Here is a 72,089-nt window from a genome sequence, read left to right on the forward strand (position 1 = left end):
ACATAAATATGTTCCACATGGTTCAGTGTTTTGTCAGGAAGTGGGTTCCCAGGAATGCCATTGCACTGGCCACAGTCTGAAAGGCTCTTTGTAAGGCTTCAGATCCCAAAGTCAACAAGAAAACAAAAAAATACATTCCAGCGGACTTTATTCAAAGATGAAAAATTGAACGGCTGAGAGACTCCTGTAAAAGATCGACAACAAAGTGGAAAGGAAGAAATGAAAGACTTGCATTTCCCCTTGCAGGATTTCAGGACGTCCCAGAAAACTTTCATTGAATCCCTTCAGTGCAGAAGGGGGCCATTCGGCCCATTGAACCTCAACCGGCCCTCTGAAAGAGCACCCGAAGTAGGCCCACACTCCCACCCTATCCCTGTAACCCCACCTAACCTTCTTCGACACGAAAGGACAATTTTTAGCACATCCAATCCATCTGTACACCTTTGGATTCAGGGAGGAAACCTGAGCACCTGGAGGAAACCCACGCAGGCATGGGGAGAACGTGCAAACTCCACACCGTGGCAGGAATCAAACCCGGGTCCCTAGTGCTTTGAGGCTGTGGTGCTAACCACTGTGCCACCGTGCAGCCCTTTGCAACCACTGAAGCACTTTTTGAAGTGATCAGGTCGGAAATTTGGGGTGGCGGCACATGGCGCAGTGGTTAGCACTGGGACTACGGCGCTGAGGACCCGGGTTCGAATCCCGGCTCTGGGTCACTGTCCGTCTGGAATTTGCACATTCTCCCCGTGTCTACGTGGGTTTCACCCCCACAACCCAAAGATGTGCAGGTGAGGTGGATTGCCCACGCTAAATTGCTCCTTAATTGGAAAAAAAAATAATTGGGTACTCTGAATTTATATTAAAAAAAAGATTAATTCCGGGGATGAAAGGGTTGACGTGTGAGGAGAGATTAAACAGTTTGGGCTCATACTCGCTGGAGTTTAGAAGGATGAGAGGGGATCTGATCGAGGTGTATGAAATGCTACAAGTGATTGATAAAGTAAACGTAGACCTGGGGCAGGATTCTCCCCCCCCCCCCCCCCCCCCGGCCGGGTCGGAGGATCGCCGGGGGGCGGCGTGAATCCTGTCCCCGCCGGCTGCCGAATTCTCCGGCGCCGAGGATTTGGCGGGAGCGGGAATCGCGCCGCGCCAGTCGGGGGCCGTTGGCAGCGGCCCCCCCCGCCGATTCTCCGGCCCGCGATGGGCCGAGTGGCCGCCATTTTCGGCCAGTCCCGCCGGCGCACATTACACCAGGTATTTGCCTGCGGACCTGGCTGCGCGGTCGGCCTCCGGGATGCTCGGGGGAGGCACGGGGGGATCTGGCCCTGGGAGGTGCCCCCACAGTGGCCTGGCCCGCGATCGTGGCCCACCGATCCGCGGGCAGGCCTCTGCCGTGGGGGCACTCTATTCTTCCGCGTCGGCCGCTGTGGTCCTCCGCCATGGCCGACGCAGAGATGATCCCCCCTGCGCATGCGCCAACTCGCGCCGGCTGGCGGAGGCCCTTCGGCACCGGTTGGCATGGCGCTAAGCCACTTCCCCGCCAACCGGCGTGGAGCAAACCACTCCGGCGCCGGCCTAGCCGCTGAAGGTGCGGAGGACTCCACACCTTTGGGGCGGCCCGACACCAGAGTGGTTCATGCCTCAGGCCTGAGCGGTGGCCGCGGTCTCCAGCGGCGAATCCGGACCGCCACCACAAACCTCTCCACGGGCCCCATGTGGCCAGCGGTCGCTGCCAGCCCCATATCCCAGAGCCACGTGCGGGCCCGGGCGCCGCCATCTTTTTCCATGGACGCCATGCTTGAGGGATGGGCGGCGCCATTTTGTGCACCCCCAGCCATGTGCGACCAATGGGAGACGCCATCTTGGATGAACCCCCAGGACCCCAGCTCGGCCGACCACACACTGCCTGAACAGAATTCCCAACTACTGCGATTGGCCTCGATGACTCTGGATCAGTCTCGACCTCGAACACTCTCAACCGCTATGACGACCGTTTTCATCAACGGGCACGAGACATCCTGCTGAATTGACTCTGGGAGCATGGAGAGCTTCATACACCCTGACACGGTAAGGCGCTGTTCCCTCCTCATCCACCCTGTTAATCACAAAATCTCACTGGCCTCCAGTTCCCACTCAGTGGAGATAAAGGGGTTTTGTGTAGCAAACCTCACAGTCCAGGGAAGGGAGTTCAAAAATTCCCGTCTCTACGTCCTTCCCCACCTCTGCGCGGCTACACTCCTGGGTTTAAACTTCCAGTGTAACCTTCAAAGTCTGACCTTCAAATTCGGCGGCCCTATACGCCCCCTTACTGTCTGCAGCCTCGCGACCGTTAAGGTTGACCCGCCTTTCCTGTTTGCGAACCTCACCCCGGATTGCAAACCCATCGCCACCAGGAGCAGACGCTACAGTGCCCAGGACCGGATCTTTATTAGGTCAGAGGTCCAAAGGCTACTGAGGGAAGGAGTCATTGAAGTCAGTAACAGTCCCTGGAGAGCTCAGGTAGTGGTGGTAAAGACCGGGGAGAAGCATAGGATGGTCATCGACTACAGTCAGACCATCAACAGGCTTACGCAGCTGGATGCGTACCCCCTCCCCCGCATATCCGACCTGGTAAACAGGATTGCGCATTATAAGGTCTTCTCCACGGTGGATCTCAAGTCCGCCTACCACCAGCTCCCCATCCGCACTAGTGACCGCAAATACACTGCCTTCGAAGCAGATGGGCGGCCCTTTGGTTCCCTTTGGTGTCACTAACGGGGTCTCGGTCTTCCAGCGCGAGATGGACCGAATGGCTGACCGGTACGGTTTACGGGCAACATTCCCGTATCTCGAAAATGTCACCATCTGCGGCCACGACCAGCAGGACCACGACACCAACCTCCGAAAATTTCTCCAGACCGCTAAAATCCTTAACCTAACATACAATAAGGATAAATGCGTGTTTAGCACCGACCGTCTAGCCATTCTTGGCTACGTAGTGCGAAATGGAGTTATAGGCCCCGACCCTGAACGCATGGAGTTCCCCCTCCCTCACTGCTCTAAGGCCCTAAAACGCTGCCTCAGGTTTTTTAGCTACTACGCTCAGTGGGTCCGCAACTACGCGGACAAGGCCCGTCCCCTGATCCAATCCACAGTTTTTTCTCTGTCAATAGAGGCCCGCCAGGCCTTCAGCCGCATCAAAGCAGACATTGCAAAGGCCACGATGCGCGCCATCGACGAGTCCCTCCCCTTCCAGGTCGAGATCGACACGTCCGACGTAGCTCTGGCGGCCACCCTCGACCAAGCGGGCAGACCCGGGGCCTTCTTCTCCCGTACCCTCCATGCTTCCGAAATCCGCCACTCCTCAGTCGAAAAGGAGGCCCAGGCCATAGTAGAAGCTGTGCGACATTAGAGGCATTACCTGGCCGGCAGGAGATTCACTCTCCTCACTGACCAACGGTCGGTTGCTTTCATGTTCGATAATGCACAGCGGGGCAAGATAAAAACGACAAAGTCTTGCGGTGGAGGATCAAACTCTCCACCTACAACTACGAGATCTTGATCGTCCCGGGAAGCTAAATGAGCCTCTTGACGCCGTGTCCCACAGCACATGTGCTACCGCACATATGGACCGCCTCCGAGCCCTGCACGAGGACCTCTGCCACCCGGGGGTCACTCGCGTTTTCGATTTTGTCAAGACCCGCAACCTGCCCTACTCCATCGAGGGGGTCAGGACAGCCACCAGGGACTGCCAAATCTGTGCGGAGTGCAAACCGCACTTCTACCGGCCAGAGAGAGCGCACCTGATAAAGGCTTCCCGTCCCTTTGAACGCCTCAGCATGTACTTCAAAGGCCGCCTCCCCTTCACCGACCGCAACACATACTTCCTGAACGTGATTGACGAATACTCCCGGTTCCAATTCGCCATCCCCTGCCCTGACATGACCACCTCCACCGTCATCAAGACCCTCCATAGCATCTTTGCACTGTTCGGTGTCCCCGCATACATTCACAGCGATAGGGGGTCCTCCTTTATGAGCGACGAACTGCGTCAATTCCTGCTCAGCAAGGGCATCGCCTTGAGCCCTTGCCTGAGGAACCACCCAGTCTCCCGCTGGCAAGAAGTCCTCCCGGATGCCCCCCACTCCATCCGGTCACTACTTTGTACAACCACCAATCAGACACCTCATGAACGTCTCCTTGTTTTCCCCAGGAAGTCCTCCTCTGGGACCTCGCTCCCGACCTGGCTGGCAGCACCCGGACCCAGCCTGCTCCGAAAACACGTGCAGGCGCACAAGTCGGACCCGTTGGTCGAGAGGGTCCACCTGCTCCATGCTACCCCCCAGTACGCCTACGTGGAGTACCCCGACGGCCGACAAGATACACTCTCCCTACGGGACCTGGCGCCCGCCGGAACTCCACGCACATTCCAGCCACCAGTCCCACTTTCCCCTCTTCCGCAGCACCTTACAGGAGGATCAGTCCTTCCGCCGCCCCTGCCTAGGCCCCCCCACCCACCGACGCCCCCCGCAGGCACTGCCTCCCCAGGTCAGCCGTTTTCCCCACCAGCGCCGTCTAGGGGTGACGAAGCTGATGGAGATTGAAGCCACGCTCCCAGAGTCACAGACGCTCGAGCCTCCACCGGAGTCACCACCGAGGCTCCGACGGTCACAGAGGATGACCAGGGTCCCCGATCGACTGATTGCTTCATTTTAACTGTAATCTGTAAATATACAACACCGCATGTACATAGCTATCAGAATTGTAATTAGTTACTAAACACTGTGCGGAGGTATTACGGTACCTCCATAACTAATTATACCAGGTTGTTATGTTTTGTAGTTGCTGGCCACCACACCCGCCGTACTTTTTTTAACAGGGGGTGAATGTGGTATTATAGGTATTACGGTACCTGAGAGGCTGAAGTACCATTGGTAGAACCTGTATGCTTGCTATTGGCGAGAGTGTATGATAGCTCCGCCCTGATAGACGGGGTATAAGAACCCGTGCCGCCCCAGCAGCCCTCATTCTGTACCTGAGCTGCTGGGGGAAACATCTAGCTTATTAAAGCCTTCAGTTGGCCTACAACCTGACTTTAGTGGTCATTGATCGTGTATCACCTGCCTAGTCCCATCGGGAAACATTTTGAACGATGAAGGCGCTGTGTAAATGCAGGCGTGTGCCATTGCTGTCCCACATTGTGGGCCTTGAATCTGATTGTAGGGTTTCTCAAATTTGAGAAAAACCTGCTTGACATATGGTTACCACAACAAACCAACAAGAGATTCATACATAGGAGCTTCCATGATGCCCATTCACTATTGACGCCCAACTCTATGCTGCCAGAGAGGGAGTGGAAACTTGTAAAAATGTTCAACATTGGCACCCCGTTGCAATTTCAGCGTAAGAATAGAATAATCTGCCACATGAATGATGATTTTCTCCCGCATAATTTTTCAGATCCTACATCACCGAGTGCCAAAATATTAAATGTATAAAATTGAACCGACTTTGCTTTTGAAGTTCAATGCTCTGTTTTGTCGAAACCACCTAAAATGAGGGAGGATTAAAGTCTCGTTGCTGGAAAACGGGTGACTAAATATTTGAAAGAGAATTCATTCGCGATGTGGGTGTCGCTAACAAGGCCAGCATTTGTTGCCCGCCCAAGTTGCTCCTGAGGATTTCAAGACAAGGCCATTTCAGGCTGGAGTTAAGAGTTACCGTAAATCACGGCATATAAATCAATCCAGCAAGTCGTAACACGGGTTCCTTAGATGCCCAAATGAGGGGATCTTGAGACTTGAATGCTTAAACAGACACCTTTTCTTGTTAATCTTTAACTATTTACAAATCCCAGGTCACAGGTATTCTCTCTGAGCCTATTACCATGTGACTCTCTACATCATGCTGTGGGCAGTGCAATTCTGCAGAACCACGTTATCCCTTGCTCTGCCAAGTACCATTACATTACACTGGCATGCAGGCACACAACACAACACGACACAGAGATGTACTTCTGAGGCTGTATAAGGCTCTGGCCAGACCCCATTTGGAGTATTGTGAGCAGTTTTGGGCCCTGTATCTAAGAACAAATAACAAAAAAAAATTACAGCACAGGAACAGGCCCTTCAGCCCTCCAAGCCTGCGCTGATCCAGATCCTCTATCTAAAACTGTCGCCTAAATTTCCAGCACAGGAACAGGCCCTTCGGACACAGGAACAGGCCCTTCGGGCACAGGAATAGGCCCTTCGGGCACAGGAACAGGCCCTCCGGAAGGTCGTGCTGGCCTTGGAAAGGGTCCAGAGGAGGTTCACAAAAATGATCCCTGGCTTGTCGTATGAGGAGCGGTTGACGACTCTGGGTCTGTACTCGTTGGAGTTTAGAAGAATGCGGGTGGATCTTATTGAACTTACAGGATGCTGCGAGGCCTGGATAGAGTGGACATCGAGAGGATGTTTCCACTTGTAGGAAAAACTAGAACCCTAGGGTACAGCCACAGACTGAAGGGACAATCCTTTAAAACTGAGATGAGGAGGAATTTCTTCAGCCAGAGGGTGGTGAATCTGTGGAACTCTTTGCCGCAGAAGGCTGTGGAGGCCAAATCACTGAGTGTCTTTAGACATAGATAGGTTCTTGATTAGTAAGGGGATCAGAGGTTATGGGGAGAAGGCAGGAGAATGGGGATGAGAAAAATATCAGCCATGATTGAATGGCGGAGCAGACTCGATGGGCCGAGTGGCCTAATTCTGCTCCTATGTCTTATGGTCCAGAAGTCCTATTCTTGCATGTACTCAGCGTATATGACCACCATTTTCAGGCACGACATTCCACATTCACAATTGTATCCAGCCTCAATTTCTTACTGCGCAAATGCGTGTTTTCATCACCCGTACCTTGTAACTGGGAGTAAGGGGGTCAAGCAGGTGATATGACCAGTGTCCCAAAGGTGTGTGGGAGTTTAAGACTGGATTGGATGCGGGTGACAATTTAAAATGGTGACAACCCGTATCCACGCCTGCAGTTCACAATATGTGCCCCCCCCCCCACCCCCCTCACGCCCTCCCCACCACACCTCTGGCCCTAATTTCTGGAGAGATTTCTGAGGCCTCAAAGGTTGACTTATCTTCAGTGATCACATTGACATGGGACTGAAGTCATGCGTAGATCAAGTATGGAGTGTTGATGAACCAGTTGACATTTTAATAATAATCTTTCTTAGTTTCCCAAGTAGGTTTACATTAACGCTGCAATGAAGTTATCCAAAACCTTTGCAGCCACTTTCACTGATGTTAACTTTTATAACCATAGAATAGATTCCTCGAATCCCTACAGTGCAAGAAGGAGGCCATTCGGTCCATCGAGTTTGCACCGAGCCTCCGAAGGAGCACTCTACCGAGGTCCACGCCCCCGTCCTATTCCCGTAACCCCACCCAACCTCGGACAGTAAGGGGCAGTTGATCATGGCCAATCCACCTAACCTGCACATCTTTTGACACTGAGGGGCAATTTAGCGCGGCCAATCCACCTCACCTGCACATCTTTGGACTGTGGGATGAAACCGGAGCACAGGCGGAAACACGTGGAGACACGGGGAGGATGTGCAGACTCCGCACAGACAGTCACCCAAGGCTGGAATCGAACCCGGGTCCCTGGCGCTGTGAGGCAGTAGTGCTAACTACCATACCACCGCGCCGCTTATTTTCAGATTTATTCGTTAAACTGATTTTAAATATCTCAAACTACGCCAGAAGTATGAACTCACATTCTCGGGTAGCTAGCCACTGCATCACTGTACTCCCGTCCTCCCACTCTCCCCCCCCCCCCCCCCCCCCCCACCCCCACCCCACCCACCAACATCCCACCCCATCCAATTTTATCCCCGCATTCCCCAAATTCATCCATTGATGGGACGAGATAGAAGACTACCCCAGACTGACTTCACAGAACAAGGCTTGACTCGGATAGAAACCTTTCTTTCCGTCTGTCTGGGCTGCATTGGAACCCATACCCCAAAGGTGAGAGGTCAGTTTGTTCATCCGTTCTCCGATGACTAATTTCAACCGCCTATGAAGACCTTCAGAGTTCTGGTCAGTAAACATGTAGCTGCTGTTGTCTGGTTATTGGCCCATTTGCGTTGACCTGCGTTTATGGTGATGGGGCAGATTAAACAATAACAGATGAATGTTATGCTTGCCTCTGTAGTTACGCCGTTCTAACAAAACAGAAAAAGACAGATATTACCCAGAGGACACCCTGAGCCCAGATAAATAGACATCCTGAAAGCCAGTTGCAGAGTGTATATTGGACCCAACTTCACGGGGAAAGGAAAGAGCCCTCCCCAGATCCCAAAGGAGAAATCCCTGTCAGTGAGTTCCCATTAGCGAAGCGATCGGAGCACGCAGATTTAAGTGAATCAAAAACACAATCAGAAAAAAGTTTAGCGCACAGCGAGTGGTTGGGGTCTAGAATCACCGCCTGAGAACATGAAGGACTATAAGACCTTAAGACATAGAAGCAGAATTAGGCTACTCGGCCCATCGAGTCTGCTCCGCCATTCACTCATGGCTGATATTTTCTCATCCCCATTCTCCTGCCGTCTCCCCATAATCCCTGATCCCCTTATTAATCAAGAACCTATCTGTCTCTGTCTCAAAGACACTCAGTGAATTGGCCTCCACAGCCTTCTGCGGCAAAGAGTTCCACAGATTCACCACCCTCTGGCTGAAGAAATTCCTCCTCATCTCAGTTTTAAAGGATCGTCCCTTTAGTCTGAGATTGTGCCCTCGTGTTCTAGTTTTTCCAACAAGTGGAAACATCCTCTCCACATCCACTCTATCCATGATGTGGAGATGCCGGCGTTGGACTGGGGTGAGCACAGTACGAAGTCTTACAACACCAGGTTAAAGTCCAACAGGTTTGTTTCGATGTCACTAGCTTTCGGAGCGCTGCTCCTTCCTCAGGTGAATGAAGAGGTATGTTCCAGAAACTGTCCTGGCTTGATGTAATTCACACCTCTTTAACCTGGGGTTACCCCATCTCTGGATCTGTAAAGATTTAATCACCTGATAATGGTCGCATTCCAAGCATTGTTTGGCATCTTTGAATTTGTCTATATATGTGTTTCTGGAACAGACCTCTGCATTCACCTGAGGAAGGAGCAGCGCTCCGAAAGCTAGTGACATCGAAACAAACCTGTTGGACTTTAACCTGGTGTTGTAAGACTTCGTACTGTGCCCACTCTATCCAGGCCGCGAAGTATCCTGTAAGTTTCAATAAGATCCCCCCTCACCCTTCTAAACTCCAACGAGTACAGATCCAAAGTCCTCAACTGTTCCTCATACGACAAGCTCTTCATTCCAGGGATCATTCTTGTGAACCTTCTCTGGGCCCTTTCGAGGCCAGCACATCTTTCCTTAGATACGGGGCCCAAAACTGCTCACAATACTCCAAATGGGGTCTGACAGAGCCTTATACAGCCTCAGAAGTACATCCCCAGCCTTGTATTCTAGCCCTCTCGACATGAATGCTAACATTGCATTTGCCTTCCTAACTGCCGACTGAACCTGCACGTTAACTTTAAGAGAATTGTGAACAAGGACTCCCAAGTCCCTTTGTGCTTCTGCTTTCCTGAGCATTTTCCCATTTAGAAAATAGTCTATGCCTAAATTCCTCCTTCCAAAGTGCATAACCTCACACTTTTCCACATTGTATTTCATCTGCCACTTCATTGCACACTCTCCGAACCTGTCCAATACCTTCTGCAGCCCCTTGCTTCCTCAATACTACCTGTCCCTCTACAGATCTTTGTATCATCTGCAAACTTAGCAACAGTGCCTTCAGTTCCTTCTTTCAGGATCGGGGTATTCAAGAGAGAGTTGGACGACTGTTTGAAATGAAACAGGGCTGAGGTCTCCAAGCCGATCATCCGGTCCAGCCGAAGTCACCCCCACCCCTTCCACGCCTCCACCGCCGCACGGGCGAGGAATGTAAATCTGGCATCAACTTCAGTGGGAATGGAAATTCCCACCAGCGGCCAATGTAGATCTGCCTAAATCCGATATAAATAGGTTGCCCAATTTTACTCTCCAGTGTCATGTGTGGGTTAAGTTAAAATTGGGCCAGAGAGAGAGCAGAGAGAAGCAAGAAGACAAAGGGTTAGACAGGCGCTTAGGAAGACATTTGCTGCAAAGAAAGGCATGTCGCCGACCCTTTTCCAGCAATGTCTCAACCAATGAGAGTCGACCTGCCAACCGATCAGCATCCTTTTTTTCCTGCGGTATAAATTGTTGTGAAAGTTTGATATTTGGCCTGATGAGTGAGAGACAAAAAGCTTCGGCAACATGGTTCTCTTTTTAATAGAGTGTTAACTTAAAAAGAGGGCAATTCTAGGAGGACTGCGCCCTTTGGGTAAGGATGGGGGAGTACAAAGTGTCCTGCATTCTAACATGGTGGCACGGTGGTTAGCACTGCTGCCTCACAGCGGCAGGGACCCGTGTTCAATTCCGACCTCGGGTGGCTGTGTGGAGTTTGCACTTTTTCCCCGTGTCAGCATGGGTTTCCTCCAGATGCACCGGTTTCCTCCCGTGGCCTAAAGACCCCGTAATCCATTTTGGCCATGCTAAATTGCCCCTTAGTGTCCAAACGATTAGGTGGGATTATGGGGATGGGGCAGGGGCATGGGCCTAGGTAGGGTGTTCTTTCAGAGGGGTGGTGCAGACTCGATGGGCTGAATGGCCTCCTTCTGCACTGCAGGGATTCTATCATAGAATCATTGAATCATAGAATTTACAGTGCAGAAGGGGGCCATTCGGCCCATTGAGTCTGCACCAGCCCTTTGAAAGAGGACCCGACTTAAGCCCACACCTCCATCCTTTCTCCGTAACCCAGTAACCCCACCTAACCTTTTTTGGACACTAAGGGGCAATTTATCATGTCCCATCCTGCACATCTTTGGACTGTGGGGTAAATACTGGGCTGTTGATGGTTGGTGAGGAAGGAATTTCTTCTTTTTTTAGCTTCTTGGTTCTTGATTCTCATTCTGTGGCCCAATGGAACAGGCTCAATGGTCTCTAATGGACTGAATTGGATGAAGCCACTTTCACAATGAATGAGGTTGCTGGTCAACACACCCAGTTCATCTCAAACCAAAGACAAGAAAGGAAATACAACTGGCCTGTATTGCGACCAAAAATAAAATTGGGTTTACAACGCAGCCACTGTGGCCCAAACCACTTCATCGCCAATGTGACGCTCCTCACAAAGTGTTGTAAGATAGGGAGATAACATCAGCTAATTCGCACAGAAACAACTTCCCAAGAAGAGCAGTGAGACAAGGGGCAGTTAATCTGCTCTTTGGTGATGTTGGCCGGGATAATTGCTGGTCGGACCACGACTTCTGGCCAAGGGGATCTCCTCTGTGGTGTTGGGTGTTCTAACACACAGAAGAGCCAACACAGTTGCATATGGTACAACACTTGTTTATTTAAACTTGCTATTTACAACTTGGTCTTTGCACTCTGCACGTGGGGGGCTCCCTGCTTGTGGTGTTTCAACAGCTCTTTCATGCTTCCTTCTCCCCAGACCTACTGACCTCCAGGTGTCGTGCTCGTGCTTTTTATGTGGTTGGTGTTCTTGTCTGTGATTGGTTGTGGTGTTGTGTACTCTGATTTGCCTATTAGTGTGTCCATCATGATGTGTGTGTTTGAATATCATGACATCCCCCCTTTTTACAAAGATATGTGCCTACGTGGTAATAAATATGATCGTGACGTGAGTGCATCTAAGAGTGTGTGTGTGTCGTGTGCAGCATGTGTCTATGACGGAACTATGTACATGGGGCGATGTCGAGTGCGTCACATGAATCCAGTTGTACCATAACATAACAGAAATGCGAACGAGAGAAGAAGAAAAAAAATTTTGAACAGTTGTCCAGTCAGACGACATCTGGAACGATAAACAACAACAGGTTATCATGTAAAATTGTCCAACTTATTAAACATATGAACTGTATTATAAGTCCATTCTAATGGGTTTGCGACGAATTCGGGTTGACCGCCTTAAGGGTGGATCAAGAACCACCGGCTGCTGTGCAGGCATGGCCATGGGTGGCGATGGAAAGGGCGTGATGTGCGGCAGCTCCACAAAGTCATCCTCGGAAGCCTGTTGAGGATCTGGCGTGTTGTGTGGCTGTGAACGTGGAAGTCGGCGAAGGGCGCGCCGATTGCGGCGACGCACGGAACCATCCGGCATGCGAACCAGGAACGAGCGGGGAGCCACTTGTCGGAGGACTTCGGCCGGTGCTGACCAGCCACCATACGGTTGATGGACGCGTACTTTGTCTCCGGAGGACAGGGGGGGCAGGTCCGTCGCTCGTGTGTCGTACCGACCTTTCTGGCGATCACGCTGCAGTTGCATGTCCCGAAGAACCGCCTCATGGTCTGTTGTCGGTGCCAGGACGGAAGGTACCGTCGTCCTGAGGGAGCGACCCATTAGTAGCTGCGCTGGCGAGAGGCCCGTGGATAACGGGGCCGATCGATAGGCCAGCAAGGCAAGGTTAAAGTCCGATCCGGCATCAGCCGCCTTGCACAGGAGCCGCTTTGCGATGTGGACACCCTTTTCAGCCTTCCCGTTCGATTGTGGATGCAGAGGGCTGGATGTCACATGAGTGAAACCATATGCTGCGGCAAAGGACGACCATTCACGGCTGGCAAAACAAGGTCCATTGTCTGACATGACAGTCCTTGGAATGCCATGGCGAGCAAACGTTTCCTTGCAGGCCCCAATGACTGCGGACGACGTCAGATCATGGAGAGGCATGACTTCCGGGTAGTTTGAGAAGTAGTCTATAATAACAATGTAATCTCTGCCGAGCGCGTGAAATAGGTCAACACCCACCTTCGCCCAGGGGGACGTCACCATCTCGTGTGGTAGAAGTGTTTCCGGAGGTTGCGCCGGCTGAAACCTCTGACAGGTTGTGCAGTTGAGCACCATGTTGGCTATGTCTTCATTAATACCCGGCCAATATACCGCCGCCCGGGCCCTTCGTCTGCATTTTTCGACACCCAAGTGGCCTTCGTGTAGTTGACGAAGAATCATCTGGCGCACACTGTGTGGAATGACGATCCTATGCGATTTCATAAGGACCCCGTCTATATTGGTGAGATCATCTCGCACATTGTAAAACTGGGGGCACTGCCCTTTTAGCCACCCTTCCGTCATGTGGCGCATCACTCGCTGCAGCAGAGGGTCAGTCGCCGTCTCTGCGCGTATGTGGGCCAGACAAGGATCATCAGCTGGCATATTTGCTGCTGTCAGAGTCACGTGTGCCTCAATTTGACGCACGAACCCCTCCGCATCTGGTGGTGTGCTCACTGCTCGGGAAAGAGTGTCCGCCACTATGAGTTCCTTCCCCGGAGTGTAGATCAGTTCAAAATCGTACCTCCTGAGTTTGAGTAAGATGCGCTGGAGGCGAGGAGTCATGTCGTTCAGGTCTTTGTTAATGATGTTGACCAGGGGGCGGTGGTCAGTTTCGACCGTGAATCGTGGCAGGCCATACACATAGTCGTGGAACTTGTCCAGTCCAGTTAACAAGCCCAGGCATTCTTTTTCGATTTGCGCGTAGCGCTGTTCGGTAGGGGTCATGGCTCGTGAGGCATACGCAACCGGGGCCCATGATGACGTGCTGTCTTTTTGCAGGAGTACCGCTCCAATACCAGATTGGCTGGCGTCTGTTGAGATCTTTGTAGGGCGAGTCGCGTCAAAGAAGGCCAGCACTGGTGCCGTGACCAGTTTGTGCTTGAGCTCCTCCCATTCCTGCCGATGCGACTGGTGCCAGTTGAATTCCGTCGATTTTTTTACGAGATGGCGCATGTTTGTTGTATGAGAAGCCAGGTTGGGAATGAACTTCCCAAGGAAGTTGACCATGCCCAGGAATCTTAAGACAGCCTTCTTGTCAGCCGGTCGTGGCATGGCTGTGATGGCGCTAACCTTGTCTGCATCGGGACGGACCCCGGACCTTGAGATGTGGTCCCCGAGGAATTTCAGCTCCGTCTGGCCGAAAGCACACTTCGCACGGTTGAGACGCAGGCCATTTTGCCGTATGCGGGTGAAGACACGTCGAAGACGATGCATGTGTTCCTGCGGAGTGGTGGACCAAATGATGATATCGTCCACATATACACGTACCCCTTCGATGCCTTCCATCATCTGCTCCATAATGCGGTGGAATACTTCAGATGCCGAAATGATGCCGAATGGCATCCGGTTGTAGCAGAATCTGCCAAAAGGGGTGTTGAATGTGCATAGTCTTCGGCTGGCCGGGTCCAGTTGGATCTGCCAGAATCCTTTGGACGCATCCAATTTAGTGAATATGTTGGCTCGCGCCATCTCGCTGGTGAGGTCTTCTCGTTTTGGGATGGGATAGTGTTCCCGCATGATGTTGTTGTTCAGATCTTTTGGATCTATACATATACGGAGCTCGCCAGAGGGCTTCTTTACACAGACCATGGAGCTGACCCATGGCGTGGGCTCCGTGACCTTGGATAGGACCCCTTGGTCCTGAAGAATCTGCAGTTGTGCCTTGAGGCGGTCTTTGAGAGGCGCAGGAACCCTGCGAGGTGCGTGAACGACAGGGATGGCGTCCGGTCTGAGTCGAATCTTGTACGTGTGTGGCAATGTCCCCATGCCTTCAAAAACCTCCTGGTTGTGAGCGAGGAGGGAATGGAGATTCGCGTGGAACTCAGCATCCGGGAAGTCGGATATCTCATCTGGAGAGAGAGACATGATGCGCTGTACCAGGTGAAGGACCTTACACGCTTGTGCGCCCAGTAACGAGTCCTTTGATGAGCCCACAACTTCGAAGGGGAGTGTGGCCGTGTACCTCTTGTGAGTCACCTGTAGCTGGCAAGATCCTACGGACGGGATAACGTTCCCGTTATAGTCAACCATCTTAAGCCGGGATGGTGTGATGAGTGGTTTGACCTTCATGGCCTGGACTGCAGAGTAAGCAATCAGGTTGGCGGATGCGCCGGTGTCCAGACGGAAGGCGACGCGCGATCGGTTGACCGTCAGGGTGGCACACCACTCATCGTCTGGATTGATGGCATTGACCTTGTTGACATCAATGACGGCAACTCTGAAGTCATCCTGGTCATCTGCATCACTTAACTGGAAGTCTTGATGCGTGGGCTGGACGGTCCTGACTCGTGTGCGAGGTTGTCGAGGATGCGCCGGATCCATGGGTTGAGCCGCACGACAGCGGGCTGCGTAGTGGCCTATCATGGCACATCTGTTGCACTGTTGGTATTTTGCAGGACATTGCCCTTTTAAGTGTAGACCTCCACACTTGCTGCACGTCATGACGTCACGGCGTTCGTTGCGCCACTGCGCATGCGCAGTGCGATCTTGCGGTGGGCGCGCCTGCGCAGTGCGTCCCTCGTTGTGGCCGTTATTCTTGGCGCGCACCTGCGCGGGAGACCGCGAAAAGCGCGGGAAGCGGCCGCTGTCGTCCGGGCCGTGGGGCGGGAAGAAATCGACGGCCTGGATGCGTTCAACGTCGTGGGCGGCCTGGCTTGCCGATTCGACGGCTGGGGACCCCCTCCGTGCCAACTCGGACGCCTGAAATCGGGCAAAACGGCAGGTCGCATTTTCATGGAGGACACAGGCTTCCACAGCAGACGCTAAGGTGAGGCTCTTTATTTTAAGAAGCTGCTGGCGTAGGCCACTGGAGGCAACGCCAAAAACAATCTGGTCCCTGATCATGGACTCTGTGGTGGTGCCGTAACCGCAGGACTGCGCTAGAATCCGGAGGTGCGTCAAAAAGGGTTGAAAAAGCTCCTCCTTACCTTGCAGGCGTTGCTGAAAGATGTATCTTTCGAAAGTTTCGTTTACTTCAGTTTGAAAGTGCTGGTCCATTTTGAGGATGACCGTGTCATATTTGGCCTGGTTTTCGCCTTCCTCGAACACCAGTGAATTAAAGACATCATTTGGGTGGGGGCCTGCGTAGAAGAGGAGCATTGCAATCTTCGAATCATCCGAGACATTCTGTTTTTCGGTGGCACGGATGTACAGGTCAAATCGCTGCCTGTAGAGCTTCCAGTTGGTGCCTAGGTTCCCCGTGACTTGCATCGGCTGCGGTTTGCCGGTGTGGTCCATGTCCAGAATGGCAGGTTGGTAGGCAGGTATCGATCCACTCCTGTACCATGTGGTGTTGGGTGTTCTAACACACAGAAGAGCCAACACAGTTGCATATGGTACAACACTTGTTTATTTAAACTTGCTATTTACAACTTGGTCTTTGCACTCTGCACGTGGGGGGCTCCCTGCTTGTGGTGTTTCAACAGCTCTTTCATGCTTCCTTCTCCCCAGACCTACTGACCTCCAGGTGTCGTGCTCGTGCTTTTTATGTGGTTGGTGTTCTTGTCTGTGATTGGTTGTGGTGTTGTGTACTCTGATTTGCCTATTAGTGTGTCCATCATGATGTGTGTGTTTGAATATCATGACATCCTCGACCCCACCTCAGAGGGGAGATGGGGGCCTCGGTTTAGCTCGTCAACTGAAAGATGACACCTGCCCCTGAGCAGCGCCCAAATTGCAACGGCAATGATGTGTCTGCACTGTCGTTATCTCTCAAGTTTCTATTGCGGTTCTCGAACCCACAACCCTGTGGCTGGGAGGTGTGGCTGTCACCATCAGGTCCAGCTCATAAAGTAGCCCCACCCACCCCTCTCCCACCCCCATAACACATGTGAGGAATGAAAATGCATCTATCTGTCAGTATTTCTTATCTGATCAGCACAGTGCTGTACAAAATACTTTTCCTGTCAGTAATCAGATACAGACTCGGAATGGCCAATCGCTACATTCAGCAAATTCACAATGAACCCAAAACATGGATCATTTTTACGCTTCAATAGTGTCCAGCTGTCACGGAGGAGTAAGCCAACTAGGCTGAATAAGGGTTAAAATAAATTAATGTTCATCATAGTTTACAAACTATATATGTGTGCTGTGAGTGTGTGTGTGTGGGTGTGTGTGTGTGGGTGTGTGTGTGGGGGGGTGGGGGTGTGAGTGTGTGGGGTGTGTGCATGTGTGTGTGTGGGTGTGAGTGTGTGTGTGGGTGTGTGTGGTTGTGTGTGGGTGTGTGTGGGTGCGGGGGATGTGAATAATGTGTGTGTGTGTCGGGGGTGTGGGTGTGAGCGGGGGTGTGAGTGTGAGGGTGTGAGTGTGTGGGTCTGTGTAAGTGTGTGTGAGTGTGTGTGTGGGGACGTGAGTGTGTGTGAGTGTGTGGGTGTGAATGTGTGTGTGGGGGGTGTGAATGTGTGGGTGTGTGTGGGTGTAAGTGTGTGTGGGGGGGTGAGTGTGAGGGTGTGAGTGTGTGGGTGTGTGTATGTGTGTGTGGTGGGATTGTGTGTGGGTGTAAGTGTGTGTGGGGGGGTGAGTGTGTGGGTGTGTGCGGGGGTGTGAGTGTGAGGGTGTGAGTGTGTTGGTGTGTGTGTGTTGGTGTGTGTGTGTGGGGGGGGATTGTGTGTGGGTGCGCGTGGGTGTGTGTGGGGGGGTGAGTGTGAGGGTGTGAGTGTGTTGGTGTGTGTGTGGGGGGGGATTGTGTGTGGGTGCGTGTGGATATGTGTGGGGGGGGATTGTGTGTGGGTGCGTGTGGATGTGTGTGGGGGGGATTGTGTGTGGGTGCTTGTGGATGTGTGTGTGTGGGGGGGATTGTGTGTGGGTGCATGTGGATGTGTGTGGGGGGGATTGTGTGTGGGTGCGTATGGATGTGTGTGTGGGGGGGGGATTGTGTGTGGGTGCGTGTGGACGTGTGTGTGGGGGGGGTTGTGTGTGGGTGCGTGTGTGTGTGGGGGGGATTGTGTGTGGGTGCGTGTGGATGTGTGTGTGGGGGGGGTTGTGTGTGGATGTGTGTGTGTGTGTGGGGGGGGATTGTGTGTGGGTGCGTGTGGATGTGTGTGTGGGGGGGGATTGTGTGTGGGTGCGTGTGGATGTGTGTGTGTGGGGGGGATTGTGTGTGGGTGCGTGTGGGTGTGGGGGGGATTGTGTGTGGGTGCGTGTGGATGTGTGTGTGGGGGGGGTTGTGTGTGGGTGCGTGTGGATGTGTGTGTGTGTGGGGGGGGGGATTGTGTGTGGGTGCGTGTGGATGTGTGTGTGGGGGGTGTGTGTGTGTGAGTGCGTGTGGATGTGTGTGTGGGGGGGGATTGTGTGTGGGTGCGTGTGGATGTGTGTGTGTGGGGGGGATTGTGTGTGGGTGCGTGTGGGTGTGGGGGGGATTGTGTGTGGGTGCGTGTGGATGTGTGTGTGGGGGGGATTGTGTGTGGGTGCGTGTGGATGTGTGTGTGTGTGGGGGGGGATTGTGTGTGGGTGCGTGTGGATGTGTGTGTGGGGGGGTTGTGTGTGGGTGCGTGTGGATGTGTGTGTGTGTGGGGGGGGATTGTGTGTGGGTGCGTGTGGATGTGTGTGTGGGGGGTGTGTGTGTGTGAGTGCGTGTGGATGTGTGTGTGTGTGGGGGGGGATTGTGTGTGGATGCATGTGGATGTGTGTGGGGGGGTTGTGTGTGGGTGCGTGTGGATGTGTGTGTGTGGGGGGGGGATTGTGTGTGGGTGCGTGTGGATGTGTGTGTGGGGGGGATTGTGTGTGGGTGCGTGTGGATGTGTGTGTGGGAGGGGATTGTCTGTGGGTGCGTGTGGATGTGTGTGTGGGGGGGGCCGGGATTGTGTGTGGGTGCGTGTGGATGTGTGTGGGGGAGGGGGATTGTGTGTGGGTGCGTGTGGATGTGCGAGTGTGGGGGGGGATTGTGTGCGGGTGCGTGTCGATGTGTGTGTGGGGGGGGGATTGTATGTGGGTGCGTGTGGATGTGTGTGTGGGAGGGGATTGTCTGTGGGTGCGTGTGGATGTGTGTGGGGGGGGATTGTGTGTGGGTGCGTGTGGATGTGCGAGTGTGGGGGGGGATTGTGTGTGGGTGTGTGTGGGGGGAGAGGTTTCTGTGGATGTGCTTCTCTGCCTGGTTGCCTAAATAATATGTTGTTATTAATAACACATCTTCAAATTGACAATGAATGATCCTGGATCAGGATGGTCGTGTCTTGCCACGGCTGGAGATGCTGGCATTGTGGTGATGTCACTCGCCTCGTGCTCCAGAGGCCCAGGCTCATCTTCTGGGGTCATGGGGGCAAATCCCTGCAAATCCCACCCAGCTGGTGGAACTTAAATTCAACGAATAAAGTCGATAATTGAAAGCTAGTCTCGGTAATGTTGACCAAAAACTATCATCGATTGTCGTAAAAACCCACCTGGCTCACTAATGTCCTTTAGGGAAGGAAATCTGCCGTCCTTACCTGGCCTGGCCTAAAGGTGACTCCGGGCCCACAGCAACGTGATTGGCTGTTAACTGCCCCTCTGAAATGGTCGATCGAGCCATTCAGTTCAAGGGAAATTAGGGATGAGCAACAAATACCAGCCTTGCCAGCGACGGCCAGGTCCATGGGCAATGGGGAGTGAGGAAGCTCACATTATGCCATTAGAAGTTGCCTTTGGTGAGTCAGTATTACTGAAGGCCGCACCCCTCATGTCGCGTACCATCCTGACATGGATATGTATCCGTTCTTCATCACCACTGGGTCAAAACGCTGACATTTCCTGTCACTATTTATGGCAACTACATAAGGGTCGTGTTCGCCACGAGCATAAACAACATTGTGGGTGGAAAGTCTCGCAAGAGTCTGGGGACAAGATTCGCCCCCCCACCCCCCTCCCCACCCCCGCCACTGAGTATCCAACCAAACCCCATCGGCGTGACGTCCCGTCGACAAGGTTTACAACAGCTTGCTAAAGACGGGAAACAGGTCGTGCCACCCTGTGCCGTGGGAAGTGCCTTCTGGAGTACCACATTGTGGGAGAGGGGGTACCTATTATGTGTGCTGGGGGTGGGGGGGGGGGGGGGAATGGCAGGAACAGAAAAGACCAGGGTCTTTGAGGGTGGGGTCTGGCAGTGATGGGTGGGCGAGCGACCTGGAAGCGATGAGAGGGGTACATTTCAGGGAGGGGTATCTGGAGTGAGGAATGGCGTAACTGGCCACTGAGGGGGGTGCCTGGAAGTGAGGGGGGTATCTGGCGGTGGGGGGAATCTGGCAGTGAGAGGGGGTTCTGGCAGTGAGGGTGTATCTGGCGGTGGAGGGGCAAAGGGGGGAACCTGGCAGTGAGGGAGGTACCTGGCAGTGAGGGGGGTATCTGGCGGTGGAGGGGGGAAGGGGGAAACCTGGTAGTGAGGGGGGTACCTGGCAGTGAGGGGGGTACTGGCAATGAGACAGGGTACTGGCAGTGAGGGGCGTACCTGGCAATGAGACAGGGTCCTGGCGGTGAGGGGGGGTATCTGGCAATGAGACAGGGTACTGGCAGTGAGGGGGCGTACCTGGCAATGAGACAGGGTCCTGGCGGTGAGGGGGGTATCTGGCAATGAGACAGGGTACTGGCAGTGAGGGGGGTATCTGGCAATGAGACAGGATACTGGCAGTGAGGGGGGGTATCTGGCAATGAGACAGGGTCCTGGCAGTGAGGGGGGTATCTGGCAATGAGACAGGGTACTGGCAGTGAGGGGGGGTATCTGTCAATGAGACAGGGTCCTGGCGGTGAGGGGGTATCTGGCAATGAGACAGGGTACTGGCAGTGAGGGGGTATCTGGCAATGAGACAGGGTACTGGCTGTGAGGGGGTATCTGGCAATGAGACAGGGTACTGGCTGTGAGGGGGGTATCTGGCAATGAGACAGGGTACTGGCAGTGAGGGGGTATCTGGCAATGAGACAGGGTACTGGCTGTGAGGGGGGTATCTGGCAATGAGACAGGGTCCTGGCAGTGAGGGGGGTATCTGGCAATGAGACAGGGTACTGGCAGTGAGGGGGGGTATCTGGCAATGAGACAGGGTCCTGGCAGTGAGGGGCGTACCTGGCAATGAGACAGGGTACTGGCAGTGAGGGGGGTATCTGGCAATGAGACAGGGTACTGGCAGTGAGGGGGGTATCTGGCAATGAGACAGGGTACTGGCAGTGAGGGGGGTATCTGGCAATGAGACAGGGTACTGGCAGTGAGGGGGGTATCTGGCAATGAGACAGGGTACTGGCAGTGTGGGGGGTATCTGGCAATGAGACAGGGTTCTGGCAGTGAGGGGGGTATCTGGCAATGAGGCAGGGTTCTGGCAGTGAGGTGGGTATCTGGCAGTGAGAGAGGGTCCTGGCAGTGAGGGGGGTATCTGGCAATGAGACAGGGTTCTGGCAGTGAGGTGGGTATCTGGCAATGAGACAGGGTACTGGCAGTGAGGGGGGGTATCTGGCAATGAGACAGGGTCCTGGCAGTGAGGGGCGTACCTGGCAATGAGACAGGGTACTGGCAGTGAGGGGGGTATCTGGCAATGAGACAGGGTACTGGCAGTGAGGGGGGTATCTGGCAATGAGACAGGGTACTGGCAGTGAGGGGGGTATCTGGCAATGAGACAGGGTACTGGCAGTGAGGGGGGTATCTGGCAATGAGACAGGGTACTGGCAGTGAGGGGGGTATCTGGCAATGAGACAGGGTACTGGCAGTGAGGGGGTATCTGGCAATGAGACAGGGTACTGGCTGTGAGGGGGTATCTGGCAATGAGACAGGGTACTGGCTGTGAGGGGGGTATCTGGCAATGAGACAGGGTACTGGCAGTGAGGGGGTATCTGGCAATGAGACAGGGTACTGGCTGTGAGGGGGGGGTATCTGGCAATGAGACAGGGTCCTGGCAGTGAGGGGGGTATCTGGCAATGAGACAGGGTACTGGCAGTGAGGGGGGGGTATCTGGCAATGAGACAGGGTCCTGGCAGTGAGGGGCGTACCTGGCAATGAGACAGGGTACTGGCAGTGAGGGGGGTATCTGGCAATGAGACAGGGTACTGGCAGTGAGGGGGGTATCTGGCAATGAGACAGGGTACTGGCAGTGAGGGGGGTATCTGGCAATGAGACAGGGTACTGGCAGTGAGGGGGGTATCTGGCAATGAGACAGGGTTCTGGCAGTGAGGGGGGTATCTGGCAATGAGGCAGGGTTCTGGCAGTGAGGGGGTATCTGGCAGTGAGAGAGGGTCCTGGCAGTGAGGGGGGTATCTGGCAATGAGACAGGGTTCTGGCAGTGAGGTGGGTATCTGGCAATGAGACAGGGTACTGGCAGTGAGGGGGGGTATCTGGCAATGAGACAGGGTCCTGGCAGTGAGGGGCGTACCTGGCAATGAGACAGGGTACTGGCAGTGAGGGGGGTATCTGGCAATGAGACAGGGTACTGGCAGTGAGGGGGGTATCTGGCAATGAGACAGGGTACTGGCAGTGAGGGGGGTATCTGGCAATGAGACAGGGTACTGGCAGTGAGGGGGGTATCTGGCAATGAGGCAGGGTTCTGGCAGTGAGGGGGTATCTGGCAGTGAGAGAGGGTCCTGGCAGTGAGGGGGGTATCTGGCAATGAGACAGGGTTCTGGCAGTGAGGTGGGTATCTGGCGGAGGAGGGTGGGGATGGGGGAGCCTGTCAGTGAGCGGGGAGCACCTGTGATACTGTCGCCGTGGTTGTGCGGTGGGTATGGGTAGAGAGCCCCCAATTCTGCCATGGTGGTTATTGCTGTGGCTAGGGAGGGGGAGCGCGCACAAAACTGACTCTATCAGGCCCTTTCCGCCAAACTGACGGCATAAACCAGGACTTCCTGTCAAGAGTGGCTCAAGATCTGGTCTGAAATCTCGGCAGTGCTTCTGGAGGACACACATCGGGCTTTCAGTCAGAAATGTTTTAATAATAATAATAATAATCTTCATTGTCACACGTAGGCTTCCATTAACACTGCAATGAAGTTACTGTGAAAATCCCCAGTCTCCACACTCCGGCACCTGTTCGGGTACACTGAGGGAGAATTCAGAATGTCCAATTCAGCACAACTTTCAGGACTTGTGGGAGGAAACCGGAGCACCCGAGGAAACCCACGCAGACACGGGGAGAAGGTGCAGACTCCGCACAGACAGTGACCCAAGCCGGGAATCGAACCTGGGACCCTGGTGCTGTGAAGCAACTGTGCTAACCACTGTGCTACCTCTTAAACAGCTGATGGTGTCATGAGAATGTCACTTTAGGAAATGTTCGTCTGCTCATGTTACTGCAGTGATGTCAGAGTGTGGGTGGGGCTGAGCTCTGGCTCTGCTTTTTTGTTTCACTTTGAGAAAAGCTTGGGTGTGTCTGTGTTTTTTTAGGTTTTGTTTTTAAGTGTGTTGGAGCTGAAGCCAGACAAAGCGGGTGTACTGCTGTTCTCTCTGCCAAGAAAAGACTATCTCTTGATCATTTGCTGAATTCAGAATTATAAATGTTTTCTGTTGTGACTTTAACCTGATGTGCTTCGGTTTTAAGAGTTTTGTTTAAGTCTTATGGATGTTAAAAAGGAAAGCTTAAAGGTTTACTTAGTGTTGTAGTCTTTGGTGGTTGTATTTGAATCAATGGTTGCTAAGATGTTCACTGTATGTTTTAAAAAGGTTAACTTGAGTTCATAGAATAAACATTGTTTTGCTTTAAAAAATACTTTTCCATTTCTGCTGTAGAGTGGGCCGTGTGCTCCCCATACCACAATCTAGTAAAAGTTGTGGGTCAGGTGAACTCCATGATACACTTTGGGGTTCTCTAAACCCTGGCCCATAACAATGGGCATTCGAGAACATAATAAATGGGGATAGCTGGGACACTGGTTGGTGTGGCTGGGTGGGGGGCACCGGTGTTGACTCTGTACAAAGTCAATAATCTCTCTTTGCAAGGAAAGACTCGCAGTCTTAGTTTGGACTTTGCTGACTGGCTTGGAACCTTTGACATTTCCTACCTACCAAAGCTGTAGCACAGCGTAGCTCATCGGGCAGCATCCCTGCCTCTGGGCCAGAAGTTCTAGGTTCAAGTGTCACTTCGGGACTTGATGGGCATGGAAACATGCGTCCAAAACAGGTCGATTATCAGCCTGGAAATCCTTCCCATACAGACAGTAAGAGTGGGAGTGTTCCCTGGTCAGCCGTGCCGCGGAAGCCAACAGCTGACCGCTGCCGTACTTTGCCAAGCTTAATCATGGAGCCATCCAATGGAAACCCAAAGCCGTCAATGGTCTCTTTGGGCCTGGTACCTGGAGGTGGAACAACACTGTGTGTGTAGCTCACGACTGCAGCTGTTCAAGAAGGCACTTCACCACATCCTACTGACGAGCAGGTAGGGATGGTTAATGTGCAGGTTCAGTCGGCAGTTAGGAAGGCAAATGCAATGTTAGCATTCATGTCGAGAGGGCTAGAATACAAGACCAGGGATGTACTTCTGAGGCTGTATAAGGCTCTGGTCAGACCCCATTTGGAGTATTGTGAGCAGTTTGGGCCCCGTATCTAAGGAAGGATGTGCCGGCCTCGGAAAGGATCCAGAGGGGGTTCACAAGAATGATCCCTGGAATGAAGAGCTTGTCCTGTGAGGAACGGTTGAGGACTCTGGGTCTGTACACGTTGGAGTTTAGAAGGATGAGGGGGGATCTTATTGAAACTTACAGGATACTGTGAGGCCCGGATAGAGTGGATGGGGTGAGAATGTTTCCACTTGTAGGAAAAATTAGAACACGAGAACACAGCTTCAGACTGAAGGGACGATCCTTTAAAACTGAGATGAGGAGGAATTTCTTCAGCCAGAGGGTGGTGAATCTGTGGAACTCTTTGCCGCAGAAGGGCTGTGGGGGCCAAATCACTGAGTGTCTTTAAGAAAGAGATAGATAGATTCTTGATCAATAAGGGGATCAGGGGTTATGGGGAGAAGGCAGGGGAATGGGGATGGGAAAAATATCAGCCATGATTGAATGGCGGAGCAGACTCGATGGGCCGAGTGGCCTAATTCTGCTCCTATGTCTTATGGTCTTACAGACCTAATTGGCCTCGCCCGAATTCTAAGGTTGATTTTGAAAACTTTCAAATCCTTTTTGGTCCGGGTGTGCCCAGAGTTTCATCCAGCGGCCTCAAGTGTGAATCTTGCTCATGATTTCCTCCCCCGATTGACATTCCCACCCTACGGGTGTGACCGCCCCACGAAAAGAGCAGTGGACTTGGAAATGGTGGATCAAGAATAAATAAGCATCTCATCAAAGCTCGTGAAACAACACCTTCGGGGCACATTTCGAGAACTCTGCTCGTTCCTGGTCTCCGTACGACAAAGAGGGGATAAATGCAAAAAGTATTTGCAAGGCTGGCACCGGGACTGAGGGGGGGGTCACAGCTGTCAGGAAAGATTGAACAGGTTGGGGCTTTTATCTTCAGAAAGGAGAAGATTTAGAGGTAATTAAAATTATAAACGGGTTGGATGGCTTAGATACGACGAGAATGAGCCCATTTGTAGGACAATCCAAAGCTCGGAGCCATAAATGTAAGATAGTTATTAATTCATGATTGGGAGAATTTATTTTTATTCAGAGAGCAGTTTTCAAAGCTCACTGCTACAGGAAGTGGTGGAGGTGAATGGCAGAGATGTTTTCAAAAGGAAATTAGTCAAAGTGCATAAGAGAAACAGGAATCGAGAGGCTGAGATGAGGCAGGAGGGGACCCGGGTAGTGTGTAAACGCCAGCACTGATGAGTTGGGATGGATGGTCTTTCTCTGTGTCGTAGAGTCTAGCCACAGACCACTTGGGATGGAGGAACAGAGGGCTTGTGGAGCCATCGGGCCGGGATTTTTCCGGACATGTCGTGTCGGGACCCGTCACGCGCAATTTGGACGAGGCCGAAGGTGGACGGGGAAGGAAAAACCCCCACCTCAGCTGTGGAAGCGTGACCCCGCCACGAGTCGCCCGTCAAGAGAGTTGTCGGTGGTGGCATGTTGCAGTTCACCCGGGGAGTCCAAGTTGCTGTGGCAATATGCATCTTGTTGCCTGGGGCTACGGGTAAGACCATAAGACATAGGAGCAGAATCAGGCCATTCGGCCCATCGAGTCTGCTCCGCCATTCAATCATGGCTGATATGTTTCTCATCCCCATTCTCCTGCCTTAACCTTTGATCCCCTTATTAATCAAGAACCTATCTATCTCTGTCTTAAAGACACTCAGTGATTTGGCTTCCACAGAGTTCCACAGATTAACCACCCTCTGACTGAACAAATGCCTCCTCATTTCAGTTTTAAAGGATGGTCCCTTTAGTCTGAGATTGTGTCCTCTGCTTCTAGTTTTTCCTACAAGTGGAAACATCCTCTCAACGTCCACTCTACCCAGCCCTCGCAGAATCCTGTAAGTTTCAATAAGATCCCCCCTCATCCTTCTAAACTCCAACGAGTACAGATCCAGAGTCCTCAACCGCTCCTCATACGACAGGGACAGTTGGGGTTCCAACATTCCTCCCATCACGTCCGGGATTCCCTCCCCGCTCTTATCACTTGCCATTGGTGTTGCGTTGGAGCAATGTGCGGGTCGGTACTCGGCCTGTTGGACGGTGGTGTGAACGCACCTCCCTTGGCGGGGAGTCCTGGGGTGGGCCTCAAACCTTTCGCTTCTCGCTCAGAGGGGGGCGGGGTTTACCCACCACGCCACAAGTGCTCGGATGCGGCAAGAGAGGCGGGGTCGACAAATATAACTTCTAACGGAGTAAAGGTTTTTAATTAATTCTCCCTCAACAGCATCAGTCATAGAGGGCACCTCTTTTGGGGGAAAGAGTGAACCTTTCTACATCCCTGCAATGATACTGAAGAGCCAGGCGTCTCCAGGCAGAGGAAAGAGTCTGTGCCACTGGAATGTAAGTGAGGGATGGAGAACATCAACATTTATTCATCCAGAAACCAAGAATAGGATTACTTGCCATCAATCAGTCAGGATCTTCAGTTAATCGAGAATGATTTATCCATCTTCATCAGGGTGTTGTGGAGATTAATGGTTGAACATTCTTGAGGGTAGCATGACCTTACTTCTGCTCAAGAAACCCCAGGTAGCCCATCCCATCCTTCCATCGCCGTTCCTTCACTGCGGCTGTGGCATAATCCTGGAGCTACCTCCCTAACAGCACGGTGTACCTACAGGGTGTACCTACACCACACGGGGTGTACCTACACCACACAGGGTGCAGCGGCTCAAGAAGGCGGCTCACCACCACCTTCTCAAGGGGCAATTAGGGATGGGTAACAAATGCTGGGCCCGGCCAGCGACGCCCACATCCCATAAGGGGACAAAATTGAAAATCTTTCCATCTGTGTGAGATGACGGACCTGCAGTGACGTCGTTGGGGTGAGGGGGGGTTCCAGGTGGTGCTTGTCTGCTGAAGGCAGAAGAGACAAGCCCATGAGAGACAGATCCTGCCAGGAGTGCCACATGCAAATTGGTTGTCAGGTCTTCTTGCTGGTTGCTGTTTTCACATGGCCACTGTTGCACAGAAGGGGACCATTCGGCCCTTCGTGTCTGTGCTAGCTCTCCGCAGGAGCAACTTAACTGGTGCCACTCCCCGGCCTTCTCCCCAGAACCCTGCACGTTCCCCCTTTTCATTGAATGACCTAATTCCCCTTGAAAGCCTCGATTCAACCCGCCTCCGCCACGCTCTCAGGCAGCCATTCCAGATCCTGAGTGTCATAATATACACCAGTATATCATGGTGCAGACACACACTAATGGACACACAGTGGGACCAATCAACACACACAACACCGCAGCCAATCACCAGTTAGAGCACACTCACTATATAGACAGGGGGCATCAGAGTTCCCGCTCATTCGGGATGCAGCCTCCTAGGAAGACAGAGCTTACAGCTTACAGCACAGACCTTCACCATGTGCTGAGTGCATAGACTGGTTCGGACAGGCATAAGTCTTTAGTTTAATCTAACATCGTGTTAACCCACAGTGAAAGTATGTTCAACAGTTTGTAACTTAATAAAATAGTGTTGCACTATTTTAAGTGTTGGTGGCCTGTATGTGTTCCACGGATCCCAAGCACCCAACACACCACTGAGTGCTCGCTGTGTGAAAAGTTTCTCATCGTGTCCCCGTCGCATCTTTCACCCCTTGCCTTCAATCTGTGGCCCCTCGTTCTCGATCCGCCCCCCAGTGGATTTCCCCCTTTCTTCTCTGCCCAGACCCCTCATGGTTTTGTACACCTCAATCAAGTCTCCTCCCAACTTAGTCTGCTCCAAGAAAACCAATCCCAACTTCTCCACTCTCTTCACACAATTGAAGTTCCTCCTCTTGTGGGCCATTCTTGTGGGCACTGTCTCCAATAACTGCCCACTTTTCCGGAGGTGCCCAGGACCGGACACAATGGGCTGGATTCTCCTTTCCTGCGGCTACCTGCTGATGCCAACGGAGGATCCGTGGAGTTCCACGACGGGAAAATTGGCTCCACACCCGCACCGATTCTGTTACCAGCGAGGGGCTCCCACCGGCGCCGCGTGAAATACCCGCAGAACACGTGAAAAACAGTGGGAGGATTGCCGGGTCCATGCTGCACACGTGCAGGGCTGACAAGCTGCAGCCACGCGTGCACTATACACCCCCCCACACACGCACTGAACGCGCCCGAAAAGATGGCATCGGTTGTCTGGAACGCGTACCTATCCAGCCCGACCCCACAGCCCACCTCTCGGCCACCGCCCCCCCCCCACTACTCTCCCCAACCCTGGCAGAAGCCCCCCCCCCCCACACCCCCGGCCAGCGGCGTGACTGTCGGCGAAGCACGGAGGTGCTGGACACCCCCACTCTCCCGTTCTCCGCAGCTGCCCCGCCAGATTCCCGACAGTTGAGAGCACACGTGGGACTGCGCCGTCGGGAACATCCTGGAGCATCCTGGTGGGCCCGATACTAAGATGCCAACGCGGTTGCAACGACGCGCGGCGCGTGCCGCCGACTTGGAGGGATGCTGCCAAACTGGCGCATGCCGCGATTTCTGCACGGGGGGCTATTCTCCGCCCGATCGAAGTTCCCAATTTGGGCGTTGGCCAATGGAGAATCCCGCCCACTACTCCAGTTGAGACCAAACCGGTGTTTTAGTCATTTTTAAAATAAATTTTACAGTACCCAATTAATTTTTGCCAATTAAGGGGCAATTTAGCGTGGCCAACCCACCTACCCTGCGCATCTTTGGGGTGTGGGGGCGAAACCCACGCAAACACGGGGAGAATGTGCAAACTCCACACGGACAGTGACCCAGAGCCGGGATCGAACCTGGGACCTCGGCGCCGTGAGGTAGCCCTGCTAACCACGGCACACTGGCCGACAGGCGATGCCACCATTCTCCCCTATTGGCAGCTAGCGCCCCTCAGGTGCGAATATCAATTATTAGGGCCATCGCGAACAGACGTACGAACAGACAAATTAGGAGCAAGTGTAGGCCCTTCGGCCCCTTGCGTCCGCTCTGCCATTCTGTAAGATCATCACTTTAAAAAAAAATGTTTTTCCAATTAAGGGCCAATCCACCTACCCTGCACATCTTTGGGTTGTGAGGGGGTGAGATCCACGTAGACATGGGGAGAATGTGCAAACTCCACACGGACGGTGATCCAAGGCTGGGATCGAACCCGGGACCTCGGCGCCGTGAGGTAGCAGCGCTAAACACCGCGCCACCGTGCCGCCCCTATAAGATCATCATTGATCTGATTGTGGTCTCAAATCCCAATAATGCCCCCAATAACTTTAAGAAGTCTTACAACACCAGGTTAAAGTCCAACAGGTTTGTTTCGATGTCACTAGCTTTCAGAGCGCTGCTCCTTCCTCAGGTGAATGAAGAGGTATGCTCCAGAAACATATATATAGACAAATTCAAAGATGCCAGACAATGCTTGGAATGCGAGCATTAGCAGGTGATTAAATCTTTACAGATCCAGAGATGGGGTAACCCCAGGTTAAAGAGGTGTGGATTGTGTCAAGCCAGGACAGTTGGTAGGATTTCGCAGGCCAGATGGTGGGGGGATGAATGTAATGCGACATGAATCCCAGGTCCCGGTTGAGGCCGCACTCATGTGTGCGGAACTTGGATATAAGCTTCTGCTCGGCGATTCTGCGTTGTTGCGCGACCTGAAGGCCGCCTTGGAGAACGCTTACCCCGAGATCAGAGGCTGAATGCCCTTGACTGCTGAAGTGTTCCCCGACTGGAAGGGAACAGTCCTGCCTGGTGATTGTCACGCGATGTCCGTTCATTCGTTGTTGCAGCGTCTGCATGGTCTCGCCAATGTACCACGCTTTGGGACATCCTTTCCTGCAGCGTATGAGGTAGACAACGTTGGCCGAGTCGCACGGGTATGTACCGCGTACCTGGTGGGTGGTGTTCTCACGTGTAATGGTGGTATTGTATGGTGCACTGTCGGCCCAATAACTTTGACTCTTTTGTTAGTTAAGATTCTGTCTAGCTCTGTCTTAACAATATTCAATGACCCCCCCCCCCCCACCTCCATTCATCTCCCGGGAAGTGAGTTTTCCCAGTTTTTACTGGTGTTTCAATTGAAGGTAGACAAGACCAATTTGGGCCAGTGTTCTTGTTTTGCCATTTGTACTGGGGCTTTGTTCACTTCTGGCTTTACGCCTTTAGAGTCTAGAAATCTATCTATTTCCTTCTTAAATATATTCAGTGACTTGGGCTCCACAGCCTTCTGTGGTAGAGAATTCCACAGGAAGAAGTTTCTCCTCGTCTCAGTCCTAAATGGTCCCCTCCCCCGTATCCTGGGACTGTGACCCCCTTGTTCTAGATCCAACCCGCTCCCCACCACGCCACCAACCAGGGGGAACATCATCCCTACATCCAGAAGTCCAGCCCTGTCACAATTTTGAACCTTTCAATGAAATCCCCTCTCATTCTTCTGGATTCAAGTGAAGACAGGCCCAGGCGACCCAATCTCTCACGTGACCCCCTGCCCCCAATAGCCCCGCCTCCCCCAGCTCTTGTCATTGGTCACCTGACAAGTCCATCCTTGCAGTGCCTGACTCCCACCCCAATATAGAATTAAATCTTTATTCCTCGATTGAATGATCCTTGACTCTTTGAACAACCGTTTTGCAATGCTGTTCCAAACAGCAAACAAAACCATACAGAGAAAATTCCAAATAAAACGCAATCTTCTTTGCTCCTGTAATATTTCCCCTGGACTTTCTCTCGCAGCAGTGATAAAAGTGTTTATTTTCCGGAGTGTTCGCCTCTTATTGAATCAATGGGAAATGTCACATCAGAGCCCAGCGACCATCCGCGCCTGGTATTTTAAAATTGGACTCATCTGATTACGATCAAGAACGGGAACTCTGGTTGACTTATTCCGCTTCCTGCCTCTAGGACTCAGACAATCATCGCCAATGGTTACCACCTCCAGCTAGCTTGGTTCAGAGCGGGGATCATAATTGGTCGCTATCGATTAAGGTAGCCACTGGGCTTGCTCAGGTAGATGTCGAGAAGGTGCGTCCCCTCATTGGGATGGGGGAGCAGTTGGCAGAGTGGGGGGAGAGGGTGGTGAACAACCTTTGGGGGCCATACTGGGCAACACACTTACCACCTGAGCCTTCACACTTCCGTTATTTTTTAAAAGGTTTTTAATAAATTTAGAGTACCCAATTCATTTTTTCCAATTAAGGGGCAATTTAGCGTGGCCAATCCACCCACCCTGCATATCTTTAGGTTGTGGGGGTGAAACCCACACAGACACGGGGAGAATGTGCAAACTCCACACGGACAGTGACCCAGAGCCAGGATCAAACCTGGGATCTTAGCGCCGTGAGGCAGCAGTGCTAACCACTGTGTCACCGTGCCGCCCTTTCTGTTATTTTTTAAGCCATGGGGTCATCAGGGTGGGAGCGACCAGAGGGCGGGAAGAAGGGGAAACTCTTCAATGTTGAGAATTGTAGGATCCCAGAATCCCTCCAATGCAGAAGGAGGCCATTTGACCCATCCAGTTGGCGCTGACTCTCCGCAAGAGCATGTTACCTAGGCCCAACCCCCCGTCCTATCCCCTTAACTCCGCCTAACCTGCACATCTTGAAAAATGAAAAAATGAAAATCGTTTATTGTCACGAGTAGGCTTCAATGAAGTTACTGTGAAAAGCCCCTAGTCGCCACATTCCGGCGCCTGTTCAGGGAGGCTGGTACGGGAATCGAACCGTGCTGCTGGCCTGCCTTGGACTGCTTTAAATGCCAGCGATTTAGCCCAGTGTGCTAAACCAGCCCCATCTTTGGACTGTGGGAGGAAGCTGGAGCACCCGGAGGAAACCCACACAGAATCTATGTTCACATCCCCGATGGCAGCTGTATCAGCAGACCCGATAGATGCCTCTACGTTTGTAGAAAGGCTTGATAGGGTTGACACAGAGAAGATAATCTGATTGGGGGCAGAGTCCAAAACTAGAAGCTAGAAATATAAGTCGCAAACAAATCCAAGAGTGAACGTATTTACCTAGAGAGTTGGGACAGTTCAAAACTCGCTACCACAAAGAACACAATTTTGTTCTTTATTTTCATGGGATGTGAGCATTGTTAGCAAGGCCCGCATTCATTGCCCATCCCTAATTGCCCTTGAGAAGGTGGCGAAGAAACCTCCTTGCACCTTCACCTTCCATCTGGTGTTGAGGCGAATAGCATAGATGCATGTTGGAGGAAAGTCCTGGGCTGGAATCTCCAATTTTCAGACTATGCCCTGATACCGTCGTGGGAACGGCGGTGTTTTATGACCGAAAATTCAGCGCAAAAGGGCCACCGATCCTCCTTTATGTGGGGGACTCATAGGCATGCAGCGTAGAGCACCCGGCTCTAGCTGCCAATACGGCCGGAGAATTGCCGGGTCCGTGGCCGCGCATACGCATGGCGGCTGCCTGCAGCGGCCGCGCCGTGCATCATGACGCCGGCCGCGGGCGGACCCGGCTTGCGAAATAGCGCCCCCTCTTTGGCCGGGCTCGTGACCCCAGGACCAACGCCCAACAGTGCCCCCAGCCCCTGCCAAAGTCCCCCCTGCCCGCGGACCGGCTCCCCCCCCGACTTTGGGGGCGCTGGACTCAGTCCGCAGCCGCCACGCCGACGTCCCGACAATAAGTTGCATGAGAGACCCACGCCGTCGCGGGAACTCGGCCGGTCGGGAACCCGGAGGGGGTGGGGGCGGGGGAGGGGGGGTGGGGAGGGCCTCGTAAATTCCTGAGGCCGTCGATACAGCGTGCGGCTTACTCCTAGAGTTTGCCGCTTTGGAGGGGGCGGAGCATCGCGAAACCGGCGGCTCCCCCAATTTCGCCGCCCCCAATTTCGCCGCCAACGTTGATTCTCCGGCCCATCGCCGAACGCGATTTTGCCGTCGACGACTGAAGAATCCCGCCCCCTTAGTATGTAAGGGGGGAAAAGTGTGGAAAGTTACGCAGATAGCATGAGACGCAGATGGTTGGGAAGAAGCTCGTATGAAACATAAACATTGACACAAACTAGTCGGCCAAATGGACATTCTGTCATTCGCAATGATCCATTTAAATGAGTGGGTTAAGTGTGTGTTAGGACAGAGGCATCTGTTAGATGAACAAATTTAAACATTTGTGTTGGCGATAAATTTGTAGCTCATGGATTCGAGAGCAAAGGCTGTGCTTAATATTTAGCTGACAGGCAAGTGTTCATTACAATCATAAATGGTTTTATCCTGTTCCAGAGACTTTAACCTTCAGCTGCTTAAATTAACTTAAGCGTACTTTATGGGTGTGTGTTTGTGTGTGTGTGTGCTCGCAGTGGTCATAACGAACCAAAAAGGGAAGTCTGCAATGTTTAATTATGCACTTTAACAAGATTTATCAGTGAAGCTGCTCTATTAATGGTGAGAAATTGCAACTCCCCCAGGGCTGGATGAAGGCCTTAAATCATTTTAATTGTAAATAGTGTGACAAGATCCGGGCCCTCCATTCTGCCCAGGATCTGTTTCTGCAGCATGTTGCTCGCTCTGTGGGAACCAGGGCTTTTTTTCGAGGTCGGCAACAGACTCGCAGAATCCTTTAACCAGGCAGCTGCTAACCTTCAGCCGATTGCTGATAACCCCCCCCTGACTGGGGTACGATGGCCTGCGACGAACGGCCGAAGCAGAGGCAAACGCACAACTACAACAGTGAAAACCAACGAGGGGAAGCAAGCAACATCATCAAAAAATATAGCACTCTTGTCTCAGAGTCAGAAGGTTGTTTGTCCAAATCGTGCTTCAAACATCTGGCGCCAAATGTCGGCTGATGTTATCGAAGGTGCCATCGTTTGCGTGAGGCCTTGAACAAAGAGCCTGCCTGCCCCTCAGATAAACGATTCCAATGCACTATTCTGAAGGAGAGCTGGATCAATGTATACCCCTTAACGAATGTCACACAAAACAGATTAAACAGCTCACTGGAGGAGGAAGCTCCACAAATATCCCCAGCCTCAATGATGGAGGAGCCCAGCACATCTGTGCAAAAGACCAGGCTGAGGCATCCGCAACAATCTTCAGCCAGAAGTGCCGAGTGGATGATCCATCTCGGTCTCCTCCGGAGGTCCCCAGCATCACAGATGTCAGTCTTCAGCCAATACGATTCACTCCACGGGATATTAAGAAAGGACTGAAGGCACTGCATACTGCAAAGGCTCTGGGCCCTGACAATATCCCGGCAATAGTACCAAAGATTTGTGCTCCAGAACTTGCCGCACCCCTAGCCAAGCTGTTCCAGTACAGCTACAACACTGGCTTCTGCCCGGCAATGTGGAAAATTGCCCAGGTGTGTCCTGTACACAAGAAACAGGACAAATCCAACCCAGCCAATTACCGCCCTATCAGTCTACTCTTCATCATCAGCAAAGTGATGGAAGGAGTCATCAACAGTGTTATCAAGCGGCACGTACTCAGCAATAACCTGCTCACAGATGCTCAGTTTGGGTTCCGCCAGGGTCACTTTCTGCTGGTTGGTGTCATAGCTGACACAGAGGAAGATGGTTGAGGTGGTTGGAGGTTATCTCAGCTCCAGGACATCACTGCAGGAGTTCCTCAGGGTAGTGACCTAGGCCCAACCATCTTCAGCTGCTTCATCAATGACCTCCCTTCCATCATAAAGTCAGAAGTGGGGATGTTTGCGAATGACTGAACAATATTCAGCACCATTCGCAACTCCTAAGATAATGAAGCAGTCCTTGTCCAAATGCAGCAAGACCTGGACAATATCCAGGCTTGGGCTGACAAGGGGCAAGTTATATTTGTGCCACACAAGTGCCAGGCAATGACCATCTCCTACTAGAGAGGAACTAACCATCGCCCCTTGAAATTCAATGGCATTACCATCGCTGAATCCCCCACAATCAGAATCCTGGGAGTAACCATTGATCAGAAACTGAACTGGACTAGCCACATTAATACTGTGGCTACCAGGGCAGGTCAAAGGCTGGGAATCCTGCGGCGAGTAACTCATCTCCTGACCCCCAAAGCCTGTCCACCATCTACAAGGAACAAGTCAGGGGTTTAATGGAATATTCTCCACTTGCCTGGATGAGTGCAGCTCCAACAATACTCAAGAAGCTCAACACCATCCAGGGCAAAGCAGCCCGCTCGATTGCCCCTCCTTCCACAAACGTTCAAACCTTCCATCACCAACGAACAGTGGCAGCCGTGCGTACCATCTACCAAGGAACTTGTGGAAGATTCCTTAGACAGCACCTTCCAAACCCACGACCACTACGATCTAGAATATGATTATCCATGGGTAATCTGGGATTCCTGGGAATGCTACCACCTGGAGGGTCCCCTCCAAGTCACTCACCACCCCAACTTGGAAATATATCAGCCGTTCCTTCACTGTCGCTGGAGCAAAATCCTGGAACTCCCTCCCTAACACCACAGTAGGTGTACCTACACCACATGGACTGCACCGATTCAAGAAGGCAATAAATGCTGGCCAAACCAGCGATGCCCACAACCTGTAAATGAATAGAAAAAAAGTCAAAACAGATGACCTGTCCATTACCACATGGCTGTTTGTGGGAGCTTACTGTGTACCACTTTGCTGCTGCGTTTTCCTACATGACACCAGGGGCTCCATTTCAAAAATTTGTTGTCATTGGCCGTAATAGGGGTTAGGCGGGAAAATGGAATGGGGGCCATGAACAGGGCATCCACGATTCTATCCAATGGCGGGGCATGCTCGAGGGGCCAAATGGCCTACTCTTAACTGTGTGCTGGGTATGCATAGCAGTTTGGGACTTCCTGAGGCGATATATAAATGCAAGTTATTTTTGCTCTTCATTCTTTGCTTGCCCATTGCATGCTCATTTGCTTAACGAGTGGGCAATGACGAATGTACCCTCAGCCCCCAGGGCTGGGAACACTCCAAACATTGTACATTTCCCTGGACGATTGGCTCTCTGCGAGATGAGTAGTTGTTGCAAGAACCTAAGGCAGTATGAAAACAAAACATCATTTTTACACACAGCTGTTCCCGTACCAGCCTCCCCGAACAGGCGCCGGAATGTGGCGACTAGGGGCTTTTCACAGTAACTTCATTTGAAGCCTACTTGTGACAATAAGCGATTTTCATTTTGTTTCATTTTTTCAGCTGGCTGTGAGATTGCTTCAATAATAACTAAAAAAGAAAATTGGACAGATTCTTGAAGGGGAAAGAATTGCAGGGACGATGGGTAAGGAGCAGGGGAGTGGGACTGATTGGATAGTTCCAGAAAGATCCCGTGCCAGCACGATGGGCTGAATGGCCACGATGGGCTGAATGGCCTCTTGTGCTGTAGTGTTCCACGATCTGTTTTTTCGAGAAAGAGAGGCAGTCGGGCAAAGAACCCACAAGATTCAGAATTGTTGGGTGGAACCTTACTATATTCTTCCAGGTTCAGTCTGAAAACCAGCACGTAGCTCTCCAGTCGCACAAACTAGTTTTCTCTCCAGACCTTGAGCCACTCTGAGATCGGGGCTCCATCTTAAAAGGGCGCCCCAATCAGCACTGGAGCTTAACTAACCTCCAGCCCCCGCAGCACCCCCCCCCCCCCACCCATCCACCCCACTCTGCCAACACCCCGCCGCTCCCCCCAGGACAATCATCAGGGACACCCCACACCTCCACCCCCACCCCCACTGCGGAGGTATCGTCGGCATTCCCCCCCACCCCCACCAGTGCCCAGTAAGTTCCCCCCCCCTCACTCTCACCTGCACTGAACATAAATGGCAGCACTGCCCCCCACCCCCCCACATGGGCCTCCCACGTGGGCCCACCCCTTGCGTTGCCGCCCCCCCATACAGGTTGGCACTTCCATGTTGGCTTTGCCAGGTTGGCACTATGCCAATCTAGCAGCGCTGACCTGTGCCGGGGACAGTACCAGGGCATTGCCTAGGCATGTCCCTCTCTCCCGCGGGGGGTTATACTTACCCCTGCGCCCCTGGAGGGATCCCCTCAACCGAATGCCGTTTTTAAAAGGCTGTTGCAAACCTCGCCAACTTGACGTCATGTCAGGGGAGGCACGGTGGCGCAGTGGTTAGCCCTGCTGCATCATGGCGCCGAGGAGCCGGGTTCGATCCCGGCCCTGGGTCACTGTCCGTGTGGAGTTTGCCCATTATGGTGAATGTGTAGTACTAGTAATTCACCAGTGTATGAGTATCATGTTCTGCATTATGTTACAGCTATGTTATGTTGTTGACCTTGTGGGCTCCACCAATGGGCCATTGTGTGGCTTCACCCACAGGGGGATATGTTGGGGCATGTACGGGCTCCGCCCATGGCTCCTCCCCTTGAAAGGAAGTATAAAGAGCAGTCGACCTGTAGGCGGTTCACAGTATTGTACCAGTCGCAGGCAGGCACTGTTCTAAGCTGATTAAGACGGGATCTTCCAGTACTGCCAAAGGCCACCCCCACCCCCCTCCCCCCACCCACTGGAGGGAGGGGCAAGCCATGAAATACCCCTTATACATCAGCAGGATCGGAATCTTAGGCGTCCAATGCCACCAAAAAGCGGGCCATGGCGGGGGGTGGGTGTGGTCGGAATATCTCACCCAAAGTGACAGCAACTTAGGTTTACAAAGCTCGTAGGATGTAAGAGGAGAGGGGGTTAACAGACGTGAGGAAATCTGCAGCACTCAGGTGGAGAAGGAGTTTGAGCAAGAGGTGGGACACTAAATCCTCGATCCAAACAGAGTGAAGATCAAGAGAGGTGTAGGAGAATATGTAGGAAGGGATACTTATGGGACCAATAAGATAAAGCAGCTGAGACTAAGAGGAGCATTTGCCTGAATAAATTGCCGAGATTGTACAGATTCATTCAAGGACTTACATCCCACACAAATCGTGTAATTATTTCAATGTGCAATTCAGTAGTGAGAGAGTAACTGTTCCTCACAGTTGGTGGAAAGGTGGTTTGACAGGGCTAATATTTATAGTCAATGTAAAATACTTGAGTGGTTAAAAAAAAATGACAAAAGTCATGGGTGGGATTCTCCAATAATGGGGCTATGTCCCCAATCCAGCGTCAAAATGCGGGCGTTTCACTCTGGGCTTTCCTGAAGAAAGTCAAGAGCGATTCTCCGACCTGGAGAGGGCTAACAGGACCCCGGAGTGCTTCTCGCATCTCTGGCTGCCAATATGGGGCCCTGCGCTTCCAGTCAGGGGTCCACGCATGCGCACGGCCGCCCCTTCAGCGGCCGCCCCGTATGACAGGGAGGACTCACACCACGGACCGGCCCCGAAAATATAGGCCCCCCTGACATCGCGCACACCCGCGGATCGGTGGCCCCCGATTGTTAGCCTGGCCGTCCGCAAGGCCCTCTGCCCGGTGAAGGATCGCCCCCCCCCCCCCCCCCCCCAGAATGACCGCGGACTGACTCTGCAGCCGCCACTGGCCGGTCCCGACAGGCAAAACGTGGTTAGAACCACGCCTTCAGAACTCGGCCAGTTTTCGTCAGAGAATCTCCGCAGGGGGGCCTCTGTCAATGGCCCCCTACACGCGCCACGTGGACCACACGCGCGCGCGATTGCGGCGGTAGCGGCGTCGCGCCGGATTCGGGGTTGACGTCCATTCTCCGCCCCCGCGCCGATTGCAATTTCGGCGCGGAGGTCAGGAGAATACCGGCCCATATTAATGAAAAATGGAACAAGAACTTGAGTTGGATTCTGAGAGGTTCCCCAGAACTTTTACTTGACGTGATCCTGAGAAGCTGAGGGCATGGACAGGGTGAATATTGAGAAACTGTTATCTTTCCCAAGAATATATCGAGAACTGGAGGACTCAAAATAAAGGGCGCAAGGAGCAGACATGATGTAAGGCAACATTTATTCACCAAAGGGTGGTAATCTGGAACGGCCTCCCTGAGGGGGTGAAGGTTCGACCAAGGTTCTTCAAAAGGGGGGTTGGATTGCTGTCTGGAAAGAGAGAATGTGCAAGGTTATGAGGATAAGGCAGGGGAGTGCGACTAGGTAGAATGCTCTTTCAGAGCATCTAAGTATCTAAGGAAGTATCTAAGGAAGGATAGAGCCCAGAGGAGGTTCACAAGAATGATCTCTGGAATGAAGAGCTTGAGATACAAGGAGTGGTTGAGGACTCTGGGTCTCGTTGGAGTTTAGAAGGATGAGGGTGAATCTCATTGAAACTTAGAGAATGCTGAGTGGCCTGGATAGAGTGGACGTGGAGAGGACGTTTCCACTTGTAGGAAAATCTAGAACCCGAGGGCACAGCCTCAGACTGAAGGGACGATCCTTTAAAACAGAGATGAGGAGGAATTTCTTCAGCCAGAGGGTGGTGAATCTGTGGAACTCATTACCGCAGAAGGCTGTGGAGGCCAATTCACTGAGTGTCTTTAAGACAGAGATAGAAAGGTTCTTGATTAATAAGGGGATCAGGGGTTATGGGGAGACGGCAGGAGAATGGGGATGAGAATCATGACTGAATGGCGGAGCAGACTCGATGGGCCGAATGTCTAATTCTGCTCCTATGTCTTATGGTTGTGCAGACTCAATGGGCCAAATAGATTCCTTCTGCACTGTAAAGGTTCCATGATAATGAGCTCTCCCGATAATGGCCATCGTACGACTCCGTTTATATCGTTGATATTTCGATGGCAGAAGCGGGTTCAGGTCCCACTCCAGAGATCTCACACAAAACCCGGGACAGTCTGCTCAGTGCGGTGCTGAGGGAGTGCAGCGCTGCCTTTGAGGCGAGACGGTAAACTGGTGTCTTGCCTGCCCTTTCAGGTGGATGTCCACGATCCCAGGACACTATCGTGAAGAAGAACAGGGGAGATCTCCCAGTATGTAACCTCTCCCTCAACCACAGATCATCCGGTTATTGTCGCGCTGCGTACATTGGCTGCCACCTTTCCAACATTGCAACACTGGGGCTACACTGTGAAAGAAGCATTCGATTGGCTGCATGATGTTCTGAGTTCCCCCTGGCATCCTGGGTGATATTTAACCAAATTCGCTGCAACAGATTATCCAGACGTTTACCTCATTGCGACCTGTGGGCTTTTTTGCACAATCTGGCCGTGGTTTTGTACTCTCTCCACGTGATGCCCGGCGCTATACGAACGCATGAACAAGGAGCAGGAGCAGGCCATTCAGCCCCTCGAGCCTGCTCCACCATTTAATAAGATCATGGCTGATCAGATATGCAACCCCAAATCTGCCTCCCGCCTGCCCCCACCCCCCCCCATAATCTTTCACCCCATCCTCCTCGCTTATCCACCTTCGCCTTAAAAATATTCAAAGATTCTTTGTCAACTTTCTTTTCAGGCAGAGAATTCCAAAGTCACACACCCCTCCGAGAGACAGAAATTCTCCTCATCTCCATTGTAAACGGGCGACCCCTTGTTTTTCAACAGTTCCAGATTATCCCAGAGGTGGAAACATCCTCCCCACATCCGCCCTGTCAACACCCCTCAGGGTTTTCTATGTTTCAAAGAACAAAGAAAAGTACAGCACAGGAACAGGCCCTTCGGCCCTCCAAGCCTGTGCCGATCATGATGCCCGTCTAAACTAAAATCTTTGACACTTCCGGGGTCCTAATCCCTCTATTCCCATCCTATTCATGTATTTGTCAAGATGCCCCTTAAACATCACTATCGTCGCTGCTTCCACCACTTCCTCCGGCAGCGAGTTTCCAGGCACCCATAGTTTCAATCAAACTATGGTCTTCCTTCCCTTGTCTACGTTCTGCATTTTGTTGAATACGCGGGGGAGGTGGTCAAGGCATAGCGGTATTGTCACTGGGCCAGCGTCCCAGGGTAATTCTCTGGGTACCTGAGTTCGAATCCCACAACCGCAGGTGGCGAACTTTCAATTCCATGGAAATCTGAAATTGAAGGCCTAATGATGATCGTGAAACCATTGTCAATTGTTGCAAAATGCCTTTCGGGAAAGGAAAACTGCTGTCCTTATTCCAGTCTGGCCTACATGTGACTCCAGACCCACAGACTCAGTTCGAGGGCAATTAGGGCCACCCATGAGCGAGTAAAGAAAAAAAACACTCCACTTTTCTCAACTTGCTCTTACATTCTCTGCGTACTTTCTCCTGACACAGGAACCTTCTCACACAGTCCTTGCAGCATTTTATCTGGATGGGTTCCAGCTGGCTTAGCACTGACTTTTCAGAGTAAGCTGTTTCGAGAGTCCCTGGGTAAATATTATTAACGGGGCAACGAGCTGTATCTCGCGCAGCATTTCGATATCCTTCGCCTCCAAGTGTTGTGCGAGATGCCTCTGGATGTCTCGTTGTTCTTTCTTCAAAGATAGTTTCAACTCTTTGTCGAGTTTCCCGCAATTAGCCAGAAAGCTGACCCCCCCCCCCCCCTTCGACATTGCTGCCAAACATCAATGCCATTTCCCAGGGGAGGCATGCGGAAGGTTAGAGCAAAGGCCACAGCATTCATGGACAAAACTCAAGCTGACTGATAACCTTTGGAGAGTATGTCATGTCCTGTAGGTTAGGTGCCCTTCGCTCCTGTGCAGGAATAAGTGCTTATCCTTTAAATTTGTCCGACCCAAGTCCATAATCGCCGCATTCTCAGTTCCGCCTTTTAACCGGAAAAGGTTCAGAGGATCTCTGTAGTGCAGAAGGAGGCCATTTGGCCCATCGAGTCTGCACCGACCCTCTGAAGGAGCTCTGTACCCAGGTCCCCTCCCCCTCCCCACCCCACCTGTAACCTAAACGTCGCTGGACACGAAGGGGCAATGTTATCATGGCCAATCCGCCTAACCTGCACAACTTTGGACTGTGGGAGGAAACCGGAGCACCCGGAGGAAACCCACGCAGACACGGGGAGAAAGTGCAGACTCCGCACAGACTCCCAAGGCCGGAATCGAACCCGGGTCCCTGGCGCTGTGAGGCACCAGTGCTAACCTCCGTGATTGACTGAACGCTATAGCTTCTGTCTGACTAACTCTATTGTTTATTCAAGGTGAATCCTTGACTAATCCAAAACCGCCCCCCCCCCCACCCCACGGATTCTCTTTCCCTGCCGCTTGTCAATGGGATTTCCATTGAACCCCCCCCACGCCGCGAGGAAACCCGCGGTTCAGGGGTGCATTGCCGGCGGGAACAGAGAATCCCAATGGCCGGAGAATTCCAGCCATGCTATGTTTTTTCGTAATGGGTTGCCAACCCTCCAGGATTGGCCTCGAGTCTCCAGGAATTGGAGATCAATCTCCCAGGACACTGCACGCTCCTGGAGAAAAGTCATCGGGACGTTATGAAGGATGGAATTTTTTCTCATTTCCTTTAAACACTTCTCTCTCTAAAAATATTGTAAATGGAGGGAAAAGTCTGGTTGGCTAATGGTGAAGTATTATCCAATTGGGTAAGGAGTCTTTCTGCTTCCTGATTGGTGTAGGAAGGCCGTGCGTCACAAGGATGGGTTGTTGGCCGCCTAATGGTGGGGGGAGGAAATCATGTGATTAAACCTCCAGGAATTACAGTTAATCACAGTTGGCAACCCTATGTTTTGAGTACATTGGTCGTGAGTTCAAGTCTCACTTGAGAGGCTCGGGTGCAAATTTGCAAGCTGATGCTGAATGGAGAACAGCACTGTTGGGGAAACTCTTTCTTAAACCGGGGCCCCGTCTATCCTCCCAGGCGGGCCCGAATGCTCTATATTAGGGAAGAGCAGGGCGGGGGGGTTGGGGTGCGGTTTGGGTGAGAGCGGGGTTCTCCCTGACATCCTGGCCAATCCTTATCCTTCCTCTTCCATCATAATAACCAAAACGACCTTGTCGCTATCTCATTGCTGCTCTTGGGATCTTGCTGTGCACGAATTCCTCCCCCCCCCCCCCCCCTCCGCTGCTGGATTTTGCTCCCAATTAGTTGAATCGAGCCCAGAGAGTATGACTTGAATCAGATGATGTATTGCTCGATTTGCGATTCGAAAGACGAGGGTGTCATCGAACCTTCGGCAGGTTACTGACATTGGGGTCAGGTCTTGCGATCATTAAAAATCCCCCGCGTCACGGGAGCGATGGGGGGCGGAAACAGTCTCCACTTAGGCCGGTCGGGCATTTGCCGTTTGATAGCGGAACTCACTGCGCAAACAAAGGGCCTCATAGAACGTAGAACATAGAAAATACGGCACAGAACAGGCCCTTCGGCCCACGATGTTGTGCCGAACCTTTGTCCTAGATTAATCATAGATTATCATTGAATTTACAGTGCAGGAGGCCATTCGGCCCATTGAGTCTGCACCGGCTCCTGGAAAGAGCACCCTACCCAAACTCAACACCTCCACCCAACACCAAGGGCAATTTTGGACATTAAGGGCAATTTATCATGGCCAATTCACCTAACCTGCACATCTTTGGACTGTGGGAGGAAACCGGAGGAAACCCACGCAGACACAGGGAGGACGTGCAGACTCCGCACAGACAGTGACCCAAGCCGGAATCGAACCTGGGACCCTGGAGCTGTGAAGCAATTGTGCTATCCACAATGCTACCGTGCTGCCCTTAAGAACAAATAGTTCTCAGTCCACATCTAAGAGATAAATACTTCAAACAAGTTAGTTCCCTGCAGCAATGCTGCTGACATTTACCCTGGCTGGGTGAGTAGGCCCGGGCCTAGTAGGCCCAGGCTTGTTCCGTGTGCTAAGAACCCCCGTTGATGTTCAACGCGAAGGCATCCCAAATCCCACAAGGGAATCTTGGAACGCCGGTCCTTAACTATTCATTTCTGTCATTTGGGGGAAGAAAGTGTGAAAAGAGACTAAATCCGTCAAGGAAAAGGGGGTGGGGGTGGGGGGGTTCAGTCTGGTTGTAAATTATTCAAATAGTTTATTAAACTTTAAAATGCACAAAAAGAAAGGAGACAGGAAAGTAAAACATTTACAATCAAGCAAAAGGCCAGAATTGGAGGACCCCGGAGGTCTCGGGAGGGCCGTGGGACTGGAAGAGGCTACAGGGGGTAGGGAGGTGGTGAGGCCTGGGGCTGAGGTATTTGCAACTCAAGGACGAGAATTTTAACTTCCGGGCAATGCTGGAATGGAAGAAATGTAGATCAGCGAGCACAGGATGGACGAGTAGGCCCTTGGTCTCGCAAGGAATTACCTCAGTGAAAAACGTCAAGTAGAGGCACCAAATACCCCGTCTAACATCCCTCACGAACATCTTTAAACTAGCAATGGTTCAGCTGAGAGTTCACACCAGCAAGAACAGTTCTCGCAAAGCCCTGAACGTCAATTAGCAGAAAGTATTTGAACTATTTTTCTCCAGACCGAGGCCTGGTCCCGTGGGATCACACATAGGTCTGTTTCTAATGATGCCAGGCCGAATATGTCTCCAAAGAGCGATGGGCCGGAGCTGAGCGCCGATTGTTGTGACTGAGAATTCCGACTGTTCCCAGACTAGTGCGGTTCACCTGAAGGGGACTGGGGCCTGCCCAGCTTAACTTGGGAAAGACTTTCACCTGGGAGTGCACGAGGCGATTCATTCCTCATCCGTCTTTCCCCCTCTGTAGCCTTTCTCGATGCGGCTGTCAATTTGCGCCTGGACAGAAGGGTCACCAAAGCCAGGAGAATGCAGATTTAAGGCTAAATTAGGACCAAAAATCGAAGGAATGGCGGAAGACAAGGAAACTTTGGGCAGCAACAGATGCGATAGTAACTTTCAAAAGGGACATAGATGAATACTTGGCTATCTACCATCCCATGTCCCAGACTGACGAAAGCTAGGGAATGAAAGGAGGCAAAACACTTTCAGGGAAACCGACTGTGATGAATGGTTACTGTACCCTTAACACCATGCAGGTGATGCCCCTTTAAGACCGGGTTTGGAATCCTGGGGGACTCCGCCTCTGGCTCCGCCCACCAGGGAGCCGTATATAAGGTGACTCCCTGTAGGCGGCACTCAGTAAGCATACTGAGTCTCTGTAACTGGCTAGTTCTCTGCTTATTAAAGCCTTCATTTACCATTCCACACTCTCGTGCCGTGATTGAGGGTTCTACACCGACAGTTTTAGAAAGCGGGGGGGGGGGGATGTGCAATACTCAAAGGGTTACAGACATAAGAATGTTAACCCGTGACGTGCAGCCCTGGCACAACAGGATAACCTAATCCAAAACAGGCTGGAGCTGGGTCACAGCCTGTCACAGGGCGGCTGTTACAAATAATTTAATACGCCTGCCAGGCTCCCAGGCATCTCCATAAAATTCCATCAACATTCCCATAAAAGCTAGGTGGGGGGAGGGGAGGGCGGGAGATGGGGGGGGGAGGGGTGGGGGGGGAGGTTGGGGGGAGGGGAAGGGGAGGTGGGGTCTCCGCGGGACAAAGTGTTATTTCCTGAAACACTGCAACAAAGAAGTGAGGGGTGCAAGGACGGTCAGAGTTCGGGTTGCCTCGGAGGGGAGGGGTACGGTGGGCGGTGGGAGACATTACGGGCGGCTTGGCCATTTGATGACGTCGTTCGCACCCCGATACACTGCCCGAAGTGTCATCACATTCGGAGGTCAAGACGTTGGAAGACTTGCCACAAGCCGCCAGTTGCCGGTCGATACCTTAGAGGGGGAAAGATAGTTAAATCTTTGGGTGCAATCCCATTAAATATTCACACTGAAACCTTTTCACCGGTAATGGATGGAGTTTCCACCATCAGTCAGACCCCTCACTCAGACCCTCACAACTCCTCTGTCAGGCGACCGTTAAAGCCCTTTCTTAGATTGCAGAATCACAGAATCATTATAGTGCAGGAGACGGCCAGTCGGCTCGTCGAGTCCCCACTATCTCTTGTAAAGAGCATTCTGACGAGCCCCACTCCCCTGCCTTATCCCCGTGACATTGCACATTCTGGGCGCGATTCAGCGGACAAAAGTTAAAGTCAGCTTTTAGGTGCGTTTGGGGGGGGGGGGGCGTTCTTTCTCAGCAGCTGCAGTAGCGAGAATCTCCCTGCTATCCCTGCCAAGCTGATCTCGCCAGCAGGAACGGCTCCATGCACATCGGGCGCCATTTTGAATGGCAGCCCCAAACTCCCCCCCCCACCCTTTCAGCTCCCCCCCTCCCCCAACGTCATTTAAATTAACACCCCTTCATCCCTCCCCTCCAACCTTGTCGAGGCATCTGGGAACCCCTGGGAAACCCGTCAAACCCCCCTCCAATGGGTAAGATCCCCTCCCCCCTCCCTTACACTGGCAGTGCCACTTGGGCACCCCAGCAGTGCCAGGGTGTCATGCTGAGGTACCAGGCTGGCAGTGCCCAAGTGCCCAGGTGCCAGGGGATGGGGCAGGGTACTACCCTGCCCTGTATCCAACCACCCGAGGGTCTCTAATACCTGCGAGCCCCCCTCCCCCAGAGGACCATTATGCCTGGTCCACGTTTCTGCAAACCAGTGCTAAACAGCGCCCGGGGAAGGCTCTGGCGCGCGCAGCGAGGGCGAGATCCAGATCGCGCTGATAGACTCTCAATCGGCTCAGCGCCCAGCACGAAGCCTGATTTAGGGCTCCCGCGTGATTCGCCCATTGAGCCTGGATCCACGCTGGGTGGCGACCTCTGCCTTTTCAGATCTCAATCCCAATTCCCCGTTTGAATAACCTCGAATAACCTTGATCGAACTCGTCTCCACCACCCTCTCGGGAAGTTCGAACCAGACTCCAACCACCCGCTGGGTGAAAGAAAATGTTCCTCACATCACCCCACCTCTTTTTGCCCTTTGTTTTGAATCTGTGCCCTCTAATTCTCGATGCTCTCCTGAGCGGGAACAGTTTCCGACTAGTTACCCTATCCACATCCCTCAGGATCTTGAATTCCCTCTATCTCCTCTCAGCATTCTTTTCTCCGAGGAAAGTAATCGGACCGCTCCGATCTATCCTCATGGCGACAGCCCTGGAATCATTCCTGTGAATCTCCTCTGTACTACCCATCAAAGCCTTCACATCCTCCCTCACCTATCACCTCCGTCAAGACTTTGAACAAGGAGCTGCATTTAAATAGCACCTCTGAGATTAACAAGAGCCAAACTAAGAGCTGCCTAAGCCCTTTGAATGCAGTTGGATAAAATCTAACGCACAAACCAAAGGAGGAGATGTTAAGGAAGGATGGGGAAAAAAGATTTGTTCAAAGAGGTAGATTTTAAATGGGGGGGGGGGGGCGGGGGGGGAGAGGCGGAGGGTGGATTCCTCCAGCCACCAGTGTTTGGTTGGTGAGAACCATGGACGTTCAAGGAGGCCAGATTTCCAGGGGTACAAGGTCCTCGAGGGTCTGTGAGGCTGGAGGAACCACTGAAACCTCACGGCACAGAAAGATCCCATTCAGCCCATCATGCCAACGAAGAGAAAAAAGGAAACTAGCGTCTGGTCTGTAGGCCGACAGGTTGATGCAGATCCAGCTACCTATCAAACAGCGCCCTCAGATCTCCCGGTTCAACGTTATCCTTTTTTCTACAACAGTTAGAGGCTTTTAAACCCAAGCTTCCCCTAACCGCCGCTTCCTGGTCCATCTAATTTTCGCTCCTCCTCTGTTTATAGCACGACGGTGGGGTGCATTCCGGAGCCTTGCCTCGCCTCCTGAGTTAGTCAGGACAAAACACAAAAGGTAGCCACGTTGTGTCATTTCCGCATTTCGACATAACCGCTCCTGTCAGAGTCCCTCCCGAGGACGGTGATCTCCTCCCCGAGTGGGGCAGACATTTTGTTTCGTTTTGTGGCGCCAATCTCCCCTTTCCCTTTCCCAGCCTCCCACTCGCAAGCCCGGAGCTCAGCCTCAAGGGCGGGGTATGTGTAGCGTTCGACCGCTCCGTGCTTTGTTATGTGAGCCTGGTAACTGACCTTTGTTCACTGTGCTCGATGCCTTAACCTCGGGTGTGGACTCAGAGGAAAGTAAACGTCGTTGTAGGAAAATCCAGCATGGAGCAGACATTTTCAAGCACAGGAAATAAAAACATGCTTCACACATACAAACTAGTATCATCTCTCCATAGACTAGAGATATGAAGAGTGAGGATACAGTTATAACCCGCACGGGTCTTACAGGGTAGGAATGATCCACTTCCCCGTAGAGCTAGCTGAATATGAGCTCCCCCGATAAGGGGCCAGGATCTCTTAACACAATTCATGTGCCTTCGTATAAATAGAGTCAGCGAATTAGGTACCGACTAGAGAAGACCCAGTAGGGGGCTACTAGAGCTGTACATAATAGTTAACCTGTTAAATAAAATAAGTTTTATTTTTCTTTACAACTCTGTAGGGACTCCTTCCGTTGCCCCTTACAAAAGATATCTTCATCCATCTCTCCATTAGCAGGTCTCTATCTTTCTTCCTGAATTAGGGGAGTTTAATGGCCACGGAAGCCAGCGGTAGGAAGGATGAAGATTGATTTTACTTCAACATAGAGTCTGCCCACGGCATGTGCCACCAACAATCACAGTGCCAGTTGGGACGAGCAATGTGACGGTCCCTGCTCGGGCCGGCTTGTATGCTCAGTTTCAGCCGAGTGAGCTTCCTCCTGCTACCAGAGAAGTTCGTACTCAAGAGCCTCACGGGGTGATCGATAATTGTTTCCCTATGGGCCTCGTGGGGGTTATGACGGGGACACAAGGTTGCACAGTGACACAGTGTTTAGCATTGCTGCCCCACAACCCAAAGATGTGCAGGGTAGGTGGATTGGCCATCTGGCCTGGGCTTGCAAAATCCTACCAACTGTCCTGGTTTGAGACAATTCACACCTCTTTAACCTGTGATTATCCCTCTCCCCAGTTGCTCCGTCTGGACCTGTAAAGACTTAATTACCTGCAAAGACTCGCATTCAAAGTATGGTCTTGCATCATTGACTTTGTCTATATATATGTTTCTGGAACCCACCTCTTCATTCACCTGAGGAAGGAGCAGTGCTCCGAAAGCTAGTGATTCGAAACAAACCTGTGGGACTTTAACCTGGTGTTGTAAGACTTCTTAATGTGCTCACCCCAGTCCAACGCCGGCATCTCCACATCATGATATTGAGAGAGGAATGGAACATGACCACTGCTGCCCTCTGCCAACAGTGTAACCAGCAGGGGTGTGGCAGCCACACTGGCAACATTCTACTGAACGAAACTCGGAGCAGGCGCTACTTCTGCAAATGTTGGCAGAGATCCAACTGATGTCGAGGGAGATCTCTACCATGAACTGTTTTAGTTGGCAGATTGAATTGGAACTTTGCTCTCAGCTCTGAATATTAGCGTTGTGCTATTAACTGGCAGTGGGCGCACATTCAGAAGGGACAGATGCTGCCTGACCCAACCTCCTGGACATATCTTGACGTGACGTTCCAAGCGAGTGTTGCAAAACACCATTTATAATGCACGCCATCCTCCAGAAATAATTTGCCCAAGTTGCACTTAAATGCCTCAAGCACAGGCTTTTTAAAACATTGATTCTTGAGATGTGAGCAGCGCTGGCAAGGCCAGTATTGAATACCTGTTCCTTTCCCTTCAGAAGATGACGGCGAGCTGCCTTCTTGAGCCTGTGGAGTAGGTGCACCCACTGTGCTGTTAGGGAGGGAGTTCCGGGATTTTGACCCAGCGACAGTGAAGGTACGGCCGATGTATTTCCAAGTCAGGGACGGTGAGTGACTTGGAGGGGAACCTCCAGGTGGTGGGGTTCCCAGGTATCTGCTGCCCTTCTCCTTCGAGGTGATAGAGGTCGAGGGTTTGGAAGGTGCCGTCAGAGGAAACTTGCTGACTTGCTGCAGTGAATCTTCTCGATGTTACATGCGGCTGCTCCAGGCCGGAATTCTCCAGCCATTCGCTGGCAGAGGGATTCACCAGCGCTGCCGCAACGCGCCCGCGCCCGTGGGTTTCCTAGAGGCATGGGGTGGCTTCTACGGGAATGCATTGGGCGCCGGAGAGGGTGGCGCCGCGCCAGCTGGCGCAGAAGGGATTACGCGAGTTAGCGCACGAGCAGAACCGCCAGCTTTGTTCTGCGCATTCCCAATGAGACCACGTCGAATCCACGCTGGCAGGACTGGCCAGAAACCGACGGCCGCTCGGTCCATCGGAGCCCGGAGAATTCCCGGGGGGGGGCTGTTGCCAACGGCCCCCGACCGGCGTGGCGGGAACCCCGCCCATAAACCGGCGGGGGGTCAGAGAATCCCGCCCAGGATCTATAAAGTCAGGTTTCCTCTGGGTTCTGACTTGTCCAGGTGTATGAACATCAGCTGGGATTGTAACAGCCCCACTGTTTTTTCATCACCGCTGGTGCCTTCAGCTGCCTAGACCTTAAGCTCTGGAGTACTCCTTAACCCCCTCACCTCTCCCTTCTCCTTTATTCCGCTTCCAACTCTCTTCCCGCAGACGCCCGTCTGTTTCCATAACTTGTAACTCCCGGCACATGTCGCTAGTCCATTGCCAAGGGGCTTATAGCTGGAGTGGCGAAACGTCACATCGAGTGTGGCTGACCAGGAGTCTCGCCCGCTCTTACCGCCAGCCGTTGGCGCGTTTGGAAGGATTTCCAGGTTGACACTCACCTGTTTGGCCGCGTTATGGACGCACCTCCCTTGGCCATTGAGTCCTGGAGTGGGACTCGAACCTGGAGCTTCCGGCTCAGAGGCAGGTACGCTAACCCACTGCCCCGCAAGGTCTTGCCCTTTGCAATGCCCCTAAAAGTCTGCCTCCCACACCAAGCTTAACCGAAGTGTGGGGATACAAGACCCACTCCAAAGGCTTGGCTACTCAATCTAAGCTGACACTTGAAAGCAGTGTTGGAGGAGTGCTGTCTTGTTGGGGAGGCACCTTCCAGATGAGGCATTAACCCAATGCCCCACTGGCTCCTTCAGGAGCACATCAAAGGTCCCAGCGTACTTATCAAAGAATGACAGCAGACGTTGCAGAAGCACAGAATTATTGAATGAAATAGCACAGAAAGAGGCCATTCATCCCAACTTGCCTGCTTGTCAATCCCATTCCCCTACTCTTTCCCCACAGCCCTGTAAGATTTCCCCCCAGTATCCGGATATCAACAATGATATCCTAACCTAAATTAAATAATGTAAACACTTATTTAATGACGGTCTGTGGGATCTGACTGTGCTCAAAATGTTTACTATGTTTCCCACGGTGACGACGCTTCAGAAAGCAATTCATTGACCATAAAGAGTTTTCGAACATCTGGCAGATGTGAATGAAGAGTCGGAAATTAAAATCTGCCATTCTTTGAAGTCCAGACTAACTCTATACCACATACATCAATGAAATGACTGACCAGTCAATCTCCACTATTGATGATGTCGAAAATAAGACTTGCATTTATATAGCGCCTTTCCCGACCACCGGATGTCTCAAAGCAATTTACAGCCAATGAAATATGTTTTGAAGTGTTTCGCTTGGGTAACCAAATAAATTAAATCAGCACATTGAGGAGTAAATTAAAAGACAGCCATAGAATCATAGAATTCCTACAATGCAGAAGGAAGCCATTCGGCCCATCGAGTCTGCACTGACCTTCTGAAAGAACACCCTACCCAGGACCACTCCCCTACCCCATCCCCGTAACCCCATAACCCCCACCTAACCTGCACATCATTGGACACTAAGGGGCTATTTTAATGTGGCCAATCCATCTAACCTGCACACCTTTGGACTGTGGGAGGAAACCCACGCAGACACAGGGAGAACGTGCAAACTCCGCACAGACAGTAGCCAAGGTCAGAATTGAACCCGGAACCCTGGCGCCGTGAGGCAGCAGTGCTAACCACCGTGCCGCCCTTTAAAGGGACATTGCATCAAAGTAAACAGAGTCCCAAAGGAAACTTAAAACATCCAAACAAAATGTGATTGAAGGCGGTCGATTAAACACACCAATCCCCATGGTGCCCACCGGGTACGGAATGCTTCGACCTTGCCAGTGGATCTGCTTCCTTTCCCTAGATACCCATCAGTGAACATAGCCACAGAAAAAGAGCAGAGAGCTGGAACGTTAAAAAAGTGTAACCACTGCTGTGTAGCACCATCGATCACACACGAGGCGAGACGTAGAGAGCTTCAATCGAGGCTTTATTGAGCAGACTCGTTCCCCAGCAGCTCAGTCACAGAATGCAGCTGCGGGGAGTTAACCGGGTTCTTATACCCCGCCTATCTGGGTGGAGCCCAATAGGCGGCAGATCCAATTGGCACCCAGCATCTGTCCTCCAATAGCTCCTCGGCATTCCTGGTGTACCGTATTACCCCTAATACACACCACCACATTCTCCCCTTGTTAAAAAAGAACCCGGCGGGGTGGTGGGTGGTGGGTGGTAGGGGTTTACAGGGTCGGTGCCTTAACCATTGAACTATATACAACCATGCCGCTTTTACTGGGCCACTGAATTATTCACATTTTACCCGATTAGCAGCGTTAACTATTTACAACAATGCCGCTTTACTGGGCCACTGAATTATATACATCTTAAGTCGACTCGATGAGTCGAGATGGTGCTCTGGTCGCCCTCTCCGATCGTCTCAGCCCGGGTGGTGGTGGTGGTGCTGGCTCAGGTCTGGTCGACTCTGGGAGCATCGCGCAGTCCCTCTCTGTTTCCTTACCCCTGGGCGGACCTGGGAGGAGAACTGATCCCCCTGGCTGTGGGGTGCACCGGCGGGAGTGAGGGGGTGGTGATTGGTGTTGGGGGGGGTGGGGAGCTCCGGCGGGCGCCAGGTCCCGCAGAGAGACCGTGTCCTGTTGGCCGTCTGGGACGCCACATAGGCGTACTGCGGGTTGGCGTGGAGTAGATGTACCGTTTCCACCAGTGGGTCTGATTTGTGCGCCCGCACATGTTTCCGGAGCAGGATGGGTCCCGGGGCTGCCAGCCAGGTCGGAAGTGACGTTCCAGAAGCGGACCTCCTAGAGAAGACAAGGAGGCGCTCGTGCGGCGTTTGGTTCGTGGTGGTACACAGCAGGGACTGGATAGAGTGAAGGGCATCCGAGAGGACTTCCTGCCAGCGGGAAGTTGGGAGACTCCTAGACCGTAGGGCCAGTAGGACGGTCTTCCAGACCGTTCCGTTCCCTCTCTCTACCTGCCCGTTCCCCCGGGGGTTGTAGCTGGTCGTTCTGCTCGAGGCTATGCCCTTGCTGAGCAGGAATTGACGCAGCTCGTCACTCATGAAGGAGGACCCCCTATCGCTATGGATGTAGGCGGGGAAACCGAACAGGGTAAAGAAGGTGCAGAGGGCTTTAATGACCGTGGCCGCGGTCATGTCGGGGCAGGGGATGGTGAAGGGGAAGCTGGAGTATTCGTCAACGACGTTAAGAAAGTACGTGTTGCAATCGGTGGAGGGAAGGGGGCCTTTGAAATCCAGACTGAGGTGTTCAAAGGGACAGGAAGCCTTTATCAGGTGCGCTCTATCTGGCCTGAAAAAGTGCGGTTTGCATTCTGCGCAGATTTGGCAGTTCCTGGTGACTGTTCGGACGTCCTCGACGGAGTAAGGGAGGTTGCGGGCCTTTATGAAGTGGTAGAAGCGAGTGACCCCGGGTGGCAGAAGTCCTCGTGGAGGGCTTGGAGGCGGTCCACTTGTGCGTTGGCACATGTGCTGCGAGATAGGGCATCGGACGGCTCGTTCAGCTTTCCGGGACGGTACAAGATCTCATAGTTGTAGGTGGAGAGTTCGATCCTCCACCGCAGGATCTTGTCGTTCTTTATCTTGCCCCGCTGTGCATTATCGAACATGAAGGCTACCGACCGTTGGTCAGTGAGGAGAGTGAATCTCCTACTGGCCAGGTAATGCCTCCAATGTCGCACAGCTTCCACTATGGCTTGGGCCTCCTTTTCTACTGAGGAGTGGTGAATTTCTGAAACGTGGAGGGTCCGGGAGAAAAAGGCCACGGGTCTGCCCGCTTGGTTGAGAGTGGCCGCCAGAGCTACGTCGGATGCGTCGCTCTCGACTTGGAAGGGGAGGGACTAGTCGATGGCGCGCATCGTGGCCTTTGCGATATCCGCTTTGATGCGGCTGAAGGCCTGGCGGGCCTCTGTCGACAGGGGAAAAGTAGTGGACTGGATTAGTGGGCGAGCCTTGTCTGCCTACTGGGGGACCCACTGGGCGTAATAAGAAAAGATGCCCAGGCAGCGTTTCAGGGCTTTGGCACAGTGGGGAAGAGGGAACTCCATGAGGGGGCGCATGCGTTCACGGTCGGGGCCTATCATCCATTACGCACTACGTAGCCCAAGATGGCTAGACGGTCGGTGTTAAACATGCATTTTTCCTCGTTGTAGGTGAGGTTGAGGGCGTTAGCGGTCTGGAGGAATTTGCGGAGGTTGGCGTCGTGGTCCTGCTGGTCGTGGCCGCAGATGGTGACGTTGTCGAGGTACGGGAACGTGGCCCGTAAACCGTGCTGGTCAACCATTCGGTCCATCTCCCGTTGGAAGACCGAGACTCCGTTCGTGACGCCGAATGGAACCCTTAAGAAGTGGTATAGCCGCCCGTCTGCTTCGAAGGCAGTGTACTTGCGGTCACCGGGGCGAATGGGGAGCTGGTGGTAGGCGGACTTAAGGTCCACGGTGGAGAAGACCTTGTACTGTGCATTCCGATTGACCATGTCGGATATGCGGGGAAGAGGGTACGCATCTAGCTGCGTGTACCTGTTGATGGTCTGACTGTAGTCTATGACCATCCTCTGCTTCTCCCCTGTCTTCACTACTACCACCTGAGCTCTCCAGGGACTATTGCTGGCCTGGATTATGCCTTCCTTCAGCAGCCGCTGGACTTCGGACCTGATAAACGTCCGGTCCTGGGTGCTGTACTGTCTGCTCCTAGTGGCGACGGGTTTGCAATCCGGGGTGAGGTTTGCAACCAAGGAGGGCGGCTCGACCTTGAGTGTCGCGAGACCGCTGATAGTCAGTGGGGGTATAGGGCCGCCAAATTTAAATGTTAAGCTCTGGAGGTTGCATTGGAAGTCCAACCCCAGGAGGGAGGGAGCGCAGAGATGGGGGAGGACATACAGCCGGTAATATTTGAACTCTCTCCCCTGCACCGATAGGTTTGCGATGCAGAACCCTTTGATTGCAACGGAGTGGGACCCCGGCGCCAGGAAAAAAATTTTGGGTGCTTGGCCGAATTACTAGGGAACAGCGTCTTACCGTGTCCGGATGAATAAAACTCTTCATGCTCCCCGAGTCGATCAAACACGGCATCTCGTGCCCGTTCACCAGCATCTTTGTCGTTGTCGTCTGGAGCGTCCGGGGCCACGATTGGTCGAGGGTCACCGATGCCAAACGTGGTTGGTGCATCAGATCGTTATCTTCAGGCAGTGTGGAGCCGTCCACGCTGGGGTCCTTGCCTGACACCCAAGATGGAGGCGTCCATGGATCGCACGCTGCCGGGGGTGGACAAAATGGCCGCTCCCATGGGTCGCACGCGGCCAGGGGTGGACAAAATGGCCGCTCCCATGGATCGCATGCGGCCCGTGGGTAGGAAGATGGTGGCGCCCGTCCCCCCCTCGTGGTGTCCGGGGTCCAAAATGGCGGCGCCCGTGGGTCGCTGGGGGGGGGTTGAGCCCGTGGTCTCGTTTGTTCCCCGGAGATAGCGGCGACCCCACGGGACTGGCACACCGCTGCGTAGTGCCCCTTTTTGCTGCAGCTTTTACAGGTGGCCGAGCGGGCTGGACAGCGCTGGCGGGGGTGTTTCGGCTGCCCGCAAAAGTAGCAGCGGGGCCCCCCCGGGTGGTCTGGGATTCTGTCCGCGCACGCTTGCGGAGGGTTGGGGGGTGCCGGGGGGTCGGTCGCGGCAGGGGTCCACGGAGCCCAAGGGGCTGTAGTGCGGTCGGGGGCATAGGCGCGGGCGTTTTGGGAGGCCACGTCGAGGGATGCTGCAAGAGCCCGTGCCTCTGTGAGTCCGAGAGAGTCTTTCTCTAAACGTCTCTGGCGAATTTGCGACGATGCCAAACCTGCTACGTAAGCATCTCTGATCAGGAGCTCCGTATGTTCATTCGCCGTTACCGCTGGGCAGTCGCAGTTTCTTCCTAGGATCGTCAGCGCATTGAAGAATTCGTCCAGCGATTCCCCGGGGATTTGTCGTCTCGTCGCGAGCTGGTAGCGTGCGGAGACCTGGTTGACGGGCCTAATGTAGGTCTGTTTCAGCAAGTTGATCGCCGCTGGGAATTCTTCCGCGTCCTCGATGAGTGCGTAGATTTCGGGACTCACTCTGGAATGCAGGACCTGCACCTTCTGGTCTTCTGTTGGTCTGCCGGGGGCCGTTCGGAGGTATCCCTCAAAGCACACCAGCCAGTGTTTAAATGCCGATGCTGCGTTAGCTGCTTGGGGGCCAATTCGCAGGCACTCCGGGGCGATCTGGAGCTCCATATTCCTTTTTAAGTCTGCTCAATAAATTGTAGCACCATCGATCACACACGAGGCGAGACGTAGAGAACTTCAATCGAGGCTTTATTGAGCAGACTTGTTCAGACTTGTTCCCCAGCAGCTCAGTCACAGAATGCAGCTGCGGGGACTAAACCGGGTTCTTATACCCCGCCTATCTGGGTGGAGCCCAGTAGGCGGTAGATCCAATCGGGACCCAGCATCTGTCCTCCAATAGCTCCTCGGCATTCTTGGTGTACCGTATTACCCCTAATACATACCACCACATGCTGTAACGTAAGAACCGTGGCAGCAAATTTGTGCACAGCATGCTCCCACAAACAGCAGCGTGATAAAGACCAGAAAACCAATCTTCGCGACGTCGTTTGACGGATAAGTATCGACCCAAGGCACTCCTTCTTCCAAGCTTTTTTTCCGACCACCCCGACGTGGCCTCGATTAAAGTCCACCCTAAAGACAGTGTCGCACTCCCTCTACGCCCCGTCGGGACGCCAGCTTTAGTTTCTCTGCACCCAAGCCCTGGAGTGGGACTTGAACCCACGAGCTTGCGATCCGGAGGCCAAAGTCTAACTAGCTGAGCCACAGCTCATTCACTGTAGAGCAGAGCAGCAACGTTGGTCGTGGGGGGGGGGGGGGGGGTCTGGAGAAGCAAGCGCCTGTTGAGGTAACGTCCGACGTCAATCCAAAACGCCATTTTCCTTGCCACTCGGTCCCACGTAGCGGCTCTTCCAGCCAAAACATGGAACGTCCGCAAAATACGCCGCGCTGCCAATCTAAATAGGGGCTACAACAGGGAGTTTCAGTTAGCATCATAAATCACTAAAGCTTTCCTCATGTAGTTTGCAATAATCCTGCGATTAGATTACAGCTTTCAACCCTTTCCCTGGTGGGTTTTTTAAAGTAATGAATACCTCACTGCATCTCAAGAATAAGAAAGGAAAACTGCCTTGGTTGAACGGCGAGGAGGGCGGGAGTCCTTTCGTGCTGAGGTGGGGGGGCTGATGTGTTTGTGTGTGTGTGTGTGTGAGAGGGGAAGTTGAATTGGATTTGTGCCGAATCAGTTCTCTGAGCAAACAAACGCGGGCCTTCCAGGTATTGTTGTTGTTGGGGTTATTTTTTAATGGTGTTTATTTTGTGGAGGCCTGCCCCCCCCCCCCCCCCCCCACCCCCCCCCCCCCCCCCCCCCATGTGAAATGTGAGCTTCTGCCCCTGCGGAGGAGGAATACGAGTCCTGAGAATTCTCTGCCACCCCTCTACTTGTCTTGATGCTCACGGCGAGACTTCAAGTTCCCACCGTGCCGCCATTGCTGAGGTTTTGCCCGGGCGTCACTTGCGGTTGATTGTAGCCATGCCAAATATTCTCACCCCCGTGCCCTCGAAGGTCAAGGCCCCCCGCCGCCTTACCCCCCTCCCTGTCTCTGTGACACGCACCAGCATTGACCTTCCACGATCTCTGCATTCCTGGAATTCTGTCTCCTCGATGCAATCCCCTATTTCCTTCGCTCCACCACTGCCAGCCGTCTCGGGCCGCAGCTCTGGAATTTCCTCTCTGAGCCTCCCCATCCTTCCTTTCCACCCAACTCTTTGACCAAACCTTTGGCCATTTTTCTTAATAGAACCATGAAATTCCGACAGTGCAGAAGGGGGTCTTTCGGCCCATTAAGTCTGCACCAACCCTCTGAAAGAGCACCCGAACTAGGCCCACCTGGCCCCCCCCCCTCCCTCCCCGCCCTCTCCTGGTAACCCCACCTAACCTGCACATCTTTGGACACAAAGGGGAAATTTAGCGTGGCCAATCCACCTGACCTGCACACCTTTGGACTGTGGGTCCCGGAGGAAACCCACGCAGACACGGGGAGAAGGTGCAAACGCCACACAGTCACCCAAGGCCAGAATTGAACCCGGGTCCCTGGTGCTGTGAGGCCTTAATATCTCCTTATGTGTCTCAGCATCACATTTTCGCTGATAATTCCTCTTGGGCAGTTTTACTACATTACTGGCGGCATTTTGCTCCTCTGATCAACTCTGGCTCAATTGCTACCACAGTACCTTCTGGATTCACGACCCAAGCACAAAAATGAAGACTGCAGTTCCAGTGAGACCCTGAGGGAGTGCTGTGTTACTGATGGCGGCATCTTTCAAATGAGGCATTAAACCATGCCCCTGCTTAACTGGGCCGTCTATTGGCTCAGTGGGTCTGAGTCAGAATCCCTGGGTTTGGGCCCCACTCCAGGACTCGTTGGCCAAGGACAGTGCGTTCATAAGTTTGAAAAAAACTTTAGAGCGCCCAATTCATTTTTTCCAGTTAAGGGGCAATTTAACGAGGCCAATCCACCTACCTTGCACATCTTTGGGTTGCGGGAGCGAAACCCACACAGACACGGGGAGAATGTGTAAACTCCACACTGACAGTGACCCAGTGCAGAGATCGAACCTGGGACCTCGGCGCCGTGGGGCCGCAGTGCTAACCCACTGCGCCGCCATGCTACCCTTCCTCAAAGGAAACTGAATGCATCAAAGCAAAATGTGATTGAAGGGGGCCGATGAAACACACCCATCCCCGTGGTGCCCAACGGGCATGGGAGGCGGCGACCGCGCCAGCGGTCACCATGCGCCCCCTCACCCGGGACCCTCAGCAGTGAACATAGCAGTAATAAGGAACAGAGATCCGGGACTTATTGAAAGTGTAGTCACTGCTATAATGTAGGAAACGGAGCAGCCAAATTGTGCAGTTAGGTGTAGGAAGGGACACAACGGCAACCTGCTTAATTGGGTAGATGTAAACAATCCCCAAGCCAATTGAAGAAAAACAGGTGCGTTATCCCTGGTCTTCTGATCAATACTTATTCATTAATGAACATCACAGAGAACAGATTCTCTAGTCGCATTGCTGTTTGTGGGAGCTTACTTTGTGCAAATTAGATGCTGTGATTCCTACATTGCAGCCGTGACTTGACCTCAAAAAGTATTTCTTTGGCTTTAAGGCACTTTGAGTTGGCTGATAGGGGATATATAAATTCAGATCTTTATTTTTGTTAGGGCTCCTCAACAAGTCTCAGTAGTAAATGCCCAGTGCGTCACACAGACAGTAACCATAGAATATAAAGTGCAGCAGGAGGCCATTCGGCCCATCGAGTTTGCACCGGCCCTCGGAAAGAGCACCCTATCTAAGCTCACGCATCAACCCTATCCCCTTAACCCCACCTAACCTTTTTTTTGGACACAAAGGGCAATTTAGCACGACCAATCTACCTCATCTGCACTTCTCTGGAATGTGGGAGGAAACCGGAGTACTTGGAGGAAACCCACCCAGACAGAACGTGCAGACTCTGCTGTGAAGCAACAGTGCTAGCCACTGTGCTACCGTGCCGCCCTAAGAGTCAAGGCTGGAGTCACATGGGCATTAGTGAACCAGGTTGGGCTTTTAGGATAATCGATGACAGTTTCACAATAACTCCAGATTTTATTAATTAAATTCAAATTCCACTAGTGGCCCTCGTGGGATTTGAACCCATGTCCCCAGAACACTAGCCACAGAGCTAGTCCAGTGACGTTCCCATTACACCGCCATCTCCCCAGCAGTAGGGGCTTGACTTGTTCGACTGTATTATGGACACAGCTTCTTTGTGTGGATCTGGCTCAGAGATAGGGACACCCACTGGGCCACAAGACTTGTTGGGCCAAATGTGCCGTGAATTTAATGCAATTCTTTGGAAAAGGCATTCTGGAGATGGGGGCCAGGATTCATCGAGCCTCTGCGCCAAAATGGCGCTCCGCGCGGGGGCAGAGAATGGGGCCTCAGGTCCGACGCCGGGACACTATTCTCAGGCGACCTGAGAATTGGCGCCAGTCGCGCACGGTCTCGCCATTGGGGGCTGTTGAAAGAGGCCCCCGCGGCGATTCTCCAAGGTCGAACGGCCGAATTCCCGCTGGCGTGGTTCACATATGGTTCCACCCGGCAGGAGCTTGGCGTCGTGGCTGCGGTGGCCGTCCTGCAGCCGTGGCGCCGAGCTCCTGCCGGGTGGGGGGGGGATCAGTCTCCCGGGGGCGGGGGGGGTGGGGGTCCTCCACGGCGGCCAGGCCCGCGATCGGGCGCCACCGATCGGCAGGCACGCACGATCTGGGGGGGCCTACCTTCTTCTGTGCCTGCCCGCTGTGAGGCTCTGCCATGTTTCGCGGCGCGGATGCGGCTGCCGCGCACATGCGCGGACCCGCAGGGAGAAGTGCAGGGCCGCGTACGGCAGCTGGAGCAGCGCGGAGCACTCCGGCGCCGTGCCGGCCCCCTGGGGGCTACAGAATCGCTGGGCCAAGAGGCCCGTTGACGCCACCGTGAAACACTCCGTTGTTTACGCTGGCGTCAGCACTTAGCCGCATTTTTGGAGTATCCCGGCTGGGGAGTCGGCAAAAGAATATGGAGAGGTTAAGTGAGTGGACAGACATTTGGCAAATGGAGTATAATGTGGGAAAATGCAGACGTGTTCGCATTGGCAAGAATTGAGAGGTGGTAGAACTGTGAGGTACAGAGGGATCGGGGTGTACTAGTGCATGAATCATAAAAGGTTAGTGTGCAGGTACAACAAGTGATTAGAAATGCAAATGCAATGTTGGTGCTTATTGTCAGGGGAATGGAATATAAAAGTAGGGACGTTTTCCAGCTGCTGTACACGGCCTTGGTGAGACACATCTGTGTACAGTTTTGGCCTCCTTATTTGCCAAAGGACATAATTGCATTAGAAGCAGTTCAGAGAAAGTTCACTCGACTCATTCCTGGACTGAAGGGTTTTTCCTCATGAGCGAAGGCTGAACTGGCTGGGCTCTAAGCCCATTGAAGTTTAGAAGAACGAGAGGGTGGCACAGTGGTCAGCACTGCTGCCTCACAGCGCCAGGGACCCGGGTTTGATTCCGACCTCGGGTGAGTTTGCACTTTCTCCCCGTGTCTGCGTGGGTTTCCTCCGGGTGCTCCGGTTTCCTCCCACAGTCCAAAGATGTGCAGGTTAGGTGGATTGGCCATGATAAAACTGCCCCTTGGTGTCACAAAGATGCGCACCTTAGGCGGGGTTACAGGGATAGGGCGGGGGAATGGACCTGGATGGGAAGGTCAGTGCAGACTCGATGGGCCAAATGGCCTCCTTCTGCACTGTAGGAATTCAATGGTTATGGTTCGAATTCATTGAGACAAGATCCTGAGGTGATCCAAGAGAGTTGATACTGAAGAGATGTTTCCTGCTGTGTGGGAGAGTGGATCCGAGGGGCGTCACAGTTTAAGGATAAGAGGTCTCCCTTTTAAGACAGAGATGAGGGGGGAATGATTTCCCTCAGAAGGCCGTAAGTCCCTTCCCCAGAAAGTAGTGGAGGCTGGTTGAATTCATTCACGGCAGAGTTGGTCACATTTTTCATGGACAAGGGGATCAAGGGTCATGGGAGGCAGACAGAAAACTGGGGTCGAGGCCACAACCGGGTCAGCCCTGATCCTATAGAATGGCAAAGCAGGCTCGACGGGCCCAAAGGCCGACTCCCACTCTTAATTCTTACACCCCTGCATATCGAGGGAATTGCCCCCTTTCCTGTGATGACTGGCATCCGCAGGTCCCATCTGGTTTATCGATGAGGCAATCCACGCCCGTGGTTTTCCTATTATTCATTCACAAGACACAGGCGCCGCTGGTACATCCAACGTTCATTACATCCCTACCTTCGAGAAGGTGGCAGTAGTCCGCCGTGGTCCGTGTGGATTTCTACTTGTCATCGAGGCTTGCGATACCATTGAATGGCTGGCTGGGTCACTTCAGAGCGCAACGAAACGTGAGCCAGGTGGTCCTGGGCCTTTATCTTCACTTTATTCCTTCACGGGGCGTGGGTGCTGCTGGCAAGGCCAGCATTTGTTGCCCATCTCTAACTACTCCTGAACCGCGTGGCTTGCTGGGCCATTTCTGAGGGCAGGTATGAGTCACCGACATTAGTGTGGGCCTGGAGTCACATGTAGTCCAGACCGAGTAATGATGACAGATTTTTGTCCCCCCAAAGGTGGTTAGCACTGCTGTCTCACTGCGCCAGGGACCCGGGTTCAATTCCGGCCTCGGGTGACTGTGCGGAGTCTGCACGTTCTCCGCGTGTCTGCGTGGGTTTCCTCCGGGTGCTCCGGTTTCCTGCTGCAGTCTGAAGATTTGCAGGTTAGGTAGATTGGCCGTGCTAAATTGCTCCTTAGTGTCCAAAAGATTAGGTGGGATTATGGGGACAGGGTGGGAAAGTGGGCCTCACTTTTGGAGGGTCGGTGCAGACTCGATGGGTCAAATGGCCTCCTCCTGCACTGTCGGATGGGCAGCACGGTAGCACAGTGGGTAGTACCGTTGCTTTACAGCACCAGGGACCTGGGTTCGATTCCCGGCTTGGGTCACTGTCTGTGCGGAGTCTGCATGTTCTCCCCGGGTCTGCGTGGGTTTCCTCCGGGTGCTCCGGTTTCCGCCCACAAGTCCCGAAAGAGGTGCTTGTTAGGTGAATTGGACATTCTGAATTCTCCCTCTGTGAAATCCGAATGTGGCGACTTGGGGCTTTTCGCAGTAACTTCATTGCAGCGCTATTGTAAGCCTACTTGTGACAATAAAGATTATAAAAAATCAAGAAATCAAAAGGAATTCTATGATTAGTGGGCCAGGTGGGTTTTTATGACAACAGTCGCTATCAATTATAATTAACCAGTTTATACGCCAAGAAATATTAATTGAACGGGCAGCAGGGTGGCACAGCTGTCTCAGGGCGCCGAGGTCCCAGGTTCAATCCCGACTCTGGGTCACTGTCCGTGTGGAGTTTGCACGTTCTCCCTGTTTTTGCGTGGGTTTTGCCCCCACAACCCAAAGATGTGCAGGGTAGGTGGATTGGCCACGCTAAATTTCCCCTTAATTGAAAAAAATGAATTGGGTGCTCTAAATTTAAAACAAAATAGAGAGAAAAAAAGAAATATTAATTGAAATTATCAATTAAATTCCATCAGTTGCTGAGTTGGGGATTTGAACCCCTGTCCCCCCCAGAACATTAACCTGGGCCTCCTGGATTACTCACTCAAGGGCGTTACAACTACTCCAACATCTTCCCCATTCCAACCACATTCAAACCACCCTCCAGGTAAAGACATTTCACCTGAGATCCTAACTGGATTTATTAGCGGCGACCGTATGTTTTAGCCCACCTGAGTTTGGTAAACTCCTCAGGTGGAAACACCTTCTCTGCATCTTCTCTGTCAACCCCTTCATAACTTTAAAGACCCCGATTAAAGTCACCCCCTCAGCCGTCTCTTTTCGAGACAGAAGAGCGCGCCAGTCTGTTCAGTATTTCCTGATGTCTGCGACCTCTCAGGTCAAGTATCGGGTACGTTCAAATAGCAAATGGTGGGGCTGAGATAAACCAAGGGCTGTGACCAATCTCTCTAGTTGGCTGAACATATCTAAGCAGAGCAGGAGTCAACAAAGTCCATAGGGCTGTTGAATCACCTCGACTGAAGATAGCAGATTAACATCAGAGGGTTTTTGGTTACATTTTATGGGGCTCTGGTTGGACTGCACTTTGAATACTAAACAATCTCCGGCTGCCAGCTGAGTGATGTTCCAGCCTGGAGGTTACTAGTGAGATGTTCTAGCCCAGGAGGCTATGGAAAGATGTTCTAGACCAGGAGGCTATAGAGAGATGTTCTAGACCAGGAGGCTCTGGAGCGATGTTCTAGCCCAGGAAGCTACTAGAGAAATGTTCTAGCCCAGGAGGTTATAGAGAGATGTTCTAGCCCAGGAGGCTATAGAGAGATGTTCTAGCCCAGGAGGCTATAGAGAGATATTCTAGCCCAGGAGGCTATAGAGAGATGTTCTAGCCCAGGAGGCTATAGAGAGATATTCTAGCCCAGGAGGCTATAGAGAGATGTTCTAGCCCAGGAGGCTATAGAGAGATATTCTAGCCCAGGAGGCTATAGAGAGATATTCTAGCCCAGGAGGCTATAGAGAGATGTTCTAGCCCAGGAGGCTATAGAGAGATGTTCGAGACCAGGAGGCTATAGAGAGATGTTCGAGACCAGGAGGCTACTAGAGAGATATTCTAGACCAGAGGCTACAGAGATATGTTCTAGCCCAGGAGGCTATAGAGAGATGTTCTAGCCCAGGAGGCTATAGAGAGATGTTCTAAACCAGGAGGTTACTAGAGAGATGTTCAAGATCAGGAGGTTACTAGAGAGATATTCTAGACCAGGAGGCTATAGAGAGATGTTCTAGCCCAGGCTGCTGTGTAGCGAAGTGACAAAAAAGTGTTACCCAGTGTCATTCAGAGGGACTAGGCCTTTCTCATCTGGGCAGAATGCACCCAAGTGGTGATAATAGAGCTTTACAGCAATGAAGGAGGCCATTCGGCCCATCATGCAGGTAGCTACTCTTCAAGAGAGGTGGCTAATTTAGTCGCTCGCCACAGCTCTTTAGTCTTATAGTGGGACAGAATTGGTCGCGGTATAGATGAGAGCAATCCAGAGCCATAATTTAAGCAGAAATTTGGAAAGGTAAATAAGACCTGAATTGATATAGCACCCTTCACAACCGCAGAACCTTCCAAAGCACTCTACAGCCACTGAAGTGTGTTTTTGAAATGTAGTCACTGTTGTCATGTAGGAAAGTTTGGAAGTAGGGTCAACGCAGGAAGCCAGAAACATCTGCTGCAGGATTCTCCGTCGGCGGGATCCTCCGCTTTGCCGGCAGCGCAGCCACACTCGCGGGTTTCTCGGCGGCGTGGGGATGCCCACAATGGGAAACGCCATAGGCCGGCTGCCGGGACGGAGAATCCTGCCCCTGGTCTGGCGCAGCGAGTATAATCATAGAATCATAGAATTTACAGTGCAGAAGGAGGCCATTCAGCCCATCGACTCTGCACCGACCCTTGGAAAGAGCACCCCACTTAAGTCCACGCCTCCACCCTAGCCCCGTAACCCAGTAACCCCACCCAACCTTTTTTTGGGCACTAAGGGGCAATTTAGCGTGGCCAATCCACCCAACCTGACCTCTTTGGACTGCGGGAGGGAACCGGAGCACCCGGAGGAAACCCACGCAGACACGGGGAGAACGTGCAGACTCCGCGCAGACAGTCAACCAAGCGGGGAATCGAACCTGGGACCCTGGAGCTGCGAAGCCACTGTGCTAGCCACTGTGATACCTTGCCACCCCAATATGGAAGATACCATCCGGGGAAGTAACGGAGCACAAAAAAACAAACGCTGTAAATATTTAGGAAGCAATTAAAGAATAGGCTTAGAATCACTTTGAATGGGTGAAAAGATTCACTCACAGAATTGTTACCGCAACAGAAAGAGGCCATTCTGCACGCCGTGTCTCGTGCCAGCTCTCCGAATGAGCCGCTCTCCCGCCGCGTCACACTGAGTGTGTGTTTGATGTCCTGTGTTTTGAAAACAATTCCTTTCCTTCGCAATGTTTCCTATTTCCAAGGGAGGAGCTCCCTCTTTAAGGAATATCTGGCTGGTGACTCCGGAAGCGAAGACAAAAGGAACTCAAGCCTGAGGAACGCCAATTTGTTAACGACTTTTCAGCCAGAACAATTGACTTTTCATTCAATTGGACCTTAAACTGTAGGTTGTACGGCCATCATTAATCCTCGAACCTGGCACAGTGCAGATGGTTTATAAACAATCCCTGAGTAGGAATGCTTTGTAAAGGTAATATTTGCTTTGGCAATAGTTTTTGTCTCTATAAAACCTAATGGAAAGCTACTAATTTATGGCAATAGTTTAGGCTGGGAATCCTTCATTATTGCTGCTATTCTTAGGCCTGCTGTCTGCTACCTCAGACATGCCTCTTGCAATCTACTGGGTGCCTGCTGTCAAAGTGGCTTCACCCCTCAGGCATTCTGCTTCACAAGTTAATTTGGTGCACGTCAAGTGAATTAATCTCCCTAATTTCGGGTTAAAGGCTGGTCCTTTCCCCTGATTGCCCTCTTCAAAACAAGTCTCTCAGTTTGGGTTAGGCGGGCAGGGTGAAATTTGCTCGACTCTCCGCGAATGTGCAGCCGAACATCAGGAGAATCTTCCCTCACGTACATTAACCACAATCATAGAATCATAGAATTTACAGTGCAGAAGGAGACCATTCGGCCCATCGAGTCTGCACCAGCCCTTTGAAAGAGCACACCATTTAAGCCCACACTTCCAATTTATCCCCGTAACACCACCTAACCTTTTTTAATCACTAAGGGCAATTTATCACTGTAAATTTTATTACTAAAATTTATCACAAAGGCCAATCCACCCTAACCTGCCCGTCTTTGGACTGTGGGACGAAACCGGAGCCCCACGCAGACACGGGGAGAACGTGCAGACTCCGCACAGACAGTGACCCAAGCTGGGAATCGAAGCTGGGACCCTGGAGCTGTGAAGCAATGGTGCTAACCATTGTGCTACCGTGCTGCCCCATGTGCTACCGTGCCACCCTTCCCCAAGGAGCCTTCACCCTGAACGGCTGACACGGTGCTCCCAGAGGTGGGGGGCCAAGGAATATTGGAAAAGCAGGATAATAACCCATGGGCGATGAAGGAAAAGGCAACAGATAATGCAAGAAAGGCTGGTGGCTTTTCAGAGAATGCCTAAAGTGCAGAATGGGGCCATTCGGCCCATCGAATCTGTAACGACGCACTGTTAGATGGCGGCACAGCGGTCAGCACTGCTGCCTCACAGATCGATGGACCAGGGTTCGAATCCGGCCTCGGGTGACTATCTGTGTGGAGTTTGCACTTTCTCCCCTTGTCGGCGTGGGTTTCCTCCGGGTGCTCCGGTTTCCTCCCACAGCCCAAAGATGTGCAGGTTAGGTAGATTGGCTGTGATAAATTGCCCCTTAGTGTCCAAAGATGTGCAGGTTAGGTAGATTGACCATGATAAAATTGCTCCTTAGTCTCCAAAGATGTGTAGGTTATGTGAGGTTACGGGGATAGGGCGGGGAAGTGGGCCGGGACTGGGTGCTCTATCAGAGGGTCGGTGCTGATTCGATGGGCTGAATGGCCTCCTTCTGCACTGTAGGAATTCTATGAAAAACCACCAGCCTTTTTTTCATCATCTGTTGCCTTTTCCTTCTGCAGCCATGGGTGATTATCCTGTTTTTCCGATATTCCTGGACCTCCCACCTCTGGGAGCACCATTGCAGCTGTTTTGGGTGAAGGCTCCTTGGGACAGGGCAGGAAAAGGCTTGTCTTGCCAGCCAATCCCACAATCCCTACCCCCGAGGGGCGTGGGTGCTCCATCCATGAATACATTGAAGGTTGGGAGAGACAGATGTTTGGCCTCCCGGGTGATCAAGGGTTCTGGGGAGTGGGGTTGGGGAGGAGATGGAGTGAAGCCTGATGGGTTATAATCAGATGGAATGGTGGAACCTGACACAAAAGACCATGTGGCCTGCTACTCTTTGTGTCCTTGTACCTCAAAAACAAAGGTGTAGGCAAATTGGTGACCTACTGTGAGCTCCTTTGTGTTGTAGACTCAAGCCCTGAGGGAACCTCCCAGATATTTATTGAATCATTCAAATAACCCTTCTTTGTGAACTATTGCTGCCGGCAGTTCAGGAAAGGATGGACTGGTTTATTCCTGTGATGAAGGGGGGATCGTTTTGCTCTTCTTCCCGTGACAGAACCGCCTCCCCCAGGGGTTCACCAACGAAATACGGAACCACAGCCCACGGCGGGGCCTTCAGTGGAGCAGGATTCCTGCCACCACCCCACCCCCTGCCTCCCCGCGCGTGCTGCATCCATTGGTGGGCGGCAGGATTCCTCCGGCCCTCCCGCTGTCACGTTGTTCGCATCCTCCGACTCCGGGGAACATGCGGCGCGGTAATCGCCGTCGACGGGACTGGAAAATCCCACCCAAATGGTGAATGCAGATTGAAGTGGCAATTCAAACCTCAGCATTTGCTCAGAGAAGGGTCCGCGTGTGAATCTCTGGATGGGGAGTGATCTCACCCCAGCAAGTTAAAAAGTTAAATATTTCCAAGTGTTTGGAGAATCCCTGAATTGCAAACCTTCAAGCTCATCAAGGTCCTTCAAGATCCAAATTCTTCTTTTAAAAAAAATTTAGAGTACCCAATTCATTTTTTCCAATTAAGGGGCAATTTAGCGTGGCCAATCCACCTACCCTGCACATCTTTGGGTTGTGGGGGCGAAACCCACGCAGACACGGGGAGAATGTGAAACTCCACACGGACAGTGACCCAGAGCCGGGATCGAACCTGGGACCTCGGCGCCGTGAGGCAGCACGGTAGCACAAGTGGATAGTACTGTGGCATCACAACGCCAGGGTCCCAGGTTCGATGCCCCGCTGGGTCACTGTCTGTGCGGAGCCTGCACATCCTCCCCGTGTGTGCGTGGGTTTCCTCCGGGTGCTCCGGTTTAATCCCACAGTCCAAAGACGTGCAGGTTAGGTGTATTGGCCATGATAAATTGCCCTCAGTGACCAAAAAGGTTAGGAGGGGTTATGGGGATAGGGTGGGTGTGAGGGCTTAAATTGGTCGGTGCAGACTCGATGGGCCGAATGGCCTCCTTCTGCACTGTATGTTCTAAGTCTAACCACTGTGCTGCCCAAATATCTAAATTCTGACTGCAATGTCTCCTGACCAACTCTCAGGACCCTTCACAATTTCGGGTCATGTTCTGGCCTTGTTAGTGCCGGAATCCCGCCTTCATTCTTTCACAGATTAAATGTCTTTATTTTTCCAAATTGCGCCGCCTCGCGCTCTGTCCCCCTTTCCCTGCCTCGTGTTCCTCACAGGTTAGACAGCCACCGGCAGGGGAGTGGGCGGGGAAGCGAGCGAGATGGCCGTTTCACGGCCCATTTCCAGAGCCGGTTAGCCGCAGCTGTTTGCGTGAGTCCAACTTTGCACGTTTTTGTTTCCCCAAGCATGCCGGCCACAGCTCCGAGGGGAAACAGGAAACGACTTGTGCTCAAGGAACAATAGATCGCTTATCTTAACGAGGAGCCTCCGCGCTGCCTTCTCCTCGAATGCATGAAGTAGGTCGGTGCTGGAGTGCCAAGAGTCTGGCAAGGAAGCAGCCCTTCCCAGAAAGAAAAGAAACGGTAAAATAGGAATTTTCATCCAAACCGGCCATGTGTCCCTAAAGGTGGAACTCCAGTAGTACTGGTGCCAATGGTCCCAATTCCTTTTGGACAATTTTGAACTGTTTTTTCCCTCATGATGTTCTGCCCATGAGAACCTTTTAATGGGTCAGTCCTGTTAGGATACGGTTAAAGTGAAGGCTTCTCCTTGAGGAGCACATAAAGAGGGAGTTTTGCTTTAGCGATCCCTTAAAGGGGAAGCCTTTTTCTCATGGTAATTTTTAAAGGGGTTGTTCACAAGAGTCAATTTGAAGGGTGCTTCCACAGCGCTGTTAGGCTGCGGGTTCCAGGAATCATGGAATCATAGAATTTACAGTGCAGAAGGAGGCCATTCGGCCCGTCGAGTCTACACCCGCCCATGGAAAGAACACCCGACTTAAGCCCTACCTTATCCCCATAACTCAGCAACCCCACCTAACCTTTTTGGACATTAAGGAGCAATTTAGCGCGGCCAATCCTCCTAACCGGCACATCTTTAGACTGTGGGAGGAAACCGGAGCACCCGGAGGAAACCCACACACACACGGGGAGGATGTGCAGACTCCGCACAGACAGTGACCCAAGCCGGGAATCGAACCTGGGACCCTGGAACTGTGAAGCAACAGTGCTAACCACTGTGTTACCCGTGCTGCCCTGCGACGATAAAGAAATAGAGGTTATGGGCGGGATTCTCCCAGCCCCGCGCCGGTCTGGAGAATCGCCGCAACCGCGCCACGCCGCCCCGACGCCGCCACGCGATTCTCCGGCCTTGATGGGCCGAGCGGCCGCGCGGAAACGGCAGAGTACCGCCGGCGCCGTTCACACCTGCTCACAGCCGGCGGGAACTCTGCGCGTAGGGTCGGGGGGCGGCCTGTGGAAGGGGGGGGGGGGGAGGGGGGCTCCTTCACCTGGGGGAGGGGGGCCTCCGATGGGGTTTGGCCCGTGATCGGGGCCCACCAATCGGCGGGCCAGCCTCTCCAGCCCCGGCCCTATTTTACTACGCGGCCGGCCCCATAACCCCCGCGCCATGTTGCGTCGGGGCCGGTGCGTTGATGAAGTCCCCCACGCATGCGCGGGTTGGCGCGGCGGCACTGCGCATACGCAGGTTGGCGCTGGGAAGGGAGGCTGGAGCGGCGTGAAACTATGGGGGCCAGAATTGGTAGTGCCCATGCCTGTTTCGCGGCGTCATGAAACGCGACGGCGTTCACGACGACCCGGACACTCTGCCTCCATTTCAGAGAATCCCGCCTTATGTGTCCACGGTGGGTAACCTCAAGGGAAATGTAGAGGTGCTGGTGTCCCCGAGTGTCTGCTGCTCTTGAACTTTGAGGTGGTAGAAATCAAAGGTCTGGGAGATTTCGAAGGGAAGCCTTGTTTACTTACCACAGCATATCCTAAAGATAGTAGGCACTACAACTGTGGTACGTTTGTCATGGAAAAGGTAAATGTTGAGGGTGGTGGCAGGAAACTAATTAAGATGGTTCCTCTGAACTGGATGGTGTCGGCCTTACCGGTGTAAATGAATAGAAAGTGAACCTCCTGCCCCACCCCGCTCTCTATGCACCCCACCAACCCCGCTACTTATGGTGATCCCCCCTAAGGATGGCACAGTGGTTAGCACTGCTGTACCAAAGACCCGGGTTCAATTCTGGCCTTGGGTCACTGTCTGTGCGGAGTCTGCACGTTCTCCCCATGTCTGCGTGGGTTTCCTCCGGGTGCTCCGGTTTCCTCCCACAGTTCAAAGACGTGCAGGTCAGGTGGATTGGCCGTGCTAAATTGCCCCTTAGTGTCCAAAGATGTGAAGGTGAACAGGGATAGGGTGGGAGAGTGGGCCCAGGTGGGGAGCTCCTTCGGAGGGTCGGAACAGACTCGATGGGCTGAATGGCCTCCTTCGGCACTGTAGGGATTCTGTGGAATGTTATTGGAGTTGAATTCACCCAGGTGAATGGAGAGAATCCCATCACACTCCTGACATGTGCCTTGTAGGTGATGGAGAGTCTCTGGGGAAATCAGGGATTGAACCACTCACTGCCTGTCTCGAGTGGTATGGGTGGAATGAGGGAAATGTTTTTACCTTCACTTGCCTGGAGCTGCAACAATTCTCAAGATGCTCAACATCATTCAGCCTAAAGCAGTCCACCTGACCAGCCATCGCCTCCATCCACACCATGGGACCACCTACAGGCCGAGGTTCCTTTGGCAGCACCTTCCAAACCCCCACCTAGCAGGACAAGGGCTGAAAAGGCATTGGGACCACCACCATCTCAAAGATTCCCCCCAGTCCACACACTGGGGGGAATCGGCTAAGTGTCATCTCGG

Source organism: Scyliorhinus torazame, chromosome 29, assembly GCF_047496885.1.
Source record: "Scyliorhinus torazame isolate Kashiwa2021f chromosome 29, sScyTor2.1, whole genome shotgun sequence".
In the NCBI taxonomy this organism is placed as follows: Eukaryota; Metazoa; Chordata; class Chondrichthyes; order Carcharhiniformes; family Scyliorhinidae; genus Scyliorhinus; species Scyliorhinus torazame.